Below are 60682 nucleotides of genomic sequence, written 5' to 3'. Positions count from 1 at the left end.
GGGCACGGCCCCTCATGCTGCGGCAGCGCCCATCGCCTTTGCAGGCCAGTGAAGCCCTTCCAGCGGTCGTGCCACGCTCGCTTGCCAATGAACCAGGTCATTAATGGTGCCTGTGGCTGCCAATTTGTTGCTTTGCGTCGCGTCTGCATCCCCGTTCCTCCAGCAGCAGCCCCGGCACGGGTGGCAGAGGCCGGTGCCTGCATCACCCTCCCCGGCAACCTCAGCAGAGCTGCTGCGACAAATCCTGCAGCCGGGCTGGGCACTGCTGTGGCGAATGTTGCGTGGAGCCGCAGGCTGACGCTCCTGTGCTGAGGAAACACAGAATCACTATAGTTGGTAAAGACCTGTCAGATCATCAAGTCCAACCACCAACCCAACCCCCCCATGCCCACTAAACCATGTCCCGCAGTGCCACGTCCACACCTTCCTTGAACACCTCCAGCGATGGGGACTCCACCACCTCCCTGGGCAGCCTCTTCCAGTGCTTCACCACTCTCTCAGGAAAGACATTTCTCCTAATATCCAGCCTGAACCTCCCCTGGCGCAACTTGAGGCCATTTCCCCTTGTCCTATCACTTGTCACTTGGGAGAAGAGACCAACACCCACCTCCCCACAACCCCCTTTCAGGGAGTTGCAGAGAGCGATGAGGTCTCCCCTCAGCCTCCTCTTCTCCAGACTGAACAACCCCAGCTCCCTCAGCCGCTCCCCATCAGACTTGTGCTCCAGACCCCTCACCAGCTCCGTCGCCCTTCTCTGGACACGCTCCAGCACCTCAGTGTCCTTCTTGTAGTGAGGGGCCCAACACTGAACACAGCATTCGAGGTGCGGCCTCACCAGCGCCAAGTACAGGGGCACGATCCCCTCCCTGCTCCTGCTGCCCACACCATTTCTGATACAGGCCAGGATGGCGTTGGCCTTCTTGGCCACCTGGGCACACTGCCGCCTCATATCAGCCGGCTGTCGACCAACACCCCCAGGTCCTTTTCTGTGGGGCAGCTTTCCAGCCACTCGTCCCCACGCCCGTAACGTTGTGTGGGGCTGTTGAGGAGCAAGAGGCAGGAGCTGCACACAACAGCGCAGGCTTGGGCCCATGGGGCAGCTCGCAGCCAGGAGCCAGCGGTGCCTTTGCCGTGGCCGCAGCACAAGCCGGGGCGCGCAGGGCCGGGGACTTCTCTGCTCTCTGCAGCCGTGCTGCCAGCCCCCGACACGGGCACGCGTGGGCAGGGGCCGCGTGGCTACGGGTGCCCCAAAACCCCCGAGGAAATCCCGCGCTCGGGAAGAAAAGAGCGGTTTCCTTTAGGCAGAAGGGGGCCGGGCCGCCCCCGAGCCCCCGCCCGCTCCCGCCCGGCCCCGCGCGGACGCGGACGCGGGTGGACGCGGACGCCGCCTCGCCAGCGCCCCCTGGCGGCCGGCGGGTGGGCAGCCCCGGGGCGCCATAACGGAGCTGGACGCCGGGAGCCGCTGGCGGCTGCGGGCGGGGAAAATGCTCCATTTTCTTAAAAAAACAGCGGTTTGGCAGTAAGAAAGAAAATACCCACGGCCCCACGAGCCCGTGCCGACCCCCCTGCCCCACGGGGCTGCGGCTGGGGGGCAGCGGCTCCCCAGGGGGAAAAGAAACGGGTGCGAAAGCTTCCCGCGGCAGGGAGAAGGGAGGCAGCGGCGGCAGGAGCAGTGGGAGCCGGGTGGGAGGGAGGGGGGGACAGCCCCTCCTGGTGGCATCTCCCCACCAGAGCTGTCCCCCACAGATCCACAGGATCGCTACGGTTGGAAAAGACCTGTCAGATCACCAAGTCCAACCACCACCCCAACCCCACCATGCCCACTAAACCATGTCCCGCAGTGCCACGTCCACACCTTCCTTGAACACCTCCAGGGATGGGGACTCCACCACCTCCCTGGGCAGCCTCTTCCAGTGCTTCACCACTCTCTCAGGAAAGACATTTCTCCTAATATCCAGCCTGAACCTCCCCTGGCACAACTTGAGGCCATCTCCTCCTGTCCCATCACTTGTCACTTGGGAGAAGAGACCAACACCCACCTCCCCACAACCCCCTTTCAGGGAGTTGTGGAGAGCGATGAGGTCTCCCCTCAGCCTCCTCTTCTCCAGACTGAACAACCCCAGCTCCCTCAGCCGCTCCCCATCAGACTTGTGCTCCAGACCCCTCACCAGTGCAGGGAACGGCTGTAGCCCCGGAGGGACACGAGGACTGGCTCAGCCCCAGGGCCTCTCTGCCCCCCAGCCCAGAAGCTCTTTAGGAGGAATTAGAGGGGATGAAACAAGCAGAAAAATGCAGCGACACGTGCTCCGGGGCATCCGCAACGAGCTGCTTCCTGGCTGGCCTCATGGAGCAGCAATGTCCTGCGGGCCAGGAGCAGGGCCGGGGGCTCCCGGCTTCCCTGGCCGCAGCCGCGTCACAGGGACGTGTGGTCCCACCGCAGCGCCCGCTTCCCTCCCCACAAAGGGGGACGAGGAGCTGCCCTCGCTTCCTGCGGAGGTGCCGTGGGACATGAGGGCCTGTCCCCGCAGCCCCTGCCTGGGGAAGGAGCGGATCGTTTCCAAGCTCGTGAGCAACGACCAGCACGCAGAGAGCACTGGGTGCTTGCTTGGAGGGTGCTTGCCCGACTGGTGCAAGGGCATCGCTGCAGAGCACTTGCGGACGGGGTGGCTGCAAACTGAGAGCAAACTAGCACTCATTAACTGAGGTTTAGATTGCTGGCATTGCAGAACTCAGTAAACCAGGATATGAGGATTCCTTTATTTTCCCCCAGCAAGCCTCTTCCATGCCTGCTGCGGTGTCGGGAATGCTGGGCAGTGAGGGCTCAGCCCGGGCGGGTGTTTTGGGAGCGATGGGGGTACCGCGGGTGGCTCCGCTGTGGGGCTGGGGCAGCCCATCCTCATACCATCACCTCAATCCAGGAGCTGGGGCTGTAAGAAAAACACTGAATAACCCCAAACTCGTGCCCCAGTCCCCGCAGTGCCGCAGCCCAGGGCCCGCCGGCCGGGAACGCCGGTGCTGCTGCCGGGCAGGTCTTCCCAGGGAAGGGACGGGGCGGGGAGCCTGGAGCAGCACCTTTCAGGCCAATCCTTTAATATAAACTTGTAACAAAGGTAATTTATTTTTTTTAAGAAAATACAGGTAATTTTTTTAATATGCATAATTTTCGAATGAATAGTGGAAAGTTCTTTTTAAGAAAATACACTTCTAAAGAAGACAAATGTTGCTGCTACAGGTCCCTGGTGCTGGAAGATTCCCTTGTCCCGAAGCAGTCTGGCAGATCAGCCCCATTCTGCAGTCACTGGGAGAGCCAGGGATACTTCCAGAGGCCAGTCCGGAGCGGCAGCAGCAAGCCCTGCTGCTTTTATTTTCATGTATTATGGGAGCTGCCAGCATGTTTTAATTAACGTGAGGATTTTTGCCTCTTCTTCTGCTCAGGAGCAGTATCCAGGCAGGAGGCAGTTTTCTTGGACTGGTTTGCAGTTGCTCATGTAATGATTACCCCGCTTGCATACATTCAAGAAAAGCGATTTCTAGCACTGGTGTTACCCTTTGCGCTGTGCAGCTCCCTCCTCCTTTGCAGCTGGGCTGGGAGCTGGGAAAATACTGAGTTTTCATGATTTTTCATTTGGTTTTGGGCCTTTCCAGGGGCTGCAGCAGCGTCGGCTCCCGAGCGGTGGCCGTGCATCGCTTGGAGAAGAGCTGGACGGATGAAATGCCACGTCTCTGCAGCTGAGGCACCCCAGGGCTGCGGGAGGGTGACTTCAGGGTGACAGCTTGGGATGTGGGTTCCTATTTTCCCATGTTGGGTCTAGTCATTTCTGTCTCCCAGCTGGGTGCCAGGACACCTGGGTGCTTTATCGCTCTCTACAACTCCCTGAAAGGGGGTTGTGGGGAGGTGGGTGCTGGTCTCTTCTCCCAAGTGACTAGTGATGGGACAAGAGGAGATGGCCTCAAGTTGCGCCAGGGGAGGTTTAGGCTGGATATTAGGAGAAATGTCTTTCCTGAGAGAGTGGTGAAGCACTGGAAGAGGCTGCCCAGGGAGGTGGTGGAGTCACCAGCCCTGGAGGTGTTCAAGGAAGGTGTGGACGTGGCACTGCGGGACATGGTTTAGTGGGCATGGTGGGGTTGGGTTGGTGGTTGGACTTGGTGATCTGACAGGTCTTTTCCAACCTTAGTGATTCTGTGACACCACGGGAACTGTCAATGCGGAGCGGCCACGGGACAGCATCCCAGGGGTGAAGAGGATGCTCTGAAGGGCTGCTCAGGAGATGGGGAGGGGGCTTGGGTCTAAACTGCTGGAAGAGGGTGAGCTGTGATCCAAAGGGCTCCTCTGAAGACTGAATAAAAAGGGATTTCCTTCGGGAAGGGGTTGCACGACTGTGGGGAGTCTCAGTGGGAGGGTTCCCTGCCTTAAGGAGGGGATAAGAGCCTGTCAAGGCGGCAGAGGTGGGCCTAGCAGGGCTGGCAGCGGCTCCTGGCACGGAGCGAGTGCTGTTCCCCACGTAGCCGCCCGCGTTGCAGGCAATATGTTAATAACACTTTGTTCTTCGGTTCTTTCATCAGAGGCGCTCTGAGCGATTCACAGGCAGCAGCTGATGTGTGCAGCACGCCCACGGCGAACACAAATCCCTTTTTTCCCTCCATTTTCACAGGCGGGGGCTGGCAGCGAGGGGCTGCCCAGGCTGCCGGGTGGGTGCAGTGGGGACGGGGACATGCCTGGTCCAGCCAAGTCCCTGCCACGCGGGAAGGGCTGGCGGCTCGAGCAAGTGGGGTGGCTCCATGGCCCTTCGTCACCGAAGTATGGCCCTTCGTCACTGAAGTCTGGCCCCTCGCTGCACGCTGCACAAAACCGCCACCGTTTTTGGTTCATATTTATTATTGCCTTTTCCGCCAGGAAAGTAGTGTCTTGGTCTGATTCTTCCTACAGTCCTCCGAAGTCTATTTTTAGTGATGTTTGTGGTTACATGAGCTATGTCATGGTGAGGTGCCCCCACGTGTCCCCCCTGCGCTGGGGACCCGCACGCCATTATCAGAGCGGGCAGCCCCACGCTGCCACTCGCTCCCACCACGAACGGGACCTCCACCGCGAATGGGACCTCCACCACAAACAGGATCTCGACCGCCAGCCCGAGAACCGCGCTTCCCGCAGCGCCTTATCCGAGCCGGCAGCCCTGTGGCTCTCTGCTCCTTTGTCTCTTTATCTAACGCAGCAGCCGCAGGGACCCCGCGGGACATTAACTCTGGGACAGTCAATGAGCGATGCAACGCAGAGAATGAAGCACGCCAGGTTAAACCCACTGCGTGGGGAGGTGTTGGAGGTCTCGCTGCAGGTTCCGGGCTACAGGCCGAGCATCTTTCGTTCGTCTGATGTGCTGGCACGTGCCCACACCTCAGAAGCCAGGCGGGATGGGTGGCCAGGCAAAGGCTGCACTGCCCGGGCAGGAGCTGCGGGCGCTCGGGATCTCTCAGAAACACGTCCTGAGCAATTGCATATCCTCCTCAGGCATTTTTGAGGCCGATGCCTTAACGATCGTGTGTGATGGAGAGCCAAACCCTCAGCCCTCTGCTTGTGAGCAGCCTCTTGTGTGCTTCTCTGCCGGCCTCACCAGCGGCCCTGGCTGGGGTTCAGCCCCCTTAACCCCCCCTGCACCATCCATGGGAGGCGAAGGTCTTTGCACCTCAATCCCCCTGGCCACACGGCTCAGGCTGGCAGCAGCACTGCTCAGCTGGGCTGAGGAAGCACCCCAGTTCTGCTCCGCACCCCGAGGACGCGCAATGAGCCTGCCCGGGGTGTGCGGCAGCCACGGGGATTTGGGGCCCCGGTGCTGGTTGGGTCATAAGACCCTTTGCAGGGCAAGGGACTGGGGGAACCTCCCAAGCTACCAGCCGGAGCTGAACGTGCAACAACAGCCCCGGGGCTTGTTTGGGGTGCAGAGACCTGCGCAGGTCAGGCAGCCCACGCTGCTCGTTAGCAGAGAGCCGGGGTAGTTCCTCTGCCTGTAATCACCCTAATGAGTAGCTGTCTTGCCCAGCTGCAGCAGAGGCAATTCTGTGACCTGCTTTCAGTGTGTTTGATCTTACTTTTCCTGTATTTCCTTGCCCGGGTGAGCCTGCTGCCGCAGCAGGTACAGTCAAGCGCATGTGGTCCGAGGGCGCCCGGGACCTGCACGTTGACTGAAGCCGATGTCTTCTGCCGCTCGCTGCCAGCACCCAGAGACTCGGTGCACGTGCCCTGCTCACCTTCTGGGAATACATACCTCATTAGTGACTGCCAGCATCAGCATTAATGGCTCAGGCTAATCACCCGGGCCTGACATCATGCTGGAGGAGGAGGTGATGCCTTCCACGCACTCGTAACACGCAAGGTTTGCTGCATGGGAGCTGCTGCTCCTGTGCATCCCCATCTGCCCAGAAATCCACGCCTGCGGCTTGCCCCAAGCCCCCGGGGATGGTTTGGAGATTCCCCTCGCTGGTTCCCGGCTTCCCCAACACCTCTGCGGAGGTTTCATTCCTGGCGAGAGGAGCCAGCGGCCACCGGAGGCTGCCGCAGGGGTGAATCACGGCCGCGTTAATCCCCGCGTCGGTGCCCTGCCCCGCAGCGCTCGCGTGCCACAGTGCCGGGTGCGAGGGCTCACCAACGAGCTGCAGTTAAAGCCGACGCACTGAGCGATGCCACAGTCTGGCCCTCCACCTGCAACATGGCGAGGGGCACGGGATCCGACCGCTGCCGATGTGGGATGCTGCGAGAGAGGGATGGCTCTGCTTCTCCCTGCCTGCTATAGGGGACTGTATTTCCTCACAGGGGTATTTCTGCCTCTCAAGGAAGAGCTAAAGTCGGTGCTGAATAACACCCCCAGGCATTTCTGGTGCTTGTTTTGCATAAGGACCACGGGCCTCTGAACCACCCAAGAGAGCCACAGCCCCACTGCTGGTTCCATGGCCTCTGTCCTCTGCAAGAAGCACAGAGTCTGCGCTGCTGCACGCCTCGCTGCAAAGCCGCCCTTGGGTGCAACATCTCTCCTTGCTCCGAAGCAGCTGCACAGCGCTGTGCTGTTCGGGGAACCGCAGGGCAGAGGGACCCAGCCCTCTGCGCCCCGCCACGGGCTGCTGCTGCAGCACACGGCGGGGGGTTCAGGGCTCTGCAGACCCCCTGCCTGCTCCGGGCTGTGCACAGGGGACGGTGATGGTGTGGGGACCACTCTCTGCACAGAGGAGCAGTCGGTCCCTGGGCGTGCATCACTGCGGGGCGGGGGCCAGAACTGAGCAAGGGCACCCACAGAAGGAGGGTTTGGGGTGCAGAGCGGTGTACCTGTAGCCAGCTCCAGACCAGCACGGCGGCTCTTGCCAAAGGTTTTCCCTCGACCTCGAGGCAGCGTGCACAGGGCTTGTTTAAATCCAACACAGCAGAGCAAATAAGAGCCTCAGCTGACTGCAGCGTGCTGGGGAGGCGGCGATAGAGTCACCCCCTGTGCAGCCCACCCCCCGAGGACCTGTCCCCCCTCCCCAGGTGTCCTGCAGGGCTCCGCTGCTCCTGGAACCAAAGCAGGCAGGGAGAAGCAGACAGGGCGAGGGGAGCTGGGGGCCCTGCCCCATGTGCAAACAGCCACGGCCGCACGCTGCCTGCGCAGGGTGCTCCCATGCTGGGCTGCTGGCAGGGAGAGCTTGGCTCGGGCACCGGGGCTGCCCTGGGTTGTTTTTATTTTAAATGCATCTGCAGGGACAAGTAAGAAAAACCAAGCACAAGGGCTGGGTCGTGTTTGGGACAGGTCCCTCGCGGGGGGAAGGCTGGGGAAGCGCTGCGGGTGGCAAAGCGTCTGCACGCCCAGCAAACGGGCGCGCAGGACGGCAGGACAAAGGTCCCGGGTTGGTTTACGCTGGTGTCTGTTAGAAATTGTTTGTGGCGGGAGGGAGAGCTGTGGGACAGATGGGTGGGAGAGCTGGGTTTAGGGTAGGGAGTCTTTCCTAACCCATGAAGTTGGTGACTTCTTGGGGGCTGAGGTTTGCAGCACTCTCAGCATAACCAGGAATGAGCCAGCTGCAATATCATTATAGCTAAAGATGCAGCAAAATGCCCTTTTTTTAATAATACCCTGATATGGTAGAAATTTCCCTTTTCTGGATTGCCATGTTTCTGTGTTAGCCCAGAAGTACTTCTGCTTACACAAGTGCCTGGAGGCGGTGGATGTGCCTGGGGTCCCTCTGGGTCCTGGGAAGGACCACCCCGTGCTTCAGGACAGATCGGCCGGGTGCCACGCTGCGGTGCTGCGAGGCTGGGGGGGGTCTGCCGGCGCCGCAGGGAGCTTGGCCGAGCTGCTGGCTCACAGATCTCGTTCCTGCGCCTTGCTCTCCTGCCAGGTGGGAAGCTGTGTCTTCCTTAACTTAGCCCTGCCTTGGCCATGCCCCAAAATACCCATATGCTTGTTCCCTGCCCTGCGTTGTGCTCCATAAAACAAAAGGACCCTTTTTATTTGTCTGACAGCTGAAATTTGGGCTCTACAGAGCGGCTGTAGCCAGACTGCAGCCGGCGGAGGGGAAGGAGAGGCTGAGCCACTGGCCGGGGAGCAAGGCGAGCGGGCAGGCTGAGGATGCCGAGGGCGAGCGCTGCCTCTCCGCAGCCCCAGCGCCGGGCAGAGGCGGCTGCAGGGTGACTCAGAGCGGTCTTGCCTGCTCCTGCTTCGCAGCCCGCCCCGCCGTGTCCCGGCGAAGCTGCCGGCTCAGCAGCCCGGCCCAGCTCTCCCATGGCCGCCCTCCACGCCCTGCAGCCTGTCCGACTTGGTGCCGGGCGCGCAAACAGGACAGGCTGGTTTTCGGCACCGAGTCGGGCTTGATGCTGGCAGGGCTTGGAGGCAGTGCTGCTGAATGCAGCTTCATCCCCATGGCTGCTTCTCCAGCAGGACTGGGACCGGCCGAAGCCCTCCTGAACAGCCTCGGCAGCAGTGCCAGCATGGGGCACATTAATAGTTGTACCCCGGGGGTTTTCAGCACCCTACGGACAGTGCCGGTCCAGATTTTGACTGTCCATCTGTTCTGGACATGTGGCAGCGTGGCAGCTTGCTGCAAAGACGTGTCCTGTTTGCACAGTGTGGCTCTGGACTCGAACTTTGGCCAAACCTGTAACTTCAGGATGCTTGAGCCCAGAGCCCCAAGCCCAGCCCCAGCTGCCCACGCTTACAGGCAGGACACAGGCAGCGTTGCAGGCAGGGCAGGACACAGCACCAGGCTTTGCTGGCTGGCGCAGGAAGCCCCGCCAATGGCTTTTCTCTGAAACAACGTGGGTTGCGGGCCACTTTGGTTCCTTTTCTAAGGGACGGTCACAGGAGCGGTGCAGCGCTAAAGCACCCAGCACGGGTCCAGCCCAGCCCCTGCGACCGGGGACAGGGGCAGGTTATCGCAGGTATCCGGGCTCCTGTGCGCCTTTGAGGTCTGTGGGAGTCCCAGCCATCACTAGCGTCCCCAAATATCTCTCAGGGGTGGTGTAACCCCACAGGCACCTGACCCACCCAGCACCAAAGACTGTATCCATGGGCCAGTGCCAGCAGCAAGCCTGGTGCAAGGGCCTGAGCTGCCCCGTCGAAGGCTGCGGAGAAGGTGCGGAGGAAACATAACTCCCGACACTGGACCCGCTGCTGAAAGCGCAGGAACGTGCAACCACGGGCTGCCCCGCGCTCGGCTGCAATCGTGGTTTAACGTATTCCCCTTCCTGCCAGCCACAGGGCTGCGGCGCGAACCCAGCCAGCCTTAAAAAAGGTAACACAGGGGAAAAAAACCCATCATCTTTGCTTTTTTCCAGCCAGATCGGGGCCCTGATCCAGCTCCCGGTGCAGCCCTGCGGGCGGTGTGCCGGCACAGCGGCGGCGACGGCAGCGCGTGGGAGGCAGCAGCAGGCGGAAAGCGGCCGTGTCAGCTGCATCCGAGATGGGAACCTGCCCGTGGAAGCAGGAGGCAGTTTTAGCTAGCAGGGAGGAGCAGTTTTCTGCCCAGACAGTTACCGGCTGGCCCAGCGGGTTTCACTTTGGCATGTCCCAGTCTTCCCAGCGCTGCTGCACATGGCTGTTGGCCGTTTCGCTAAGGCACCATCGTTTTTCCCCCTCTAATTTCCCCCAGTAATAACCCTGAGAAGAGCTGCCGTGGGTGCCGGCAGCAGCAACCGGAATGGCCCGGCAAGGGCTGCTGCAAGCGCAGGGATGCCCGGGCAGGAGGACTTGGTGTCTGCCGGGAGCAGAGCCGAGCAGGGCGCATGCTGCATGCTCGGGCTGAGCTTTTCGGTGCAGCGTTGCTAGCTGCATTATTTAACCCGTGGCAGTGGCGGGTGCTGGGGTGCAGAGGCTCCCCTCAGTCCCACAGCACCCAGACCCCGGTGTCCCTGCGCTCTGCCGAGCCTTTTAGGAAGGGGAAACATTTTTTTCTCCTCTTTTCCTTCTCCGTCTTTTCAGATTAGGAAGGCAGCAAAGCCCCCTCTCCACCGGGGTTGGTCCCGAGGGAGCTGTTTGATCGCAGCAGCCGAGGTGGCCCCTGTGTACCCCAACCCCTCCTGGCACCCCCCTTCTGCAGCACTAGGGCCTGGGGAGCCCCGGGGAAGGGGTGGGTAGAGGAGAACTCACAGAAATAAAGCCCACAGAGGCAATAAAAGAAGTGTTTGATGTACCTGACCTTCTGCTTTGAAAAGTTCCAGTGGTGGATTTCTAGGCCAAAAATACCTTTTACCTTGACTGCCATTGAGGAAGACCGCTTGCTCGGCAGGTTGTTTAGGATTCAGGGGGAGAAAGTTCAGGCAGAGCTCAATTAGTCTGGCTTAATTTACAAGCAAAGTTCTTTCGTCTGCATGATTTGCTTCACTTGTCTGTTGCACATTTTAATTCACAGAGCAGTACTGGGCTTTTTTACTTTTCAAGGCATGTACTTGATGTAGAAGCACTGTTATTCACATGTTTACAGCCCTCCTCATAATGAAACTGCCAGTTTTTCTGCTATGAAAAAAAAATATCTAGTGCTGTGCCGAAACGAGCAGAATACGTGGGAGGATAAAGCTGTGTGGTGCAGATCGTGTATCTCCTCCTGAGCTCTGCCTGATGTCTCCTGGTCATTCCTGCTGTCCTTCTGCCCGGCGCTGCTTAATTCTGGGAGTTGTTCTCATAAGGGATCCATGCGCCACGAATGCGCTGATGCAAACAGCTCAGTAGCGAGTGCTCCGTGTTCTTGCTACCTGCTGCATGCACTGCGATGAGCAAGCACCGGCAAGCATTAGGTACCGCTTAGCTAATGCAATGTACTTTATTATTATATTAGTAATGCAATAATAATTAGCAATGCAAAAATATTACTATTATATTAGTAATGCGATGTAATGCAAAGTAATTGCAAAAGTTACAGGTTTAGGTAGTCTGCTTGCTGTCTTCCACTGACCGTCTGCTACTTCAGACTCCCCAGGACTGATATGCTGTGCTTATAAAACGTGCCAGGAATAGGTCCTGTGTCACGCTTCTCTCTGCGCCGTCTCTGCTGAAGCCATATGATGGCTGTAGAGCATCTGGGTTTGAACGGTCGGTGTCTTCATGCAGCAAATCGAAAATCCAATGAAAACAATTGCCAGAACAAACTGCACGAGAAGTCGCTAAGTTTCTCTGTGGCATACAATGATTATGTGATACCTGAAGTTTTTCTTGCTGGTTGGAAGCTATGGCCATACTTGACTTTATTCAGAAGCAAACATAATGTTTTCTGTACAAGAAATCCCTGTGTTTCGCATGGCCTAGGAAAAGATTAATCTCAAAAAAACCCCAAGCAACCTCCTCCTTACCTGTGTTGTACATTCTGACAGCAAAGTAACGCATGCTTCTGGAGAAAACTAGCAAAACGGATTCATAAAGGTTCTTAAGTTAAAAATGAGGAAAAACATGTCTTGGGAACGGAGCAAGGACCCAAATGAATTCTTCTCCCTCTGCTCTCAACTTGCTGCATTTCTTATTCTTGCTTAACAAGCAGGCAGCCGACAGCTGTTGGCAAAGCTTGAAAATAGCATAAGAGTGTAGCGTGTCAGGAAGCGCTCCGTGCCTCTTTTGGTAAGCAGCGCAGGAGCGGCTCCTTAGGTAGGTTATCTATAGGCCGGCTTCGGCCAAGGAGTGTGGCATGTCCCAGCCAGAAATAGCACCAGCAATCTACTTCTTTGGGCGGTGGAAATGTTGATTTTACTCCAGTGCGAAATGATAACACAAGTCTCTGCTATGCAGGAGAACTGCAGCAGCCTGCCCGGTCATTGACGCCAGCTCCTGGAAGTCTTCTGTGCCTGTTGGAATTACCCCTTGCTGTCTGCTAGCGTTTAATGACTGCATCAGCAAGCAGCGTTAACGAGATGACTGTCTTGAGACCAATGTGTGGGGTTTCAGTGATTTGGGAGCTGTAATACAGAAGTTACGTCCTTGATTAGAAGCAGAAGTGCTGAGTTAATAGTCCTTGGCTCTCTCACGCTGGAGAGCAGACACCAGCCTCGCTTGTCTGCAGCGTCTCAGCCCAAACCAAACTGTGAAAGATGGGTTTTTTTGCTCAGCACTTTTTTCCCTGGCCCTTCGTACCTGTGGCTCTGTCCACAAACGCGGTCCCGCTAGAAGGTGCGTTTCAGCCAAGCTTCCTAAGGAAGTAATGTGCGTGCAAAGCTGTCAGCCTCAGCCATCCCCCTGGTCGCCTTCAAATTTGTTGGCCAGTGTCAAGCAGATTTAACAGAGCAACAATGATTAGAAAAGCCTTATCTTCTTGGAAGCCCTGTGAAAGGAGGCAGCTGGGTGCATGGCAGGGACCTGCTAATGCTCCTCCAGAAGGCAAGCAAGATATCCAGAGGGGCAATGCTGCAGAAGGCAAGCAAGGTATCCGGAGGGGCAATGCTCCTCAAGACTCTGCAAGGTATCAATGAACCCGATGGGACCCGCCTGGAGCTCCCCAGGTGTAGGAAGCCAAGCTTTTTAGCTCTGCTGAATTGAAATGTTGTCTTACGGCCAGAAGTGTCTGAAAACTGTGAATTGTATTCAGCGGATAACATTGCCATTTGGGCTTTTGACCTGTGTGGCTAATTGCCGAGGCTTTTTATTGCAAACACCAACATGCAAGCAGGTGGTGCGTGCCAAAGTGTGCGATGGTCCCGAGAAGAGCCAGAGCTTCCTATCATGCACCTACAACTCCGGTTCCTTGCTACACAGAATGAGTAAGTCTGGTTGTTGGTGATCGTATCCACATGATGATCAGTTTCCCAGTTTATATTAAAATACTTTGAATCTGTTTTGAGTGTGGTTAATTCAAGGTGTGACCCAAAACCTATTATGCCATGTCTGCACTTGGAAAATTTTGGAATATGGCATATATGTCAGCTTACAGTATAGCACAGGGGAGTGGAACATGCACAATCCTTGCAAAAGCGACAAAAGAGAGATGCTCTGGCTTCCTTTTGAGTGAAAACTCCCAAGCCCCGAAGACAGGCAACTGAGAAGCCCATTCCTGTGGGCAAATGCCCTCTTAAAAACAAGAAGCCGTCCATGCCATCGGACAAGCAGTGCTCCCGCGCTCCAAGTGAGAAAGATTTGTATTTTGTTCGTAAAATGCATGTGATGCAATGTAGCCTCGGTGCGTGTGACAGGACAGGAGGCTGAAACGGGTTCAAAGCTTTTCCTGAAAACAACTGCCATGTAAATACCGAGAGTTTTAATTATGTCTTGCTTGGTGATATTTGATTCATCCCAAAAGGAACGGGCTTTGCTTGAAGAAAATATTTTGAGTTCTGAGGATATCATTTATGGCGATGACTTAACAATATCTCAAGAAGAGGGTGAGCTTCTTGTGTGAGCGATGCAGTGCTTCAGTCCCCCTTAGACCTAGCAGTGGTACTGCAGGAGGGGCTTCCTCAAAGGCCTCCCGACAGCAGAACAGAGGTGGCTGTGGTACCGCAGGGAAAGCTCATGAAGAACAATAAACGCAGCCGAAATAATTTTCAGCTAATCCAGAAGAAACTAAACTGTGGATTTAACTTTTTAAACCCAGTTGGTTTATGGAGTCTTTGATTTATGGGCAATGCACATTCAAGAACTGAGCAAATGTAATGAAATTAATTTCTAAAGCAATTATTTAAAGTGGTCTAACTTCTCAGAGTAGGCAAGGCAAATATTAGAAGTATTATCCTTGCTGAGGATAAAGTTAATTATACTACCAGGTACCAAAAGGTTCTGACAACTTATTTAAAGATATAAACTGTGAATAGTGTTTTAGAAGGACATGTCAAAGCTGTGCCAGTTAAATATGTTTTAATTTCTCAATATAATTCCCACTGGCTATAAATAGAACTATAATGACTAATACCGCAAATATTTACCATCTTCACTTGATATTGTCTTCTAATTGTGTATATCTATTAATGAAAGTAGGAAATTTTATTATGCATCTAAGATCAAGGTGAATCTGCAAGGTTTTGAAACAGTAACTTTTATTGATTATAGCAGCAAATCTGTTAAACCTCTGTCACTGAAGTTGCCTTCAATGACGCACACATTTATCTCAGTGTCATGCTTTAAAAAGCAATTTAATGCTGGTGAGAAGTGTCAGATTCACAGCTTTTGAATGCGAAAATGCTCTGTATCCTCAGCGGAGCAACATGTCCCTGTGTTAAGTCGATTCCTTGACAGAAGGACCATGTCCAGCCTCCGTATGCGGGGTACTTCGAGCACTTGTGGTAACGATCTTCACCACCACGATATAAGAACGACTTTGCTTTCAAATCACACACCGTGGCACTATCACCTTTCCAGCCCTCAACGTACAACTGAGAGGGTGCTTCTTCCCCCCCGTCCGCGCTGGTGAGGGGTCTGGAGCACAAGTCTGATGAGGAGCGGCTGAGGGAGCTGGGGTTGTTCAGTCTGGAGAAGAGGAGGCTGAGGGGAGACCTCATCGCTCTCTACAACTCCCTGAAAGGGGGTTGTGGGGAGGTGGGTGTTGGTCTCTTCTCCCAAGTGACAAGTGATGGGACAAGAGGAGATGGCCTCAAGTTGCGCCAGGGGAGGTTCAGGCTGGATATTAGGAGAAATGTCTTTCCTGAGAGAGGGGTGAAGCATTGGAAGAGACTGCCCAGGGAGGTGGTGGAGTCCCCATCGCTGGAGGTGTTCAAGGAAGGTGTGGACGTGGCACTGCGGGACATGGTTTAGTGGGCATGGTGGGGTTGGGGTGGTGGTTGGACTCGATGGTCTTACGGGTCTTTTCCAACCATAGTGATTCTGTGATTCTGTGGATCTGATGGTGGGTCCAGTGACAACCACCACACGGGACAGACCCTGCGGAGTCTGAGCGCAGCGCTGGCTCGCAGGCGGCTGTCCCACAGCTGCGCGTGAAGGCTGGCACTGAGAAACCCAGACCGCCTGTCTGTGATTCCATGATCTTCAGGGTTTTTTTTTTTTTACAAAGCAACAAGCTGGTGAAGAAGGACAGAGCGAGATAGTCAGTAGTTTCATATATCCGTGCGTTTAGCCGGATACACGCAAGTATGAAAGCATAAATTCGTGAGCGGGTCATGCTTTCACTCAGGCGTATCAGCATGCTCTGAAAGTGTCTTCACAGCTAATTAAAAACTGTAACTTTGTTGCAGCCAGCCTGCATCATTTAAATGAGCTCTACACGCACCCCGGTGGTTTGTTGCACTGTAGCGGCGGAATTTCATAAAAAAAAGAAGGTCTGCGAAGTTTTTTGCCGCCTTTTTTCCCTCCACAGACCCCGGAGGCGGCCGTTGCTCCCCGAAGGAGAGCTGCCGGGCCGCTCAGGGCGGGCCGTGACCCCCGCGGCCTGGCAGCGGGCGCGCCGCCGGCGAGGCGCCCAGCCCCTGAGGAGAGCGGGCCGGGCCGGGGGGAATGGGGCCTGCCGCCAGACAGAGTTAAGAAAGACGCTTAAAAAAGGGGCTCATGGCGTCAGGACTGGTGTCACCGCTGCCGGCAAACCCCTTCCAGGGCTCTCGGCACCGCCCGGTCACCCCCGGGGGCCCTGGGTGGCGGCCGGCCCCGGGCCCCCTCGGGAGGCCGCCGGGGTCCGTGAGGGGCCGCCGGGCCCACCCGCGCCGAGCGCGCCCGCCGCCGCCGCTCCCCGCCCAGCGCGGCCCGGCCCGGCCCCGCCCGGGGCGGCGGCGATGGCGGCGGCCCCCGCACAATGGCGGCGCGGGGCACGCCGGGAGCTGTAGTTCGGCGGGCGGGCGCGGGCGGCGGCGGGCGCGGGCCGCCTGCCATTCCCGTCGTGCCCCGCGCGGGGTGAGGTGCCCGGATGTGCCCGGCGCCGGAAGAGAAGCGGGTCTCTTCGGGGCCGGCCATCTTGTGCGGCAGCGAGCAGGGCGCGGGGGCCCGGCAGCATCCGAGGAGGATCCCGCTGACGGGGGCCCATCATGCCCGGACACCTGCAGGAGGGCTTCGGCTGCGTCGTCACCAACCGCTTCGACCAGCTCTTTGATGACGAGTCCGACCCCTTCGAGGTGCTGCGGGCGGCCGAGACCCGGAGGAAAGAGAGCGGCGGCGGCGGCGGGAGCCAGGGGGGCGGCGGGGCCCGCGGCGGCCCGGCGGGCGCCCAGACCAACTCCTCCGGCGGGGCCGGCGGCGGCGGCCCGGGCCAGGCGGGCGCCGGCGGCGGCGTCGGCAGCGCGGCCAAGCAGCTGCGCAGGGAGTCCCAGAAGGAGCGCAAGAACCCGCTGCCCCCCTTCGCCGCCTCCGCCGGGGGCGCCGGCGACCGCCGGGAGGAGGGCAGCGGCCAGCCTGGCGCGCCGCTGCGGAAGGAGGGTGAGCGGGGCCGCGGGGGGCTGCGGCGGGGGAGGGAGCCGAGCGCCGCGGCGCTGCCGGGCCCGGCCCCGCCGAGGGGCCGCCCCTCGCCCCGCGGGGGCCGCGTCCCGCCGCGCACAAAGGAGGCAGCGCCGGCGGGAAGGCGCCGGAGCGCGGCGCGGGGGGCCCCGGGCAGGGCCGAGCCCTCGGCTGCGGCGGCAGCCCCGTGCCCGCGGCGGGCGGGCGGGCGGCGGCGACCTCGCACCCACGTGGGGGAGCGCATGGCGGGGCCAGCGGGCGGCGGGAGGCCGCCCGGGGCACCTGCGTCGAGGGGAGGGCCCGTTACCGGCGGCCCCGGGCGGCCGGAGCTCTGGGGGGGAACGGCGGCCGGGCGCGCCGTGCTGCCCGGCCGCACGTGGCCGCGGGCGGTGTGTCCCCGCGGCCCGGCCCGCTCAAAATGGAGGCGGGCGTGCGTGGGGTGCCCGGGTGCTGCCTCTGTGCCGAAGCGTCTGTTCTCGCGTGGCGGGGCACGGAGGAGGGAGGGCTGCCCGCGGGAGAAGGGTACCGTGAAACAGAAAATGCCAGCAACCCATCCTAAACTCCAGTTGTGTTTCGGGTGGGCTGAGGTACTTGACAGTCCCCGGTCTCTTGAAAAGTCGCTTCGGTCTTTTTTGTAGGGAACGGTGTCGATAGGAATCATGTATGTATTTTAATTATAGGTTGTGTGACTTCTCAGCCGTGTTTGTGTAAACCCAGAAGACATCCCACACGGGGAATTTTGTTGAAAAAAAGAACTCAAAGTATAAATAGGTTAAACGAATATGCTGTGGGCAAAGTAATTAGTAGGACGCAGCTCTGCGTGAAGAGGGATAGGTGTTGCGCACACTTGTCGTCCCGTGGCAGGCAGTTGCACCGCGCACAAACTTCAGCGCACCTCGAATTGGTCAGAACTCTGATTAAATTGGAATCCTTGAAATGCATCAAAGCGTGGTGACAGCAGTTGACGTGTGGGTGAGGAAATAATTTGCTAACTGCAGTTCAACTCTGTGATCTTTTCAGAAACGCGGCCGGTTCAGAAGAACGCAGTGCTATTTGAAAGCATCTTAATACTTCAGCGTTTTACTGCAGCGCATGTTGCAAAATGATTCTCCACCACGTTTAATGCTTTTTAAGAAAGAAAAAGTTTCAATATACTACTTGTTTTAGAAAGTGGGCCTCCCAAATGTTATTTGAAAATACCTTGTGACAAGCTTTGCTTATGGATCTTTTCTACTTTAAAGCTTGAGAGTTGTTTTTTCTTCCCTCCCCCTGTGAGGAATGCAATAATTTGTCCCGAGTGGCAATTTACTAAGCCAGTGTCCTCTGGAAATATTAGTCAGATAGAGAATTACCGTGTTGTCCCGCATGAGGTAAACCTGAGACATGGGCAGTGGCTTTGGCCAACACAAGAGAACGCAGAGGGTTTTTGGTAGGGCTAGCAGTGAATGTTTACTTCCCGGGTTTCACATTCATTTTCAAGAACAAGCACTGCTTCACTATGAAAAAAAGTATTTCGTGGCTTATTATAGTAGCGAAACAGAGAAAGTCAGGCCTGCTTTTGTAGCAACGTGTATGGAGCTCTGTAGTAAACAAAGTGACTTTCTAGTCTGAAAATTTTTGTTTTTCACGTGGGACAGTACTAGCATTATAAAGGTGTTGGATGCCATGTATCGACGGGGTTTGTATCCTGTGTGAATGGATTGCAGTTTAAAACTATTCCACTACTCTTGAAAGGTGGAGATTGTTTGACTGGTGAATTACCAGTTCAAAGCTTTGCGATACTAAGAAAAAGAAATAACTTGTATTTTGGGTTAGGCTTCACTGGGAACCAGGTTTTTCCAAGCACAGGGTGTTGAACTTGAAATTTGGAAGACGTGGATTATTCATTCCAGTTCTGCAGCATACCTCCTATGTGACACTGGCCTGTTGACTTTCCTTGCCGAGCTTTACCTCTTAAAATGAAATAGTCGTCCTTAGTTTGAGAGTCCTTTTCAAAGCAAATGCTAGTGAGTTGAACCCCTGTGTTTCCTCAGGGAGTAAGGATTACTTAGCAAGCAATGTATGTCATGCAAACTTCATGTTAAGTACAGCTTGTAAGGTAAGGAAGACGTTCATTTGGGTGTGTTGGCTTGGATATCATTACAACTGTAACTTCTTTAGCCCCACCCGAATATGACATTGCTTGTTAGGCAGGAACTTACTACTTTTTTAAAAAAAATTAAAAATTGGCGGCTTTTAAATTAAAAGATAGTTAGTTCACAATTCTCAAGTCAGCTGTGGTGGTTTGTGCATAGTGTTTTTTCCCCGAATGTTTTTTGCAAGAAAACAGTATAACAGAGGAGTAATGTGTTTGTCCAGGTCTTTCTGAAGAAGAGTAAATGGGCCTTTCAGATGAGTGGAAAAGAAAACTGTATTTAAGATCCTTCAGATGTCTTAGTGAAGATGATAATCCCCATGGGGAGTTACTTAAAAACATAAAACAACTTTCAGAAGGCATAGAGAGGGAGGGAAGAAGGCTAGCCAGTTCAGTGGCACAGTGCATTCCTAATCTATTTTAAGTAAGCGCACGAGGTGAGTCTTTGTCAGGGAGCGTGTATTGGACTGCGAGGGCTGGTGCGGATGAACACATGCTTTAGTCACTGAGCGGTACCTGCTGTACTGGGCTGCCTGCTCATCGGGATGCGAGTGACACCTGTCTGGGTGAGGGTGGCCCTTGTGGGAGAGCACACCCTGTCCTGGGTTGTGCTGCTGGCCAAAAAAGTTTCCAAGAGCAGCGCAGCGGGATGAAGCAGGGTGGCTGTTGTAGGGACTTGGATCCAGTGTGGCGAAGCTGACTTCATTTTGGTGCGCATTATAATAAAAACCACTTGTTTTACCTGAAAAGCACCTTTCAGAGGAAAAAAAAAAACCCACAAAAAAACCCCCCAACCATTAAAAAAATCTTGCTTACCTTGATCCTTCTTTGAAAGTTGACCCTGTCATTTTAACACGGATTACTAATGTATTGTGTGCTCTGACAGGTTTTATTTCCTACAGTATTGTAACAGTGTACACTTGTACAAAATACAGTTTGATTGAAATGCTGCGTAAAAATGTGAATGAGGAGAGTCAAATGATCTGCAGTGACTTTTTAATAAAGGTATAGTTTCTCAGATTATCTAGTCACAAGGCTAGAAGAGAAACTTGTATTCCAGCTTACCTTCAATATTGTTGTACGTTGTTAAGAGTCGGTATCTCTCCCGGCGCAGCTCCCCATTCCGTTGATGTGTTTCACCTAATGTTTCAGGGATAAGACGCATTGGCAGGAGGCCTGATCAGCAGCAGCAGCAGCAACAGCAGGGTGAAGGCAAGCCTATTGACAGGAGACCGGAGAGACGACCTCCTCGTGAGCGCCGCTTTGACAAACCTGCTGATGAGAAAGGCGAAGGAGGAGAATTTTCTGTTGATAAGTAAGACTTTTGTCTTGCCTGACAACTTACCTAGTTTTGATAGGAGTAGGCTGTCCTATCTTCTGCTACCAAGTTTGGAAAAAAAAAAGCTGATTGAATCAAAATTAAATTGATTGAATTAAGTTTTTTTCAGTCACAAGAAGAGTGTATGTCATGCGGACTATAACACTTTCCTTTTCCATTATTTTGTTTACAAACTTGACTCAGATTTTAGTCTGGGAGTGATCTAACATGAACAGTTCCTTTGGTTTAACTGAAAACATGGTTTAAATCATTAAGAGATCCACCATATCTCTCTAAATCGATAGCAGCTTGGTCAGGAAAGGAACTCAAGTATAGCTGTTGCCTGCAGGATGGGGTTTGTTTGCTGTTACAGCTGTTGCTTAAATGCATACAGCTGACTTCAAGCCAAAAACAGTTTGTCCATGTCGGTGTTTACACCTTGGCTGCAGTGACTTCAAATCTGGAAGTGGTGAAGCCATCTTATGTCTAGGCAAGTTTTAAAGTGTCTCGAGTATCATGAGGGATCCAGAATTCAAGTGTTCTGAAAGTAATGTTCAAATATTAAAATTTTAGCAGCCAAAGTTAAAATTCTTTTAAAAGTAAGTTGGATGAACGTGTGTTAAATTGTAGTATCAGCTAGTGATGCAACACGACGCAAACACCAAATTTTGGAGCTTAGTGCCAGAAGATGCAAATGAACGGTAATCCTTCTGAGCATTTGTTTCCAGATTCTAAAATGCAGGCATTGTATATGTGGGTTTTTTCAGTGTAATAATTTGGCATTGAAAGTAGAGCCTCGGCACAGTTACAAACAGTAATTATCAAAGGAGAAGTAAGTAAATAAAATTCTCAGAAGAGAAAAAGAAAACCTTAAAACTATGCTGTAAATTTTCGGAGGTGAAATACTCAAGTTTGGCTGTTCCATGGTAGACCCATTCTCGACCGACCTATGCGTGGACGTGGTGGACTTGGAAGAGGACGTGGACGCGGCCGTGGAATGGGCAGAGGAGATGGGTTTGACTCTCGTGGCAAACGTGAATTTGACAGACATAGTGGCAGCGATAGATCGTAAGTCTTTAACTTTTTCTATTGTTTTATTTGGCTATTCTTTACAATTAATACACATTTTAAAATTTGCCTTTGAACTTCTGTATCTGGACACTATAATGTTAACTCAGTTTTGTTAGTTCTGTTTCACATTCACATTTCAGCGGCCTAAAGCATGAGGACAAGCGTGGTGGCAGTGGATCACACAACTGGGGAACCGTCAAAGACGAGCTAACGTTAGTAATCTGTAATTGCTCAGAAAACTATTAGCAGAATGTTAGTAAATCCTGATTGTTACGGCTTGCAAAATGTAAAGACTTAGCTGCCTTTTTTGCTTTTGATTTTGATAAGTTTTGCTACACTATTAAAGCAGCTTTTACAGAATTTAGAAAATTAGCGATTTCTTGTAACATAAGAGATGGCTTCACTGTTAAAACCAGAATTTTGGGGAAGTTTGGAATGGGAGGTCTTGTGCTGGTTTTAGAACAATTTGTTTACTAAAAATGGAACAATTTAATTTTGACGATTTTGATCAGGTTAAGCATGCTTTTTTTGCAAATATTACATTGAAAACAGTATTTTTAATAACCAAATCCATTTTGTGTCTCAGGGTACAGTGGGTGGCTCTCAGAGTGGGTACTACTAGTAAGTGTTGGGGAAAACCATTAGGAAGGTGGCAAGTGTAGACTTTAAAAGGCACAGAGAGCAGCAATTCTTAATGAAATAGTTCTTTTTAAAGAAGAGTGGGTTGTGTAAATCCACTATAGAACTTAGTCATTAGTCTTACGTAGCTTTAAATAGGGATGAACTTTTAAAAAACAAAACTCCAAACATTATGTAATTGCAGTGAATTGGATCAGTCAGCTGTAACTGAGGAAACGCCAGAGGGAGAGGAACATCCGCCTGCTGATTCTGAAAATAAGTGAGTACCATCCCTCTTAATGTCCTTTGATTGCTTCAAAGGTAGTATTACTTTGCCTTCAACCTCTGATACTTATTCCTACTTCTGTTTTGCCAAACTCGGATTACATTTTCTTCAGTAGATAAGAAACAGTGCTGCTGAAAGATGGTCTCTTTAAAAACTGCATGTCTGAAAATTGTTATCTTGAAACTGTTCATGAGTGTTATGCAGGCTCTTAGGCCACTTTCAGATTTAGTTATTAATAATCAGTCCTAATCCGCTTAGGATCTTGGGATTGCAACTCCTAAGTACCAAATCCAAAAGCATCTGTGCTCATAACTAGGTAGAACCACCAAGCAAAAGGGTAAAATGTTCTTCTGCCAGTGGAAGGCAACTTTTTTTAAACTTAGTTTTTCAAAACCACTGTGGAGACCGTGTGACTAGTCTGTAGAAGAAAGGTTGTGTCTCTTCCATTCTTCAGCTTCTGTGTATGCAGGCAATTTTCAAAGACGTTAACTTGATTGCTTCTCATTTCACTTGGACACCGTTACGGAAGAAACCAGTGACTGGATGAATGACACAGAGTAACTGGAGAAGCAGAGTGAGCAGTAGTGATACTTACAATTGATGTAAAACGTGATGCAAATTTTTATGGTAGTGTAGTACAAGAAAATGTGTTGTTTTAATGAGGAACGTGCTCTGTAGCGAATTCAGAAGAAAACGGCAAACAGATGAGAGAATTTTGAAATACTTTTTTGCCTGAGACTTTTAATGCGGAGCTTGCTGTAGCTTGATTTCCTCATCAATAACTTTGGTTAGTGGTAAAGAGGGTACAGTTGCTGCGTGGAGAATAAGAAGTGGATTTAGTTTAACTAAAAAAAGACTAAATGCTATTACTTCTCCAAGGTTGTGGTGGTCCAAGGTTAAGGTCATCTTGTATACCTTACTATGAGACTAAGTAGTATGAGACTTTTTAAGGAATTACAGCTTGAGCATTGGTCAGAAAATGCAAGCTAGCTAGTCCTTTAAAAAAATCATGTGTATTGGAAATGTGGATATATTAAATTTCCTGTGTCTGCAGTATTTCCTGGATCTTTATTAGTAGCAGTGTCCCGGTGCTTGATCAGGTGTTGACCCATCTGTGTGCAGATCACTTATCTGCAAAGTTCTGCAGGCTATTTGCATGTTTTTTTCTTCTTCCTCAAATCTGCAGAAAATGTGTACTCTTAGTTTCAAGCATAACACGTGTTGCAATCCATCAGTTACCTTTATAGAAAAGCATCTTTACATGGGTTAGTTTTCAAGTTGGCTAGTCTGGTGTGGCTCTCAAACCTAAACTTCTCAGCTTCTTCATCCTTCATCTGTAGGATGTTTTACTGCAGTAACACGTGCAGGATGCCAAGGGGTAATATCTTTGCCTTGAACAAAAAAAAATAGCTTCTGAGTATATCCCATGTCAAAAATCATTCTGTCCTACAGAATGAGAAAAAATGGGAATAAAGTAATAGTGATGTAAAACCTTTGCATTATTACATCAAAATTAATGGCTACAACATGAAGACCTTTTTCTCGTAAGTTGAGGTTTTCATGATCTTTTTGCTGCACATACAGGGCACTAGTTTTCTATAAATCAGAAATTTAGTTGCATAAACACACTGAAGAATGACTAGAGGATTGACTGCCTGTGTAGTTGGAACATGATCTGTTGTTGAGCGTAGTGGTTGTGTGTGTTACTTAAAAATAGCTCTTTGGCAGAAGGTAGAGGCACCAAAGATACACAATGAGGTGATATATCGCACAAGTGACTAAGTTGTGTGCTGTGCTTTTTCAGGTTAGCTGAAAGTAAAAATCGTTTAAGTTAGCTGGGAAATTAATAATTGTCTTTGGTTCAATAAAGGAAGCAGACTAATTAAAGCTGATTAAATTCTGATTTAAAAAAAAAAAAATGTGGTAAGAACAAGCTCTCTCATAGCCTTAACTCAAACCTTTGGGAGAGAGGTATCTCAAAAAGGAGGGGTGGAAGCTCCAGGCAAGTCCATTGCAGCAGTTAGGCTTTCATATTTATAAAGAAAATTGTCATTAATGTGGAGAATAGATGGCATGGGTCAGTGTTAAATTTAACATTTTGCTGTGCTGTGCGCACCATTTAGTTGCTTAAAAGTGTCTGTCTGTGATTTGGGGGGGGGAGGGGGGTCTGCCAAAAGGAGATGAGTTTTCATGTGTGCTTTGAGTGGTGGAAGTGAGGGGTTTTTATATACACCTCCTAACTGCTAAATACTTGGCAAACTTTTTTATATAATCTGGTGCCGATTAACAACTGATTTTGAATTTGTTGCATCTAGAATGTGAGTTCAAAGTCATGATCATAATATCCATGAATTTACCACAGAGAGAATGAGGTTGAAGAAGTTAAGGAAGAAGGTCCTAAGGAAATGACCCTGGATGAGTGGAAGGCAATTCAAAGTAAGGATCGTGCAAAAGTTGAGTTCAACATCCGTAAACCAAATGAGGGTGCTGATGGGCAATGGAAAAAAGGATTTGTTCTTCACAAGTCAAAGAGCGAGGAGGTAAAGTGATTTTCAATATTTGCTAGTATCCAGACTGTATAGGTTTTCCTATTGATACGCATTTCTTGGAGCGGAAGCTCCGTTCTTTGAGATGCTGACCTGTAGCTAAAAGTTTGTAAAGTGGGAACAACATTTCTGTTGATAAAACCGGAGTTAGGCAGTAGCATAAGTAGCTATTCTTACTGTGGTTAGTTTTAGCAGTTGATGTGTACCCTCGGGTTGGTGTATACTGTGATATAGTCTAGAGATAAGAGTGGAATACTGCTGCATCTGGGCAGGTAGCTTTGAGGACTGTGTCTTGGTGAACATTTTAGAAACAGTTTGTCGCTATCAAATTTATTTCTTTGCTTTTTATGCAGTACACAGATTGATGGTACTTGCTAAACATGATGTAAGGTTGAAGAAATACTGGACATGCCTCAGACACCTTAATACCTAAACTGTGTATCTTAAGTTTGTAACATAGGTATTTTCTCATTTTGTAATATTATATAGACAAGTGTCCTTGCAGCTTTTGAGAAAACAGTTGAAATACATTTGTATGCTTCAGTGATATTCAACATAGTTGCTGTAGAATTATTTTAAAACTGTAGTTTCTGAAGCATACTCATTTCAGTCATTGCAAAATTTTAATTACTTTGTTCCAAGATAGTGAGAGTGACAAGGAGAGACATACCCTTTCATTTCAGAAGGGAGGGAAGTGCTGAGAGCTCTGTTTTCTAATGCAGGGCTGCATTAATCTTTGTTTTTAATCTTTAACACTGTGTGATATCTTAAGTGGCCCACTGTTAATGGGTGGCCTGCAACTTTGTATGCCAGATGGCTCTGACTCCCTTTGAAGTAACTAAGTAGTACATAATAGGCTGTTTGGTCTTCTAATATGTGTTTCTGCTTTTTCACACCTTGTCAGTTTTTTCTTGTGAGCTGGGAACATAATACAGATGGGGAGGCACTATTCAGTACTTCCAGTGAAAACTCCACTTGTAATCTCATTGAACTCACAATGGGTTTGCCTCTGTCTCAATCATGCTATTTTCTTTTCTTGCTGTGTAAGGTAGTTCAGTTCTTTAAATGATTGCCTATCTTTTTGATTGCCTTAAGCTGTTCAGTGTTTGAAGTGTTCATTAAATACTGCTTTCTCTGGCTTGTGTAGAAAAGGGCAATTGCGTTAGACTTGATGTTGCTGTATATTAAAAGCCTATGTTTAAACAGAAGTTTTCATGTACTTTAGCAAGATTTACTAAACCCGTAGTCCTGCAAGTGTGTCAAGAAATACCCCTCAGCCCCAACCTCTCCGAAGCAGATTTAGAGATTTAATCAGCTGAAGACAGTCTTTTTTAACATACCTGCATGTATGATAGTATAATAAGATGGTGGTACTCTTGAGTAGTTTGGAAGCTAGAAAGATCCATACTGTGTTTTCCATTTGAAAAATGAATTGGTAGTTAACTCAGAAAAGCCCAAACAAACCCAACAAGAATAACAAATCAGATTTACTTTCATGGAAGAACTGACCTGATGAGTAGATTGTTCTGTTTGGGAGGTGTATTCGGTTAACTTCTCCTCAAAGAAATGAGTTGGGTATTTTTAACACTATCACATAAGAAGTTAACTGCTCCTTGCTGTATAAGCACAGAAGTGAGATATTAACAAAACTGCCTTTAAACATAGATGCTTTTAGCCTGTTTTTATTGTATGTCAAGCAGAAGTCTCCCCATTTCACTTACTCATTGTTCATTCATAGCATGCTGCTTGCAATGTTTTTTTTTTGCGAAGTATTGTGGCAGAATAGCTCTATAATACAGGCGTTAGGTAAGCCTTCACTGCAGCTCCTTTGTGAGCAGGTTTAGAAGGTGGAATATTTAGATGAACAAAATCTACCAGTCACCTGCTGTTCTTTTCTGTTTGTCCTCTTATGAGTCATGAAATTAAGGTTGATGCAAGGTTTCTGTGATTCTTATTGCTAAGAAGGGAGTTGACGTGTGGAAGTGACTTGGTTTATAGGTAAATTCTGGGTTTTGGCCCCAAATCTTCTGCACTCTTACAGCGGAAAAATCACAATGTACCCTGGTAGATTTTCTGAGACATTTGGATTGAAGTGTTGTGATGACTACCCTCGTTCCTGTAGCTTGAGAACTACTGGGAGAATGTCCTAGGGGTCTGTGGGAAAAGGGAGTGTGAGGCTCTAGTACTGTTCATCCGCCTTAGTCTTGTGAAAGAGCTGTCCTCTTCCTCCTACTTGTGCTCTTGACTGAGGGGTGAAACGCTTGACCCTATCTGAGGTCTTTCCTCTTTTTCACATTTGCTATGCAATTACTAGAAAGTGATACTTCGTATAAAATGAACTCTTAATACTGTCTCAGATTCTCGCTGGTTTAATATGAAATCCATGTGTATTGGCAGCCCTAGTCTAATGAGACTCTTTCCAGGAGATTGGGTTATGCCATAAAATAGAGATCCTCTTTTTTCCTTCTCCGCAGGCTGGTTTAGTGGCTTGAGTCTTTTAAGTTCTGCTGGTGCAGCTGAACAAAAAATGGGAAGGAGTGACATCGTGGAGAGATCTTAAAATTTGTTCAGGAAGTTGGATGCAGGTCTCCTGGAAAGATTGATACGCTAGTAGATCAGTTCCTGCTCTATGTATCTGTTGTGCCGTGCCTCTTTTCTGTGCCTTCAAACATCCTTGCTAATCTAATCCCTTCCTTAAAGGAGGTTACAATGGGAGACTGAGAAATATGTTTTGGAAGATAATAGTTCATCTTCTCAAAATTTGAAGGAATGACTCTTGAATCAAGGCTGTGCGGAAACCTTTTCTCTTTAACAGCAATTCTAAACATCCCACCCTCTTATCTGTCAATGCAGTATGCCTGATGTATTGAGGTGCTAGAGATCAGCCTGCATGCATGGTCTCTACTCAGAGTTTCCAGCAGCTCGTGTTAAACTTTTTTGGTATCGATCTGAGATTTCTCTTGTCTCCACGCCTGTGGTATAGTCCATCCTCTAGTCTTTCTGGATGCTTGTGCAGCTGTTGATCTCATCCTTTTGCTGCTTCGTGTGCTCAGTGACATCTGTATCCGGCAAGTTCATGTGACCTTATTACCTGTTGTTTCTGTATGTAGTTGAGTCTCATTTCTTCCTTTTGTTTTCTCCCTTTGTTCCTTTTGTCACTTTGGCGTGGACACGCAACTTTCATCAGACAAAGGCGATGACAGAAATGCAGGGGAGTCTGCTGGAGTCAAATGAGGTACTGATCCTTTATATCTAACTGGTAATACCTGTGTTATAATATGAGCCCCTTCTGAAATGAAGGTCTGGATATTAAGAAGTCACAAAAATAGAGAATACAAGTAGATACAATACGGAGCTCTTCTGTCCATGCCTGTTGTCTAACTGCACACCATATAGGACCCTTCATAATTAGTACCCTTGCTCCTAACTGAGCTGAACTCAAACCTTATCATAAATGCTTCTGTCATGAGTCTTTTTATTTTTTGTTGTTGCTGTTGTTTTTCCATATCTCGCTGTCTGCTTTGGCCCCCTTTCCGTTAGTAGCTTGTTCTTAGTTTTTGACGGCCTTCCCCAAGACCCATAAGTGCAGCAATGCCTTCAAGAAGCTATCAGTTACTAGATCAGAGCACTGCTGAGAGTTGCCAATACATATAAATTAAATGCTTCCAAAGGTGATGCAGAATAAGCAATTTGTACGGCATGTCTATGACTGTTGTCACCTAAGTGATAGAAGAGGATGAGGAGAAGATGCCAAGTCTTTGGTGGTTTAAATTAGCTTTAGTTACTTTGGATAAAGAAATCATCGGGTTACACACAGAATTTGTTATTTCTTGGTTTAGTGGTTAAACCAAAGTTAAGTTGTGAAAAGACAATGCTTTTGCTAGACTGTGGTGTTTCTTTTTTAAGCAATAACAGCGTAGGGAAGGACGTGCACAGAATTATTATACAAATCCGCTGATACTCCCTCTCACAAAGGAGAATGTCATATGACTACCGATAGGTTGAACGTATAATCTCAGTACACTGTGGTGATCAAAACTGTAGACAAAATATTAAGTAGTAAGAAAGGAATCAAAACTATAACAAAAGGTACTCTGTACTGTTTTACAAATTGTTGGTGTACTTACATTTGAGTAGTGCCATGTCAGGCTGAGGTGCGGAATGACTTTTCTCTGAAAAATAACTGCTTAGGCTAACTTCCTAAGATTGGAAAAGAGATCTCTGAGGGAAGGGTGTACGATTCAAATCTATAAAATCAGGAGCAAGGTGGGGACCAGTTGTTACGTGGAATACATCCCAGTGAAATATGTTTGAAATAAAGCCGCATGGAGGGGTATTTTTCATTGTGCCTAATTACATTGCAGTGCCCTCTGCTGCAGGATGTTTTGGAGGCCAAAGGTACAGCTGGGCACAGAAAGGGCTAATTAGATCGGTGGGGGAGAAGGCTCTTTATGGCTCTGTACATTATGGTGCTTGTGACTGACTCAAGGAATCCCTGAAAGCAGCTTTAAGCCTTTTGACTGCAGACCTCTGTGTATCCGTTGGCTGCCTGATGAAGGATCCACAAATGGTAATTAAAGGGTATAGGGCTTAATTGCGCAATGTGTTGCCTTTGAAAGTCAGCACATTGTGTAATTACACCCCAAGAAAAGTAAGTTAGAGTCAGGAGGTTTGAGCTTGCACATAGCGCTTCTGTAGGGGAAAAAAAAAAAACCCAAACAAAATTGCTGTGCCAGAAATTAGGTGGTTATAGGAAAAGAGTTGCATGTTGTCACATTTCCAGAATGTGATGATTGGGCCTTGTAAGAGGCAGAGTGCTGAGCTGGATAAACACTTAGTCTGATCCAGTGTGGTCAGTTTTACGTTTTGTGTATTGTCACAGGTGCTGAAAACTGAGTTAACAGATGGAAAAAATATCTGTGCAAAATAGGAAAACAATTAACTTAAAAACACTTGGTTCTTTTTGTGTTCAGTGTGTAAGAATTTGAAATGCTCACGTGTGCTGAATAGTAGCATTTATGGTGTTAGACGTAACTCTTCAGCGCGTACCTCACTCCTCGAGGCTCAGGTTTCTCACTGGGAATCAACCAGCTGTAAGAGGTTGCTGCATCATGGCGGTGAGAGTCCTATTTTTCAGTGTAAGTGGTGAGACTGGTTCTCTGAGCATTAATGTTTTAGCTACTTTAGTTACATTGTGTTTGAACTGTTTATGCCTTGTTCGCTGTTTGTTATGGCTAATACAAACCAATAAGGGATTCTTACCATCTCCCTTGTTTTAAATATTTATACAGGGCTAAGCAAATGAGAAAGTGTAAAGTACTCATTGAGCAAAATAAAGATGGGTTACCGACTAAGTATTTTAAAAGAATGAAATGAATTGATAGAACCTGAAGATTTCTCAGGATACAAAGTGAGAAGAGGAGAATCGCTAGAATGCTGACTGGCTCGGTGATAGCCAGTTTGTTCTCAGATAAGCCTAAGTGTGTTCCTCTGAAGGAACTGCAGAGCTTCCCTGAATTATCTTGGAAATGCAAAATACCTTTGTTTGCTCAAGCGCTTATTTGATTACCTATATGTGGTTTTGTCGTCTGCACAAGTGGTATAACTTGATTTCTAACAATTCCTGCACTATCTTTTAACTTGAATCAATCAAGGTAATCAGTCATCGATTTGGGAGTGCATTTGGAGGTGAACACGCATGCTGTGGTGGTAAGAGTGCAACTGCAGATGAAAAAGTTTCTTTGGTCATTTTTCTTACTCATGGAGCAACGCTCATTTCAGGCTCATGCTGAGGACTCTGTAATGGATCATCACTTCCGCAAGCCAGCAAATGATATTACATCCCAGCTGGAGATCAACTTTGGAGACCTCGGCCGCCCCGGACGTGGTGGCAGAGGGGGACGGGGTGGTCGAGGGCGTGGTGGCAGGGCCAGCCGTGGAGGCAGAACTGACAAGGTAAGTAGCTACAGCTTTCATCTGCAAAGGAGTTTAGTTTCAGTTTTTACTAGGATTTTCATACCGACGGCTTTAGGTGCCTTCCTTATTTCTGGGGGAATTGCTCTTGACAACAAACACTGCATTTTAAAGCCAAGTAAAGTGTCTGTTCTTACAAGTTTAAAGTAAACTAGGTTACTGTGAGAACAAAAAGGGGAATGTTTTAGCAGTGCTCTTATTTAAAAAAAAGAGAGGGCGGGGAATAGGTTGGATGAAAAAAAAGTGTCCATCTTTTGATGGCTATATCTAAACCCAAAAAAAGACTCCTCGGTGTGGACGGATCTGAATGTACTATGAGATGCTTCTGTTTGTGCCAGAGCAGAACCGCAAGTGTTAGAGTAGTTATTTTCAGATACAGTCAGGACGGTGTATCTGCATTGTGACCTGTCGGGGGTGAAAGACTGGTCTTATGGCCGCATGTTATATCTTGAATTTGAGGAATTTAGAGTTTTCATGTGGAAATAGGACTCTTACTGCAGTAATTTTTTTCCTCCTCTAGTCCTAAAGCCCTAAGGAAATACTCAGGACTAAGTACTGAATGGGGTTGGGGAGACAACATGTAAAGTTGAAGTACCGTGGTGTAGCTACAGTCAAGATTTGATTTAATATGGATCATTTATTCAGCTTAAATGCATCTAATCAAATTGTTACTCACTGGAAAATGAGTTCAGTCTGTGTGGGGTGGCTTTCTTCATAGACCAGACTTGCTTATTTTTGTCTCTTGTAGGACACTGACTTTGTTTTCTCTTTTACACTGGATCACTTTAAGTTTTAGGCTTGTTAATTGGAAAACTCTCTCCTGATATCAATATAAGAAAATTTTAAGGAATTGATATTGAACAGTGGTGGTGTTTGCTCTGAGTTGTTTCACTAATACAGCATCTTGCTTCTTCAAGAATGCTGTCATAAAGTAGTTAAAAACTTTGAGATCTGCAGCTTATTTTATGTTGACTTTGTTTATTTCCTTCCAGTTGGTTAAGGAGTTTGACGTGATCCACACACCCAACCAGGTTGGTGATCTCTGCTGGCACTTAATGCTACCTGTGACCAAGGCCCTCCTCGTGCAGGGACCGTAACTCCCCTCCTGCAGTGGATTGGCTTTTTTGGCTTGCTTTCTGCTTTTGTGTAATGAGCAGCTGGAGATACTAAGGCTAGAGGCTTAAGACCCTGCTATTACTTTTTAACTCTAGTTTGTGGGCTGGGTGCTTCTGCAGTGTCATAGTCTTGCCTGTAGGTGTTGATACAACTTTTATTGTAATGGTTTAAATATATCTCTTGGTAAATGAATACGTTTACAGGAAATTCCACTGTCCTGGCTCTTCCTACTCTTCTCTTCCATGTCACTCATGGACAAAGTGAAGAGTATTCTAAAGTACTTAATTTCTGCATTTCATTGTAGCACTGGTTTTTAGGTGTGGTACAGAGCCTTTTAAAAAACTCTGGGAAGTACTGAGGAGATTCTTGGTTAAAGTATGAATTTCTAGGGCTAAGTTGGCACAAAAATTCTTATCAACAGCTAGTTTGTGACTGGGGAAAAATTAAATGTGTGAAATTTAATTTGTGCTACAAACCAGGCCTTTTCTGTAACACTTCAGTCATGTCCCTTGGTAAGAATTGATGGCTATGTGCTAGTAGAATAGCGTAAGTCCACATGTAGGGATCTCTTTAATAATGGAAAAAGACGTACTTGTAACCTTGTGCGATAATCATCTGCAAATATGGACTGTTTGCCTATAATGCCTTTTCAGATAGCTTTGATTCAGAAAGTAGTATAGGAGACTTTGTAGTCTTTGGAATAAAAAAAAGTCGCTTACCATGGGGGAAGAAAGTTGCTCTTGCAGCAGTTTGTCCGGCACTAGACTGTTTACGCCACCATAGCGCGTACCTCCTTGAAACCCAGTATTTCCCTGTTGAATAGGGTTCAGGTTAAAGCAGTTTTTAAAAAGGAAGAATTCCCACCCCCGTTTGTCTGGGGTGCAGGGAGTGCCCCTGCCCTGTGCAAGTGCCACCCAGCCTGTCTGCACGGGGACAGAGGCTTAACCTTGTCCCTGTGCCCGCTGGCTGGGCCCCAGCCTGTGCCCGCAGCTGAGTGGTGCTGACATCTCACGCTGCTCAGCTGTGCCCTGAGCCGTGTTCGCCTGGCAAACGGAAGGACTTGGTAATGTGTGAAGAACTAGAAACGTGGTAGGGCTTGGTGCCGCTGAAGGTAATAACTTTCTGATGTTTCTCTTTCAGTCAAGTGCTTCTGCTCCTGACGTAGATGACCCAGAGGCTTTCCCAGCTCTGTCCTAAACTGGATGTCATAAGCCAACCCTGCCCTCGTTGGGCCTTCCTCTCCGAGGCTTGCATGCTTAAGGATCCTAAACAACTAAGAAATTTAAAAAAAAAAAAAGAGACTGTCATTCATACCATTCACACCTAAAGACTGAATTTTATCTGTTTTGAAAATGAACTTCTCTCGCTACACAGAAGCAACAATATGGTAGTCAGTTTTGTATTTAGAAATGTAATGGTAGCAGGGATGTTTTCATAATTTTTTCAGAGATTATGCATTCTTCATGGATACTTTTTTGTATTGCTGCTTGAAAATATGCGTTTCCAAACTTGAAATATAGGTGTGAACAGTGTGTACCAGTTAAAAGCTTTCACTTCATTTGTGTTTTTTCTTAATTCAGGATTTTAGACATTTTCCCCAAACTACAAAGTGGGTTTTAATTATTGCACACTATTTCCGTTTCCTTAATTCCTGTTTAGCAGATTTTTATCAGCCCATGGTCTTTTGGAATATGTGAAATTTTAATTTGGCAGACTGTTAGTGCTGTAAGGAATACTAACTCCTGGAGTACTCTGGTTTTAATGCTTAATTTCAGACTTGGAAAAACAGTCATTTTTCATCTATGTTTGGTAGTTTGTTTACGCAAAATCTTTATACAAAATTGATACCAGATACTTGAAAAAGATTCAAAGCACATTGGTTTATAGTTAAATACCTGTGTATTGATCCAGCGATGATGTGTGGATAATTGGTCTAAACAGTTTTTTAAAATTAATGTATTACACCTTTCACTCACCCTTTTTACCTTTATTCCCTCCTCCTCCCTTCAACAGAACAAGATGCTTTGTTGGCAGAAAAAAAAGAGTTTTTAAATTACCTATGCTTTTTCTTTGAGAGGGTGCCCTGTAGATTGGAGTAACCTTTCCTGTTGTTGGAGCTGGGAGGTGGGGAAGGTGGTAGCTGTTGCTCCGGTAGTCCAGCTGGACTCCGGCTGGGACGTGGAATTTGGCAGCGCAGTCCGTTGACACGAGTACATCAGTACCTGATGTATTCACAGCGCTGCTCTGAGGGCGGCAGGTCGTCTTCAGAGGAAACTGCAGGCCTGGGCTGGGTCTGGCAGGTGGGAGTTTTGCCTTACCGTTTCAGACAGGGACATCGCAATCTGTGCATGATAGAACAGAAAGATGCAAAACAAAACCCCAACGCTTCACCTCTCCGTCAGAATTGTGTTCTGGATTTGTGCGGTGCTCGAGGTCTGATTGCTAGCTGACAAATGAATGTTTTTCAGAGCGCAACTGTAAGAAACCCTGTCTACCCCCGTAGAAATTTGCTGTAGGTTTAATTTAATCCCTGTGACCAGGATTACCACTTCAGTACACAAAAGGAGCTGAGAGAATGACTAATAAAGAGGGTTTCTTAGGGTTTTTATCTGCAGCATTTGTTAGGAGACTAGAAACAGGTTTCTCATTTAATGTTTTACACTTTGGACAGCTTATAACATATTTGTAGTTTCTTAACTAGGTAGATAGAAAACAAAAGGTAATGCCCTATTTTTTTAAAAGCTGTACAGGACAGGCAAAAAGTATTGGTGACCTTTGAATATGAAATATCAAACTCCTTAACTGTGGTGTTTAGCTGGCTTGCTTTACCTGAACTATTTTCTACAAAAGTTTTTGTTGTAAACCACTGTTAATATCATTGGATTAGACTTTTTAGTGCACTCACCTATAGTTTAAAGTACCAGGCTGTGAGAAGGAGGCAAGTTTTCAAACAGTGGATGGCAAAATCTCTTGGTTCATTTCTCCTGACTCTACACAGATCTTACACAGGTGCTCAGTGGGGGGGCTGCTGCGGGTTCCAGCACTGAGTTGTTCCCTGTCCCTCTCCCTTTGTGGTTTGGTAGAACGTGTTGCAGTTTCAGCGTTAGGGACACCTTGGGTAATACAACCAACCAAACGCTTTGATATGCAGAAACACGCTTGGGGAAAAGCTTTCTCTGTGACATAAACCCTCCTCCCCTTATCCTAGCTGTGTATTTGCTGTTTCAGTTGCCACTTAGCTTTTTTTCCAGATGACTTCTGGGCCAGCCAGTCAGTCGTTTGGGGCCCTGCTAGCTGGACTTGGTCAGAAGCTTTCCCTTCTCCTGCTTCAGAGCATAGAGCAGTTTCCCGAATGGCATGTCGCGTATGATTTTTCAAGACAGCTTGCACTTATAATTGGTCCGTCTGCTGTTCTGATAGATGTAAATTTGCCTCTTTCAGTCCATTTGTGTCAAGAACTAAAACTGTGAACATATATCTTTAATATTGGTGGGTGTTAACTGAAATAAAGGTTTATTTTCATGCTCTTTTAAAAATGTCATGAAAACACATGGAGATGAAACCACGTAGGTTAATAGTGTCTCATCTAGGTTCTGCCCCAAGTGATCCAGCCTGCCTGTGGCAATGGTGCCCAGGCATTTCCATTGCCAGGAACGGGCTTTGCCTCGGGAAAACATCTCCCGAGTAGCTTATTTACGATTAACGAGCTTGCTCTTTAGTAACATTTTCTGTCCTCTAGCTTGCTACTTATGCTGTCATGCCAAATCCGGAGGACTAGACCTTTTAAAATCTGAACCATTTGAAAAGATGGTCAGCAGAAAAAGTTGGAGAGAAAGAGAGAAGCACATGGTGCAAACTGGCTTTTGAATGTAACAATGGCAAGGTTTGAGCATGAAAGTTCATCTTACGGATAGAATGCTGCTGATGCTGGGAGGAAACAAGACTGATTAATAAATGCAAGTGTTAGCTGTGTGGGAAAGGACATAAATTCTTCTGAAACATCAGAAGTCGGTGTGAATATGTGGTGTTTGCAGTTCGAGGAGTTGAGACCGCTCTTACCTGTAATGACTCTTTGCCCATGGAGATCGGTTTGCATAGCCACGCCTCTTGTTTTAATAAACGCAGGAAGTATGCCTAAAGCTGACACTTGCAGCATATGCTAACCTGCTTTTTTTCTAAAATCATTACAAGGACCACGTTACCTTCGGTTCCTACCCCTGTTCTGGTCTGCCTTCGCCAAGTAGCAGCCTCCTGGCCAGGGTCAGGGTGCGTCTGAGCAAGTGCCGAGTGCCCCGGCATGGTGGTCAGCAAGTCCCCCGCTGCGCTGGAAAAGCCAAATGTAATATTCGTCCTGGGGCGGGGGGGTGTGTAACCTGACTGGGGGGAAAATGGTTCATTTGCCCTTTGCTGGGAGACTTTCAGGTAGGAGTGAAAAAGTTTGGCTGTTGTCCTACTTCTGATGTTATTTGTCTCGGAGTAAGACTTTATGGGAACCCCACGTGGAAATTTATCTAGAGACTTGAAGAGCAAGGAGAAAATGCACTCGAGTGTTCTGTTGTCCATATGCTGAAGATCAATATGCAGAAATAGATGCATAACAAAATAGTATTTTTTTGCCTTTTTCTTTGGCAATAGGTATCTAATTTGGCTGTAGGCAGCTGACTTGAGGCACCAATTTGACTGCGATGCCCAGCCAGAATCCTCTTCCCAGTGTGGTTGCCAGATGGGGTATGGAGAGCATGAAAATGTTGTCTTGGATGTCTGACCTAAGTCCTAGTGAAATGTTTGCCTTTGACACCAAGCCAGTCTTAAAGATGGAAGATGTCTGAGTACTGGGCTGGAGACAAAACCTTGGAACCAGCTGCTAGACCCAAAAAAACGAAATCGCAGAGCTGGTACTCTGCAAAAAAAAAAAATCTGTGTAGCTGATGGTGTGAGTGGCCTTGTGTGGACGTGGAGAACGGCGCTTCGCTGCCTTGCCAGAGACCGGTCTGGGTGTAGTTTGTCTCCCTTACGTATGTTATTTTCACAGGTGAGATATCCGACCGTGGAAAAAAGGCAGTGCGAGAGGAGGACGTAGGCGAACAAAGCAATTGGCACTGTCAAAGCTCTCCTTAAGAAAGGGGCCTGGGGTTTGTTGTAGCAGTGGAGTGCAGCGGTGGCTGCCCCCACCTTGCTGGGCTGTGGCCGGAGCCCACAGGCTGGTCGCTTCTCCCCCTGGACTGGAGCTCGCAGGGGTTAATGCCCTCTGCCTCAAGTTGGAGGGTGTGCAGAGCTGCCGGTGGTGGGAGCTTGCTGTCACTCCCATTCCCTGGAAGAGAGAAAACAAGTAGGAGCTTACAGGTATTTTTTCCGTATTTCAGCAACGATTACAACTTCAAGGTGCGAGGACCTGAGGTGTGCTGCGTGGCTGTCACCCATGTGCAGTGTCTCAGCTCTGGGTGGTTGTACAGCCGTTGACGTGTCTGGTGTTGGCAGGGAGCAGGAAACCTGTCGGCTTGCTGGGATCCGCTGCGGCAGAGGAGGCGAGCTGGGCCGGTGCTCGTTTGTGGACGGTTCCAGTGTGAACCGAGGCTGCTTCAGCTTGCGTTGGTTCATGCCCTAGGGTGTGAGCTCGCCCGTAGTTACCGATAAGCATGCTTGAGCCGTTTGATCTTCACCTGTGAGCCGCTGCTGCAAAGGTCATCATAACACCAAGAGGTGAGGGAGCTTTATTTTACGTGCGCAATGTTTCCTGGGCGGAGCGAAGGTAAACCAGATACGGGATTGGTTTTACTGCAGTCTTCCAGTTCAGCAGTTTGAATTAGCACATACCCAGCGTGCCGAGTTGTGTTTGGGATTTGTACTCGGCAAACTGCAGGATTTCCGTTGTATGGAGGACAAGGAAAAGACTTGCTTCTGTCCTTTCTCCTAAGGACGTCTGTCTGGCTCGGTGAGATTGCTGGCGCTTGCAGGGCAGCGATGTGGAGCAGGAGGGAAGCGTGTCGGGACAAGATGGCCATTGCTACTTAGGTGCTTTTTCGTGCAGCAGTTCCTTTTACCAGTGGACCACTGTTTGTCAGACTTGGATGAAGATGCTAAAAGGGGCGGCTGCTGTTAAAAGCAGCTGGTTTTGTGTGGAAGTGCATCTTCCCCTTTTGTCTTCCCTGAGCACGCCGGCGTCCGAGCCGTGACCCTGACCATGGAGGTCCTGGGCCGGTTTGGGGGTGGCAGTGAGGATGCAAACAAGTCCCAGGGTTGAAATACTAACCCAAAATACAACTCAAAACTAAATTTCTGGTAACTGCCCGAGTAGGGCTGTGTTGCAGAGCTGCCGCGAAGCCTCCTGTTGTGTGGTTTTATTGGGAGTGTGATTTTATTGGGAGCCTGCAGATGAAAAAATCCTGCCAGCTTTGACACCTGTATTGATAGTGTGGGTGGAAGGGAGGAGCGTACGTTGCTCGCGTTGGTACTGTGGCGAGGCAGACTGTGTGCTGTGTGTCTTACCAAGTACGTGCACCGCTGTGAGCAAGAGGCTGTGTTGTGCATTTATTGGCACATCTGGGAATCGTTTTTCTTCAGTGCACAATTTCTGCTGTGAACGTGGCGAGCTCATGCCGAGCGGTTGGGCAGTAAGGGTAAGTATTCTCATCCTCCAGCGACTGCTTAGTTACCTGGCGGGAAGACTAAGTTTTGCCGCAGCCGAGAGATGAGAAGGATCCCTTGGCGTGTCTGGGAGAGGTCGTGGGCAGCGTCCTGCCGCAGGTGAGCCGAGGGGTAGGTGCAGGGACCGCGCTCCCTGTGCTGGGACGGCGGGGGAACGGTGCAGGTGGGCTGTGCCAGCGCTGTGGCAAGGATGTGCGTCTCAAAGTGGTCTCTGTGCTGCAGGGGAGCCCTCAAGTGCACCCCGTGAGATCACTGGACTGTGGCATGCTAGAGCCAGTGCCTGGAGTGCTGCTCCTCCTGCTCCACTCCTCTCGCAGTGGTTCCCCGCAGCGCCTTTCCCTCCCCTTTGGGGAAACAATTTCCTGGGCAGTAGCTGTCTTCAGTCTCTCTGTCTTGGTTCCTTATCCCTGAGAAGCCGCTTTTGGGAGGAACACCACATGCTGTCGTGCTTTGCTTGCAGGCTCCAGTTACTGAATGTGTCTCGGCCAGGTGCTGAGGCCCGTTTTTTTGGGGGGGTTGTGGGTGTCCGGTGGGAGCTGGCAGCGAGCGGCATGCTGGATCCCGTGGGCTGCTCAGGCAGCCGAGCTGCTCTGCCTTCACCAGGACGCATCTCCTCCCTAGGATGTCCTAGCCCACGTGCGGCTGTGGCAATCATTGCTGATGGTTTTGTTTTCAGTACACAGAAGACTAGAAAGCTCGGGCTTGAGAATAGCCGGGGTACCGGCGATCACTTGTGCTGATCAAAGGGAAACCTTCTGGGCATCATGGGACGCGCGGAGAGAAGTCAGTGAAAGCTGAACACGAGCTGGTGCCAGGGCTTGAATTTCACGTTTCTAAAAAATTAAAGCTTAAAACTAACGCACCCACGACTATTTTCTTAGACCCCTGCCTATTGAGAGTGGGTGGAGGTACAGACCTTGGCAAACGGGGGTCAGGCGAGTAAGCCCAGCCTGCCTGGCACCGGCTCGGCAGGCAGCGTGTGCCCGGTGATTAACTGGACTTGTCCTGCAGTGCCTTTGAACTTGGGAGCGCAAGAGTGGATGGGCCTCCTGTAGCGGGTCAGACAGCCACATCTGGAATAAAAACTAGGGGGAAAAGCCAACAGAGATCTCCCCACTGCAGTGCTTTGGTTTGGCTTTTCACTTCAGGGGAAGGGCGGTGGGGAAAGCCGTGGCCTGGAGGTAGCAGCCTTGTGATGCAGGTGCATCGCTCGCTGCTGTGGAAGGAGCCCGTGGCAGGGCTGCCGAGGGCCGTTTCCTCACCGAGTCGGATAGCGGCTGCTCGTGGAGGCACTCCGAGGTGGTGTCACAGGAGGGTTTCACCACCCGTTTATGCCACTGCCCAGCTGCGGACGGAGAGTGGCCACCTGGTCCTGGGCGGGAGGAGGATGCTCCAGGTAAGTTCAAGATCGGACTAGCTCATCTCTAGCAGCAACGCTACATATTTAGTTTTACAGACGCTTTATTCTGCGTTTCGCACTTGAGCTTGACCAGAGGAAACGACAGGAAACGAATTTCAGGTTTCCAATACTTTATATGTATACGCGCATATAGTAAACAAAGTCATTAAACGTGTAACACATACTTCAAACCTGTAATTAGAATACTTCAATAAACGATTTAAATTCTTCTCACCAGTCCATTTGACTTGCTGCGTACGTGCGCTGCCTGTTGCTTTTATTTCTGCTGGGGATTTCTCCCCTCCTGAACTGAGCCGCGAAGGCAGGCTGGCCCTGGCAGAGCTGCCAGCCCTGCTGCGGCCGCGTCCCTCCCTACGCCCGCGGGCTGCAGCACCGGTGTCGCTGGGGGCGATGCGACTGCAGTGAGGAATACCGCCTGTGGGCGTTCAGTTCAGCACCGGTGGGTGCGGAGGTCTCTGCGCCATGTGGCTAACCTGCTGTGCACAGCTGGAGGAGCAAGAGCCGCAGCTGTGGTCCTGCCGGGGCTTGGGGTGCTGAGGTCTGACGCTGGCGTAACTCCTCACTCTTCTGGGCGAGCGACGGATGAAATGATGGTTAGTGCGTCTCTGATTCCTGGGCCAGGCTCAGGCACTCCTCATCAGGCGGTGGGATGTGGGCCTGAGGCAACCCGGGCTGCGTGAAGGCATCCGAGGAATTAATTATCCTCTCCAAAAGCTGAGTCACGCGCCCCTTCTGCCTTTAATTCTACCGGAGTGTGCTGGGGGAATGAGGACCCGCTGTATTGTACAGCGAGGTGTGACTTGCCGTGCTGGAAAGGTTTGAGAGTTGGGTTTTTTACCCCTTCAAGGTGTCGCATGCACGTCGCTGGACTGGCTGTACTGAAACACGCTGAAATACTTCAGTAAAGCGCAAAAAATCAGGCCAGGCTTAGGTCACCCTGACCGCCTACCTTGTGGAAGAGCTGCAGTTTATTTTCACCGCATCCAAAGTGAGCTTCCCTTCGCAGGGAAGTACGGGTGCCAGAAAAGTCGTTGGGAAGACGGAGAGCGGATTGCACTCGAGTTCAGGGTGGTCTTCGGTGGTGCCTGCAGCCGGGGGTAGGTAGGCGGTGGCCGTGTCGGTGACGGGGTTGGCGATGTACTCGGAAACGGTCTGTGTGTGCTTTGTCACCTCCGCCACTATCCTCTTGTAGAGGTCGGGAAGCTGCTGCTCGTAAACCTCTCCGTCTGCTGTGCTGGGCAGAGCCTCGTACTCCGGCTCCTCGTGTCCCGAGCCACTCTCCAGCGGCCAGTCGCCCTTTCCCGTGCTGCCGAAGAGGAGCTTGTCCCCGAGGCCCGCGCGGTCGGTCTTCACGAAGGCTTCCTCTACTTCTATCGTTTCGGGTTCTTCAAAGCTGCCGGCGCGGTGCAGGAACGGGCTGGAGGGCAAGCTCAGCTCGGCCTGCGCAGGGACGCACGCCGGGCAAGGATAATTAATTATCTGAGCGATACCCTGTGGCTTCTTGCCCCTGGAATGCAAGCATCCCTCCACACAGGAGCTCATACTGCTAAAAATGGAAGATCTCCACATTTTCCTGGCGTTTAATTTGCCCGCTACATCCTACAGTCTAACTGGATATGAGACCAGAGCTTATCCGCTATCGGAGACCGCTAGATTTGCTGCGTCAAGAGATTACCAACTTGCAGGGCTCTGCCTGCTTTTTCTGCTGAAGGCAGCGGGAGGAGGAGGAAAAAAGTACAATTTACCTTCATAGACTTGTAGTTCTTAGCCCACGTAGCGTTGGCGGGGTCTGGAATGGCTTTGCTCTGCCACTGCGGCGTAAGCGCGGAGAGGAGCGAGTGAAATCTGCGGATCAAATAAGTGCGATTAAACGCCTGAACGCCGCTACCTGCAGCACCGACCTGGGACACGCTGTTTCTGCACATCGTTACCGAAAAGCTCGGCGTAACGGTGGATCTGCCTCGGCGGGGACCTGCGGAGACCCCGGTGGGGCGGGGAGCGCGGCGGCTGACGGGGCGGGCGGCTCTCGAGCGGGGGTAAACGCTGCCCAGCAGCCACCTCCTGCCCGATGTTTGCCTGCGGTGGCTAACAGCAGCCCTGCGGGCAGAGCTGGCTGGGCACGGCCGTGAGCCCCACTCCTGGAAAATCTGCCTGGGGACACGTGCGTGTTGCTCTAAAGGAAAACGGTTTTTAATCTCTGGGTTTAACTTTGCTCCCAGATTAATTGCCAAGGGTTGTACCCCTTCAGTTTTGTTCTGGCGGCAGCAGACCTTAAGCTCTAGGTTAAAAAGTCACAATATATATGAAATAAGGCTATATTTTAAGCTCAGTGGGTGTTCTGATTATCGTTGGTGTACTCTGAAACCTTTATTCAGAACAATCCTTGCTGTTCCCCAAGGTGTCCTGAGAGGACGTGACCATCTCTTCTAACAACAATTCCGTGTTTTATTGGAACGTAACAGATGGATTCACTCACGCTTTTCTTGCCGGAGGCACGGAACAAATGCAGGCCGAGAGGATGAAGAAGCTGCAGGTAAGCACAAGGGTCATCCAGTCCCCAGCACCTGAAATATGGAACACCCGTCGTTCATCTTTACTAAAAAAAATTAAAAACTTAAATATGCCAGTTTAAGTTGGACGACACTCGTGGCCTGACTGGTGTTTGCACTCACAAAACATCAGGAATCTGGATGGACCCGTGGGGACGAGAGGACTTTGTAACGTAAAGATGTCTACAAATGTCTCTTGAAATACACAGTCCGCAGCCCGAAACGTGGAATTGCTGATCTTTCTCTTCTAGTGCTGAACCGAACATGGACAGACACCACAAACCTGGGGTGGTGCGTGCGGCAGAGAGGTGTTAAGTAGGAAAGACCTTGCAAAACTCAGTGCATCTTTAATAAGGTGTCGGTGACTGTTTCCCAGTGAACAGCCTGGCGTTACTGTGCTCGCGCTATCTGCTTAAAATGTAATTTTGGCAAATCCAGATTTTTATACCAGGAAAACTTTTACCTTGTCTGGATTGCTTTAATTTCCTCTCCTCCTCCTCCCCTCCCTGGATTTCTCCCGCAGTCCAGGGGAGAAACCCCCCTCCCGAGGAGCCCGGCTCCATGCTGCGGAGATGAATTTCCTAACGTGCGCAACTTGGGGGCTTAAAAGTTGTTGTGGTGGCACACTGCTGGGGAGGAAACGCAGCAAAACAAACTTTCTGGCAATACTTAAGCACGGATTTTATCAACTCCCTTCTCAGGGTTTAGTGATCATTTGTCTTGATCGGGGCTCAGAACAGATTTCATCAAAACAATCTGTCTTGCAGGACAGAAACGCCCATTACTGCCGTGAGCTGCGGTCGGAAGTCTTTGGGAGAAGGTCTTGCTTTTGCGTCCCCCCGGAGGAACAGGGACCCCCCGAGATGGACGTGTGCGCTGCGGGAGCTCGGGGATGCTCTGCTCCTGAAGCAGGCTCTGAGGTGAGGGGCCTCAGGGAGCCACCGACCCATGGGAGACGTGGGGATGGGCAGGACTTTCTGCATGGATACCTGTGCCCGAGCGTGAAGCACACAGGTGGCTGGGCTGGCACCTCGAAGGGACCAAACCCTTCTTTCCCCCTTCACAATAAACCATCCTGCCGGCCTTCAACTACTGTTAAACAACACAGCTAACAGCTTGCCACAGGGCTGGGACCTTGAAGACAAAGAAAGAGATGCTACGTCTTAGAACCAGCAGAAACTACAGCTCTTCAGTAATTACGGAGGAGCAGAAAAAGCATTCCCGGCCTGTGGAAAGCAGGAGGCCAAGGGCAAGGACCTCTCCAGACCCCCACCCCCCGCAGAGGCTCGTACTTTCCAAGCAGACGAGCTCGCTGTTGCCCCAGGGCCCCTCTCCAGCAGCCGTCGATGCCGTCATCCACAGGGCGTAGGGCTCACCGGGCTGGAGGTGCGGGATGTACAGCGAGTGCTGGGCAGTCACGTTGGAAATGTCTGGAAGGGAAAGGGGAGGAGCGAATCAGAATTGTTAAGGTTGGAAAAGACCTGTCAGATCACCAAGTCCAACCACCATCCCAACCCCACCATGCCCACTAAACCATGTCCCACAGTGCCACGTCCACACCTTCCTTGAACACCTCCAGGGATGGGGACTCCACCACCTCCCTGGGCAGCCTCTTCCAGTGCTCCACCACTCTCTCAGGAAAGAAATTTCTCCTAATATCCAGCCTGAACCTCCCCTGGCGCAACTTGAGGCCATCTCCTCCTGTCCTATCACTTGTCACTTGGGAGAAGAGACCAGCACCCACCTCCCCACAACCCCCTTTCAGGGAGTTGCAGAGAGCGATGAGGTCTCCCCTCAGCCTCCTCTCCTCCAGACTGAACAACCCCAGCTCCCTCAGCCGCTCCTCATCAGACTTGTGCTCCAGACCCCTCACCAGCTCCGTCGCCCTTCTCTGGACACACTCCAGCACCTCAATGTCCTTCTTGGAGTGAGGGGCCCAACACTGAACACAGCATTCGAGGTGCGGCCTCACCAGCGCCGAGTACAGGGGCACGATCCCCTCCCCACTCCTGCTGGCCACACCATTTCTGATACAGGCCAGGATGCCGTTGGCCTTCTTGGCCACCTGGGCACACTGCCGGCTCATATTCAGCCGGCTGTCGACCAACACCCCCAGTTCCTTTTCCACCAGGCAGCTTTCCAGCCACTCGTCCCCAAGCCTGTAGCGTTGCGTGGGGTTGTTGTGACCCAAGTGCAGGACCCGGCACTTGGCCCTGTTGAACCTCATACAATTGGCCTGCGCCCATCGATCCAACCTGTCCAAATGAAGCCCCTAGCACACGTTTACTGCATTTAACTTCAATCACTGGGTTTCCAGAGCTTGGAGAGGTATCTGTTACTCTAATTCATTTTCTTTTCTAGGTTACTGAATCACTGGAAGGGCTATAAAAGACCTTATGCAGTAGGGGTGACCTGTGCCATGGTATAGATGGGACCCCAGGATTGCATATCCCGTCCTCTGACCGCTGTTGCTTGCTAAGACAATGTTTTAATGCAAAGTGAGGTTTGTATTGTGGAGCTATGAAACCTCCATTAAAAACTGGCGTGCAACTTCTGCATAAAGGTTAAAAAAAAAGCTATGTCGAGTGGAAGCCTGGGAGGTAGGCAGACGGAGTGGGAGAGGACTTGGGTGGGAAAAGCGCGTGGGTGCGGGAATGGTTTAGTGGACGTGGTGGGGTTGGGGTGATGGTTGGACTTGATGATCTGACAGGTCTTTTCCAACTGTAGTGATTCTGTGAATGCAGTGGGTGCTGCCTGCCGAGCGCGTCTGTGGGTGTCGCCTGCGGGGTAGGCACTCGTTGGCGGGGGCTTTGAGACAGTCTGTTGTTCACCCTGCCAATAATTACAAGGGCCTGCAGTGGCTATGGCTTCAGAAAATAACTACAAGGCAAAAAAAGAAAAACGAGCGGGGAGTTCACATTCAAAATAACTTGGCGCGACCTGACTCAAAGCTGGAAGCCCTGAATGCGCGGTCCTGTTGATGGGCAGCTGTAGCAGAGGGACCCGACTCTGAATCTCGCTGCTGACCCTCCTGGCAGCTCAGCTGCCTGTATCTCCCTGACTACACCGCGTGTTCGGAAGGCATCCCTCTCTCCCACCCCACGGCCCCTGCTCATCGCCCTGGTCTTGGCCAGACACCGACTGTAGACGTTTGGGGCGTCCTCCCTGTCCTTTTTCTGCAGGTATATGTGGTACTGGGTGATGCAGCCCCTTTGCTGGTGGGCAGGGATTGCTTCCCATGAAACCAAGACGCCGTTTGCCCGCGGTGTCGTATGCATCTGGGGCCCGGCTGACGGTGCTGCAAAAGAGAAGGCTGGCTGTTAAAGCTGAGCTTAAACTGGCTTAAAAATATCTGGAAGAGTATTGCTGTGGTTTACCTTCTGCTCTTGAGTAGCCCCTAACCGATGCCACTTGTCCGGCTCTGTCCCGATAGAGGGCAAACACGCTGATCTCGTAGCACACGTTATCTTTTATGTGCTCTAAGTAAAGAAATTAAAAGCGGAGAGTTACTAGTGGAAGTATTTACAGTCATGGCGAAAGTATTTACATTAGCTGCTTAAATCTGAGATGAATCTTCTGATTAGGAACACATCTTTCATAATGAAGGGAAAAAAATGCTTCTCTGGGTTCTCCATTCAGCTTGGCAGACCCTTACTGTGCATAAAGCGAGTGACCTCAGCACTCGGAAGGCTGAAATCCTTTCTTTCCTCATGAGGCTACAAGCTGTCGGCCGCTCTAAGATCCGAGGGGCAGGGTTCGGCTCTGCGCCAGCTCGCTTAGGGGGCACGAGAAGCTCGCACCCTGTTTCTTCCCCCCCGACTTCACGTGAGCATCCTCCTCCGGGCTGTTCCCGCGGGCTATGGGAGGTCGGCGGGAACTCGTTTCTCTCCTTTCCAAAGCAGAGCACAAAGCGCCGGTGTGACTATGCTGCTTTTTGTCCAGCTGACTCGAGAGTGGGGATGCAAGCACCTCGGAAGCACGGCACCGGGACGGAGGATAGGAAAGACTAATGAGGGTAACGCTCATCCCTGTCGTAACTTCATAGCTATCCAACGTGCAGAACGCTGACCTGTAGCACTGGCTGGGATTAGTAACCAGCAATTAGTAGAAGGGACATAGTCTTTTCTGAAGCCTTTGATCTCTTGTACCTCTAGCTGGCTCGTTTCATCTCGGCGGGACTGGGTTTTTTCAGAGATGTTTTACTTATCAGATACAAATCTCAGCTGAGAGTGACTGTGGAACTGAGCCCAGAGCAGCCGCGCATATTTTTTTCCCTTCCTATACAGAAAACTTTAAATGCCATAATTTCTTACGCTGAATTAGTAGAAATCAGAATCCGACTTGTTCCTTAAAAAGCTTTTGGAATGAAATGGTACAACATCCTACCTCGAGGTGGTTGTTGTTACCTGCTATCACCGCGGACAGGTTGGATGCTGGAAGCTTCACCCAGGCTGGACGGTGCTCCCGGCGCCTGCTCCTCTCCGTGTCTGCCCACTCCACCACGTATCCGCTGATGGACACAGTCGACCTGACGGGCGGTTTCCAGCTGACGAGGATGCTGCTATTTCCCATGGCTACGGCAGAGACTTTCCGAGGAGGAGGTAGGTCTTACGGGGGAGAAAGAACGACCAGACAAAAAAGAAACTTGCCTTAACCTCACGTGGACTGGGTAGGTTGGATATATGGGTTTTACTGTGCCTCACCCAGTTTGGCACCATGTGAAGTGTAAATTGAAAGAGAAGGTCTTTACACGAGGGTGATCTCTATGCCGATAGGAATAGAGCCACGTTCTTGCCCTGTCTCGGGCAACAGTTTGAGATACACAGCTTTGCTGGTTTATACCATCCCCAAACCCCGAGAAGACGCTGTCACGGCACGTACCACCCCCCTGCTCCTCTGAGAGAGCCGCAAACACGCATCAGCTCCCCGAGACCGCAGCTCTTGCTTTCACAGCTAGGGCCGGCTTGCTTTTCCTCGCAAGAGAGAATGTTGGGAAAGCCACCGAATTTTCATCGGTAGTATAAAAACACCAGCATCTTTTCGGAACGGGTTTTCTAACAAATACAATTGAACTGCGCCCACGCAGCAGTTCTTGTCCTACCGCCTCCAAATAATCAGCTAGCAGTGATATTTCTGCACCAATCCTATCCCTGCCTAATGAAGGGCTCGCGTAATCAAGGCAGTCTGCGAGCTGAGGAGCCGTGCATCCGCCTCCGAAGGAGAGGAGCATCCCGCCGGTGTTCGATGCAGCACCGGGGAAGGGTGAAACACTTGGCAGTGGGTCTCTCACTGTTTTAGCGACATTACAGCAGGAGAAGAGCAAACAGAGAACTGCCTCTTTGAACAAACCACCTGAGACCGCAAGGCTCCGTCGTGCCCGGTACCCGCACAGGAAATTTGGGGCTGGATGAGTTCAGGGAACGCTCGTTAACTTTGCTGCGCGGGTACAACAGAGTGCAATTTCACAGGAGATAAAGTTCGTGCGATTTCCCCTCACCATCACCTTCCCTTCAGTCCTGCCACCTCTCTCGTGCAAGAAAAAAATAACCCTTTTTTAAATTTTTTTGGCATGGTTGATTTTCTGCCGTGCCAGGTCCCCGGGCGGCTGGCGGCGCGGCTCACGGCTGCGGCGGCAGGAGGGGTTGAGGTGAAGTGCCAGCAGTACTGATGCAGGGCAAGGTAAGGTGCGGTGAAACTGCACCCCTGACCGCACTGAAAACTGGATCTGCGGATCCCTGAAGCTTCACCGAGACGGACCTTGATAAGCCCAAGGTGGTGGGACCTGAACGCTTCCCTGGTGCGCAGCACAAAGCAGAGCACCGGTGTTATTCCCAGCGGTCCAGACCCAGGAGAAGCCCTTACCCTGGGTGCCCAGGTTGGTCACGATGGATGCGGGGGGGGACGTGCCCCTTGAGTTCTCGGCGGTGACCGTTATCTTGTAGCCCACCCTCGGCGTGACTCTGGCATAGCTGGTTTGGGTGGTACGGTGTGATTCTCCTCCCGTGGGGCTCCGCTGGGCCAGGCCTTTGAAGGTCACCGTGTACCACAGGATTCTGCCTCTCGCCTCCGACTCGCTCAAAGCCTGCGGGGAAAGTGCATCCCTTACCCTCCTCTGCTGCTGCTGAGCCATGCCTGCAGGACGCTGACTGTGCCAAGGTGGTTCTTTGCTGACCCGTTACTGGTTTTTACAGAATCATAGAATCACTAAGGCTGGAAAAGACCTGTCAGATCACCAAGTCCAACCACCAGCCCAACCCCACCATGCCCACTAAACCATGTCCCGCAGTGCCACGTCCACACCTTCCTTGAACACCTCCAGGGATGGTGACTCCACCACCTCCCTGGACAGCCTCTTCCAGTGCTTCACCACTCTCTCGGGAAAGAAATTTCTCCTAATATCCAGCCTGAACCTCCCCTGGCACAACTTGAGGCCATCTCCTCTTGTTCTATCACTTGTCACTTGGGAGAAGAGACCAACACCCACCTCACCACAACCCCCTTTCAGGGAGTTGCAGAGAGCGATGAGGTCTCCCCTCAGCCTCCTCTTCTCCAGACTGAACAACCCCAGCTCCCTCAGCCGCTCCTCATCAGACTTGTGCTCCAGACCCCTCACCAGCTCCGTCACCCTTCTCTGGACACGCTCCAGCACCTCAAGGTCCTTCTTGGAGTGAGGGGCCCAACACTGAACACAGCATTTGAGGTGCGGCCTCACCAGCGCCGAGTACAGGGGCACGATCCCCTCCCCACTCCTGCTGCCCACACCATTTCTGATACAGGCCAGGATGGCGTTGGCCTTCTTGGCCACCTGGGCACACTGCCGGCTCATATCCAGCCGGCTGTCAACCAACACCCCCAGGTCCTTTTCCACCGGGCAGCTTTCCAGCCACTCGTCCCCAAGCCTGTAGTGTTGCATGGGGTTGTTGTGACCCAAGTGCAGGACCCGGCACTTGGCCCTGTTGAACCTACTTTCCTCTCTTCTAAAAGCTGGAGGAAACAAGCCATGCTACGGAGATTGCTGGCTCGCTTGTTGAGGCTGCTTTCTTCTGTGATACTTCTATTTTATTTTCTCTATATTAACTGAAGAGCCGTTGGCCCGAAGTATGGCTGATGCATTTTAAAGGTAGCCTCGTTTCCCCATCAGTACCAACCTAGGAATACATGTTCGTAAGCAAACACATGCTTTTATTGCTAAAAATGTAGGGTTCTTCCAAAGAAAGCCAGTGTCCTTGCTGCAGAATTTCCCTTTTCCACCATGATTTTGCATGTTCGTGTAAAACCTGTGCTATGTAACAGCCTATTCTGATTTTTCCCTTGGATTTTGCTGCTGCCCAGCCCTGCGACCCATGCTCTCCACTCCCAAGCCTTACCCCAGCTCCGCCACTGCCCTGCTCTTGGGAACCCATGCCATCTAGCCACGTAAAATGAGTTAATTCCCTAACGAGGCATGAGCATGCATTTACCTGAGAGTCTCTCTTAAGGTTGCATATCTTTCTTTTTATTTCTTATTTATTTATTCCAGTTTAATTCCAGTTTAGTGAAGCTCTTGTGCTGCCAGCTGCTGGTTTTCCAAGCAGCAGCACAGCCGGGGACAGGGAGAAAGGCAGCCACCTCCTTCCTTGAGGCTGAATTCAAGCCACGCTTGTCCCAAGGGGAAAAAAAACCGCATGAACCGCACAGCTGGATTTGTAAAAATGGGCAGTTTTTGATTTGGGGGAAAATCCAGGTTTTTCCTTAAAGCCGTAATAAAGGCTTATTTAAATTCAACCACTTAGAATGCACGTCTCTGAAAAGTCAGTCTGTGCTGTCCCGTGTGACACCTCTCGCTGGTTTTTCCACCCCGGGCGTCTGCAGTTGTACTATCAGTTTCACAGCTTCCTGCAGTTCCTACACAGCGAGTTCATTTTGTTTGGCTGGGGTTTTTTTTGTCATAACACAACCAAAAAAAAAAAAAAAAAAAAAAGGAAGAGGGGGAAAAAACCCACTTTTAAAAAACACTTTTTAAAAATAGGAAAATGTTTGCAGTTTTGCAATCACTTTGGCGGTGGCTCGGGACAAACGCGGTGCGGAAACCACTCTGAAAGCTTGCTGAAATTAAATTGGTGAGCCTTCCTTCGGTGTTAGTGTGAAAATACGAAAGCGTATAATGGTAGAAAATAGGAAAATGCCTCATGTACTGAGTCTGACCCTGCTGCTTCGTAGCTGTCGTGAAAGCCATAAAAGCAAGGTATTGCACCAATTTTATGAATGATGCTGCAGGAAGTCTGCTTCGACACAGAAAGTGTTGCCAGCTCGCTATTTTGAGATAAAGGGCTTAAAGTTAAATGTCTTAAAGCCACAGCGGCTGGAGTCACATAATCACCTAAGAATTTCTGCTTTCACTTTATAGCGTACTGCTCGTTGGCGTGCAGAGAATACGTAACAGTAATTGGAAGCTTATCTAGAGATTGCGAACTGAAAGTCAAAGATCATTTTTGCTTTAAAAAAAACCAAGACCATCTTACTGGCTTTGAAATAAAACCACCGCAGCAAAACGCCCCACAATCCACAAATTCCTCTTGGACCTGGCTTTAAGTCCTGGGTCGGTAATACTGGGGAAACTCAGCACCCGGCACCGGTCGCAGGGCTTGCTCTCACTGGGAGCGTTGGTGTAGCAGACCTGGCGTGAGCCTTGTCCACTGCGCCAGCTGGCGATGTAGGGTAATGGGGAACCTTCACCCTACGGCTGGGTTTTAATCCGAATCCTTTTTGAAATTGCCCTTGCGGGGTCTCAGCCCCAGCTCACAGGAGGCATTGCTCAGCAGACCCAAACTGAGTTGTCCCATTTCAGACCTGCGCCTCTATTATTAGCAAACCCTTTTGCGTGTGGTTTGCCCGTCACCTGCTTCGCACCTGTAGAGAAAAGCAATTTCTCCCCGCTGCTGCTGTACGACAAGAGCCTCGACCGACCGTCCATCCACACCCATGGGACTGCACCCATGGGACCCCTTCGGTTGCCCAAACTACACCCAGCTCTTACATTTTTTAGCGTTTGGTCACCTTAAAGGGCTATTACAATAAATTGTCTCTTGTGCCCCCCCATTCTTCATTGCTCTGTTCTTCGTATAAGCAAACCAGAGCAGAAACGCCCCTGAAGGAAGCTCCTATCCAAAAGCAGACGCGCGAGGTGCGTGCGCGTGGGGAACGTGGGGCACGGTGTCCTCCTGGCCTCCCAGAACCCCTGTCCTGACCGCGTATGGCGACCACAGCAACCAACGATGAGGTGGAGAACGAGGTGAGGGAGGTATTAATTAGAAAACGAACTAGGAAGCCTGTAAGGTTGTTATCCGTCCCTTTAGATCTACCATCAGGGACACAGGTCGGCTGTGTAGTCAAGGCGTGGGTAGCGGAGCTGGTCCGTGTCCCTGTCACCGGGCACTGGTAAAAGCCCTGTGCTCTCCTTGGGTTCGGTCCTTTCCTGCGAACACGTAAACCAGAGCTCCCCCTCATCCGCTCAGGTTTCACTTGCTTACCTTCCAGAAAAGAGAGATGTTCTGGTTTTGGGCATCCACGTCCTGCTGTCGGTACCAGACGTCCAGGAGCCCGGTCGGCGCTGGTGCGGAAGGAAAAGGGTGAGCGGAATTAATGGCTGTGTTTTGAAGTAAACAAACAAGACATTGAATAGGTGAAGGAGGTAAAAATCCTGAGACAATTGAAATTTAAGATTTAAAATGTCTCTGAAATGATGCAATATGTAACAGCCCGTATTTGCTGTTGCAGCTGGAGTTCAGCTGTGTTGACGATGGCACTTATGAAGAGAACGCGCCATAAACCCAAGAAGGTTTTTGTGCCGCTGGTGACTTTATCCTGCACTCAGGTAATCAGGATGGCTCCCAAGGAAGCCTACGCATCAACGTGACGGTATTAGCTCTCATCTTTGCGTAAAAGTCGAGGCTAGTTAAGGTCCTCAGGGCTGGCTACGTCAATCCTAAAACAACGGACAGCCTCGGGCGATAGGGTTTGTAGGATCCGCAGGATTTCATTGTCTGGCTCTAGGCAATAAATGTCTTTAAGAGCTAGCTGGGTAGGACCTCCTCAGAGGTAGCTCAAAACCCTCGTTCTTTCCACAATTCTCCTTATAGTCACAGAGAGACTGGAAAGCCTTGATGTTTTGAATAAACCGTCCAAAATAACACTAAAGCAAACTTCTGGCTGCAGAAGCAGGTGAACAATGTGCTCCAACAGTTCGGAACCAGATAAAGACACATAAAGAAAGCCAATGTGACCAAAGATAACAAAGCTTGGCTCCTCAAGGTCCCTCACCAAAATAAACCCACCAAATTCAAATAATTGCTACTGTTGGCCAACCCCAGCTAGAATGAATTCAGCAAATAGCAGTCAGCCTCAAAGACAGAAAAAATCCTCAATGCCAGCAATGTTAAGAGCTCTTTGTCCTGTATTAACTGCAAACAGTGACTGGAATAGAAACAAGAAGCAGGACCGACAGAAGAAATAAAACTGGAGCGCACTCGCTGTGAGCGAGGGAGGAAGCGGGGAGCTGAAAGAAGGAAAGGGAAAAAAAAAAGGGGATTGCATCTGTTGGACTCCAGCCTGGATTTTAAAGTTCATTTCACATGTGAACCACAGAAATTAGCTGGGGGGGAGAAGAAAAGCTCACTTATGGACGGAGCTTGCATAAAGCAAGGTTTGTGGCAGGTCAGAGAAACAGGAACAAACTTAGCTCGTTGAAAAGCTATACGCCTGAATTTGCAAAAGGCCAAAGCCACGCGTAGAACTTCAGCTCCTTCAAAGACGGGCAACCAGGATGCGCCCAGAGCTTCTCGCCTGCAGCCTCCCCCTGCGGTCGCCTAGTCTGAGGACAGAAAACGCTCCTTGGTTAGCTGCAACGATTCTCTTTTCACGGCGCTGGCTGGGTGGAGGGGTGATGACCACAAATGCCGGAGCAAGCCAGGGTGCATCGAGAAGGTTGAGAAAACTGTTGAGAGGAAGGTGGGGGAGGGAAGGAAAAGTTCACACCTTTTGCATCAATCAATGCTTCTTACAGAAACTGATGCTGTCAGTAGTGGTAAATAGCATGAGTAATAACGGCACTAGCCTGAAGAGCTTATAGTAATTCACAAAAAAGAGCAGCGAAAGCCAAGTAGGAGATGAAAGGAGGGGATGCCAAAGCAGCTGACACATCTTTGTTGAAACACAAACTTCTGAGAAGCTTTCTTCTCTCGTAAGAACTGAAAGTTTTGCAGCATGTGAGTTCGTGCAGCTCAGGGTGAAGTCAGGCAGGCAGGTATGCGAGCCCGCGGCCAGCCCAAGGCAGCCAACGATGGCAGAAACTAAGAGGATTGCCCTCAGGTTGGTGCCGTGCATCCCTGGAGTCTGCTGTGCCGTCCTCTGGGGCGGAAACACTCTTTGCTCACCTAATTCCTGGTGGGATCTCTCTCTCTGGCCAGGTTCTGCTCTGCTGAAGCTACCCAGGTCTCCAGCAGCTCCACGGCGCAGTGGAGGAGCCGCCTGGGGAGGCTCCAAGTGAAATAACTTCTCTACTTGGGAAAAAGATGACTTGGCAAAATTAAACTGTTTCGTTAAAACCTGCCAGCGTCAGCAGAACGGAGAGAGTCCAGGCAGTTTCCCAGCCAATTCACCCAACTTCTCAGCAATTGTTGGGCGAGCTCAAGGCCCCAGAGCGTGTCACCCAAACTGTGGTTCATCAGCACCGGAGGGTGACGTGGCAGCCTGCCCAACCTGAGTATGGTGCTGTTGCAGGAATTCAGTAAAATGTTTAGATATGAACCAATACAAAAGGGTTGGTTTTTTCCCCCTGGCTAAGCTGCACAAACTGTCTCTGCCTTTTCCAGCTGTGTCACGATGTGTCAGGCCACTACAGCTCCGGGCAACGTGGGAAAAATTCCCCCAACCTTCAACGTCAAAAAAATATATCCTTTAGACCTTCTCGGTGAACTCTTGAAATTCCTGTTTTGCAAGAAACTTGAACAGCTTCAATTTTTGTTCATTAAAAAAGCAATTCTCTTAGAGAAGTGACTTCCCTCTTGGCTCTGTGTCTGGATCTACAGATGCTCTGCAAACCAACCAGCAAAAACCCGGCAGCATTTTGACTTCATTAGCTGAAGTTTCCACTCGTACGCAAAGGTTAGACATAGGCTTGGTGCGGGAGACGCCGTCTTGTGTTACCTGCTTCTGGAGTCCGGGTTTGGTAGCCACGCCAGTTGCTCCACAGTCCTCTCTCAGGGTGAATTTTACAGCTGACCTGGAACTCGTAGGCTGTATGAGGCTCCAGACCATAAAGACTGCATTTCTCACTGTTGAAGCTTTCAACCTTTAATGAAGAGAGAGGACATATAATGTTAAGGTCATGAGGAAATAAAGGTTGAAGGCAGTGACAGGCTGAATTACTAATGCCCAAAGGAAGCCCAGCCAGCCAAAACACGTCTTTAAAAACCAATGGGGAAAACCCCGATCTGAGGCAACTTTAATAACTCAAAGAACGATGCAATGAGTCATCAGGCTTGCAGTTCTTCATCAGAAAAATCCCTCATTTAATTATGCGAAGATCACAGATTTTCTGTTCATGTGTTTTACTCAACTTCAAGCAATACATTTCTTTTACCACTTAAAGGAAAAGCAAAGACTTCCAATCAACGTTAGGGAAGGCACAACCATTTGGAAATCGCACGAGCAAGATATGCCCATACTCCTATAAAGTGGTGGGTCAAACGTAACCTCCAATTCTTCAGTGCATCATACGGACACTTGACATACGGGGAAATACTCACGCACACACTTTTTTACAGGATCAGTGGTTTACCTTCATTCAGTTTTAGACCAATGATTGGTTTTGACCCATAGGCAATAGATTTTCTTAAACATGGTGTTAAAGAACAGAGAAAGCCAAATTGGGACCAAGTGATTCTAGTAAGAAACAACGATATTAAAGCAACCTCCAAGGATCATAACTTCCTTTATTCAGCAGCAGAGGATTACCGTGCTCCAGGAGTGCCTGGTAAGTGGACGGTATCTCAACCTGCAGTGCCGCGCTTGTGCTTCGTCGTGCCAAAAAAAGGTGCAGTTGGTCGCAGAAGAATTTTCAAATTCCACTAAAAAGCTGGGAGGATGTGGTTTCACTAGCGGCAAAAACAGAAAGAAGCAAACAGCGCTCAGATACGCAGCACTGCTCGGAGCGGGGGGTTACGTGGAAAATAGAATTACTGGTTTAGACTGGATGGATGCTTTTTCTGAGAGGTTTAAACAAGAAAGTCCTCAAAATGTTTTCACCTCTTTCTAAAGGGCGGGGACTAACTGAAAGGCGGCGAGTAATGCATTTACCTATGTCGATTAACATGAACACGAGCGGCTGTGAAAAAGCACTTCCTAGCTCATTGGAGGCAGCAACCACAACGGTGTAAGTAGAGTCAAAATTCAACTTGCTCAGAGCCAGCGAGCCAAACTTCTTATTCCGACTTTCTTCAGAAACACATAAGACATCCGTCCCATTTGATAGCCTGGAACAGAAGGCAAACGCTTGGTTAATACTCCCCCGTACACCAAGAAAGCTAAACCCTGGGTGCGTCGGGGCACGTCCCCGTACAGTTGTGCTGCTCTGGGTCCCGCGGGGCTGCGGCTCCTTCAGCAGCTTCCCTGCAGGTTAGCTGCACTGCAAGCCAGCTAGGCCATCTGCTCCTTGAAAGGTCTACCTGCGTAAAAACAGCGGTCACAGTAAATACTCCTCTCGTTAAACCGGTAGTAAAGGTGTTATACTGCTTTTTGGGTTTAATTGCAGACAAAGGAAATATGCTTCTGGATTTCCACCGAGCTGCAAGTATGTGAGTAGGTTCTTTCTAATAGTATAATGGTTGCCTAATATTGGTTACCTAATATTTCTCTATGAATGAACATAGGTGTTGGCACACAGAATTTGAGGGGCAGATGATGGATTTCGGGTTTTTTTTAATTGTTGTTTTTTACGTAAGTTAGTGATTAAAAATGTAATTTATCTCCAGTCTAACAGTCAGACCACATGACTTCCAACACAACTTTTAATTCTCAGTCTGTCATTCAACCCATTGCCTTGGGTAACTCATTTAGCTTCTCTGTGTATTTTCTTCCACCTGAATCAGAGACGATTGTATCATGTTGCTTCAGGCTGACCCTTTGTATTTTGTAATATACTTAATAACTTACAAGCACTGCTGTATCTCTGTATTACACTTGCAGGACTCGTTATCCACACTTCCCTACTCTTCTGCGCGCTACCCGTACATTCTCCTTCTGCTTAAAGAGCAGCAACAGGTTTCTACAAGCTACTAAGAAAGTTCCTGCTACCTTGGCCAACAGAAGCAGGTAAAGAAGAAGAAGGTGGTGAAGAAGAAGAAGGTGGTGAAGAAGAAGAAGCAGGTGAAGAAGAAGAAGAAGAAGAAGAAGGTGAAGAAGAAGAAGAAGGTGAAAAAGAGCGAGCCTCACAGGGCAAGGAGATGGTCAACATGCAGCCCCTCGGAAGCAAATGGGGAGTAGTTCAGCCTATCCAGCTGTTCGCAAAGCGCAAAATTAATTCATTCTACCCAGATGTTAGCTTGAATAGAGGTTTTTAATAAGGTTCCTCCTGCGCACGGGGATTCCCAAAATCCAAAGGTCTACTGGTGCGGTTTGATGGGCTCTGCTCCTTCCCCACGGTTTGCTGCAGGACTCTCCACAATCTTTTTCAGGGGAGGTTCAGCAAAAGCAGAGAGAGCAAAAATACAGGTTGGGTCTAAAAGAGGAAGGAAAAATAACACATTTCCAAGCCAAGTCCCTCTCCATCTCCTCAACTAAATTCCGAGACAGCGAGCTGCTCCGATTGCAGGTTTTCAGTTGCGGGCACTGCTAACCACAGAATCACTGGACAGAGGAGATCCGCCGTGGGAAAGCAGCAGGTTCGAGCAGCCGTTTTCAGAGTGCTTCCCCTGCTAACCTTCCATTTCCAAAGGCAGCCATGTCTTGGCGTACCCTCTTTACCTGCCAAACCCCGAAGGAGCCAAACTGCTGCGGTGCAGCGCACACGAGGGTGAACAGAAAAGGGGTTTTAACGGCTCCAGTTGGTTTGTGTGATCTGGGCGGCCTTGGGTTGGCTTGTCCATAAGCCAACTCTTCTGTGTGCTTTGATAAGGGTGAATCTTCAACAAACGGTGTAAAAATTTAAAAAAAAAACCCTCTAAGATACAATTATTGGTATTGAAGAACTGCCATCCCTGGGTCACTTACTGTATTGCATATGTAGTGTTGATGTATGTGAGCCTCCCCTTATCCCAGGTGCAGGTGGGATGACCATCTGTCCCGTACTGGATACACGACACGTTTCTTGGCTCATCTGGAGGATCTTAAACAGATAGTCTTATCAGAGTCTTCCTTCAAGACACTGATAGGAGACGTTTTAAGAAATGCTAGGTTTGTGTTGTTTTTTTTTTTTTTAAAGAATTTATGGACACGTAAGTGCCAAATGTTCAGGCTGATAATTTTTATACATGTGAAAATAGCTGCGTCGTGATTTCTGCAGCCTGGTGAGACCTTTGACACTTGAGCAAAACCCCAGTGACTTTACAAAGGTGCCAGATGAATACAAGCGCTTAACAGCTCTCTGGACTGGGCACCGCATGCTTTGCTTGAAGAAATCAACTGTTATTCTTATTTTTTTTAAAAAAAAAGCAGCACTGGTACAGCAGACGACTGCTGCAGCAGCAGCAGCTCATCAGGCTAGAAGAAAAATCTAAAATTTCCTTAGAATTTTTCTTGCAAAGCCCCTGAGTCCTGGCGAGGCGGGTGGGTGTCAGGGGTAGAGCAGGAGGGAGTATGATATTTGCTCTGAGCAGGCACTTTTATTTAGCGTCTCTCCGTTTATGAATAACGGAGTCGCACAGTTCCAGGCGGGAATATTTTAAATCCAAAGAGCCACTAAAGCAGAGCACCTTTTCTGGAAAAGGCCACCCACTGCTGGTTTCTAACACGTGTCTCAGAGGTGCCACAGGAAACGTTTAAGAACAAGGAATAATTAAATCCTCCTTACTTCCAGATTCTATAGCGATGCCACAAATGAGTTTTTTCTTGTATTCACAAAGTATTTTGCACGTAAACATGTGTTTGCCGTATGTATGGACTAGAAACTTGGCGCTTACTGAACTGCTGTGATTGCTAACTAGTTCAGAGCTGTTAAAGAAAATAGCTATCCTGCACTGCCCGGTGTATCGCAGGGGTTTCAGCCGGCACGCGAGGGTGATGCTGGTTCCAGGCCGGACACAAGAAGCGGTGTTAGCAGTCATATTCCCTTTGTCACATACTTCTGCAGCGCCGCGGGGAAGTTTGCTCGCAGGCACGTTCCCTGCACTGCACGCTTCTGCAACAGAACGGGAAACCAAACCTTTAAGGCGGATACAGCGCTCACCTCATACGACGCGCTGCGCTCGAGGAAGAGAGATTCCCCAAATGTGTAATGCAAGAATTCCTGCCTCAGCACAGTAACTCAGGGGATACTACTGCACCCAGCCTTCGCCGATCTGATTAACCGGGGTCAGAAACCACGGGCTAGCTACCAGGCATCACGCAAAAAAGCACAACCCCCGGCAAAACCTGTCAGAACTCTTTTTTCTGTGCGGTTTCAGGAAAGTGGTGGCAGGCATGTCTCCGCTGAAGAGACAAGCGACATTTTCTCCGACTCGTCGAGACCCCCCCCTTGCCTGTCAGCATCTTTCCAAGGCGGCGAGGGCAGAGGCGGGGGACAGGCGATCCCGCGCTCCGCGTGCACGAGCACGCACGTGCAGGCAGATGCCAGGACACACGCGCTGGGGGCAAACGCGCCGAGCAGCGGCAGAAGAGAAGGGAAAATGCTGGAGCACCATTTCTCCTTCCTTTGGAGTTCTGAAAGTCTCCGTGCGAGCTAACTTTAGAGGTGCTTTCTCACGTAACCGGCAGCCCTACCTCCAAGCAAACCAAATAACCTCCCTGCACGACTTATTAGCAACTATTTCCTATATACTACATATATACTACAGACACAGGCTTGCAGCGCCAATTATGCATAACCATATGCCCGAGCATATATGATGCTGAGGAACTATGGGCCATATGCCCGCCCGCGGTCGCTCCCAGCCCTGCAGCCAGCGTGCGGAGCTGCCAGACCAGACACTGCTGCCCGCGGCCTGCCCGGACTGTCAGGGAGAAGGTGCATCGCCGTGGAGAGTGGGAGGACACTCAGCAGCAGCAGATCGAGGAGTTCTTAAGGAAATTACAGTATCAACCTGATCAAGCATCAATTTTTGCTCTCTCTAATAAGAAAGGTGTTTACTAGCATACCACACAGAAGCTGAAAAAACCCCGCCAACTAATTAGCCTGAGTGCTTCTTTTAAGTAATAACTGCTATGTAGGGAAAAAAAAAAATCTTACCTGCTGTGAAGTGCGCCAACGACCAAATTGCTGCAGGCACAATCCATGCAAATAGCATTTTGTTCCCTATAGAGAAATGAATACCTTTTACCAGTTCCTAAAAAGTGGCAAAATTGCAGGTACTTGTATTTTACTATGTTACAGCTTCAGAAAATCCAGAATGCTTATTTCCTGAGACCATTCTAATTAACGTTCTCTGCTAACGTTGCTAAGTTGTGACGCTCGAGGCCCCTTTGTAAGCAGCAGCTGATTTTCAGATGGCTCTCCCTAGAGAGAGGCACACAGTCTAGGGGCATGGAAGAGTTACGGGTACTTTAAATCTCTGTGCTTTAAAACCAGACAGCTCTCTGCTTTAGAAAAAGAAGTATTTCCTCCCTTCCCTCCCAAAGACCCCCTGCAAGCCCAGAACCAAAACTCTTACTGTGAAGGACAAGAAGCCAAACCATCCGTGCCCCTCACGCTGTTTCTCCCCAAGACACGGTTTGCGTGCCACGCTCCGGCACAGCCCACGCTCTCCTGAAATCCTACAGCCTCATTGGATGGAGAAGCCCTGTTTCTGTACCCCACAAGGACCCTCCCGTGCTCTTCAGCAGCTCCGTGCTCAGGCTGCGTACAGGTGACCCCAAATCCAAATGAACTGACCTCATCCCAGCTGACTAACGCAATCTCAAGATTCCCAGACCTGAGTATCACACACAAAGTTTTGGCTAAGACCTTGGGAACTAGCAATCTTACGGTTTCTTTCCACCCACCCAACTTGCTTGTGACTATCCCATGTAACTAGCAAT

At 49.9% G+C, this 60682-nt stretch overlaps 2 protein-coding genes across 8 annotated transcripts; one reads left to right on the top strand and one right to left on the bottom strand.

Moving 5' to 3' along the window:
* The first annotated feature begins 16321 nt into the window (after positions 1–16321).
* SERBP1 (SERPINE1 mRNA binding protein 1) lies at positions 16322–36088 on the top strand. Of its 7 annotated transcripts, XM_059821655.1 has the most exons (10): positions 16322–16781; positions 20086–20248; positions 21182–21319; positions 21439–21534; positions 22146–22220; positions 24589–24766; positions 27960–28007; positions 30554–30727; positions 31738–31776; positions 33002–36087. In XM_059821655.1, the coding sequence occupies exons 1-10, from the start codon at positions 16394–16396 to the stop codon at positions 33056–33058; spliced, it is 1356 nt and encodes a 451-aa protein (XP_059677638.1). In that variant the 5' UTR covers positions 16322–16393; the 3' UTR covers positions 33059–36087. The 7 variants fall into 7 exon arrangements, with proteins under 7 accessions (XP_059677638.1, XP_059677640.1, XP_059677639.1 ...); XM_059821657.1 differs by lacking the exon at positions 27960–28007 and having other exon boundaries at positions 21463–21534; XM_059821656.1 differs by lacking the exon at positions 27960–28007.
* Positions 36089–40871: 4783 nt separating this feature from the next.
* IL12RB2 (interleukin 12 receptor subunit beta 2) lies at positions 40872–59952 on the bottom strand. Its single transcript, XM_059822241.1, has 15 exons — positions 59895–59952; positions 58521–58847; positions 57722–57836; positions 55811–55986; positions 55469–55608; positions 54659–54803; positions 51985–52064; positions 48338–48557; positions 46882–47082; positions 45853–45954; positions 45618–45773; positions 43768–43905; positions 42403–42490; positions 41672–41771; positions 40872–41366 (listed from the first exon to the last, which is right to left on the bottom strand). The coding sequence occupies exons 1-15, from the start codon at positions 59950–59952 to the stop codon at positions 40872–40874; spliced, it is 2541 nt and encodes an 846-aa protein (XP_059678224.1).
* Positions 59953–60682: the final 730 nt, after the last annotated feature.

The sequence above is a fragment of the Gavia stellata genome, chromosome 10 (genome assembly GCF_030936135.1).
Source record: "Gavia stellata isolate bGavSte3 chromosome 10, bGavSte3.hap2, whole genome shotgun sequence".
Lineage (NCBI taxonomy): Eukaryota > Metazoa > Chordata > Aves > Gaviiformes > Gaviidae > Gavia > Gavia stellata.
The sequence above is the reverse complement of the archived record's forward strand: the minus strand, read 5'-3'. Positions and strand labels throughout refer to the sequence as shown.

Excerpts from the sequence above, each read along its gene's own strand:
- SERBP1 (XM_059821655.1), top strand. The coding sequence starts at position 16,394 with ATGCCCGGACACCTGCAGGAGGGCTTCGGCTGCGTCGTCACCAACCGC. Across the intron at positions 16,782-20,085 it reads CGCGCCGCTGCGGAAGGAGG|GGATAAGACGCATTGGCAGG; the intron begins GTGAGCGGGGCC and ends CTAATGTTTCAG. Across the intron at positions 22,221-24,588 it reads CCTGCTGATTCTGAAAATAA|AGAGAATGAGGTTGAAGAAG; the intron begins GTGAGTACCATC and ends AATTTACCACAG.
- IL12RB2 (XM_059822241.1), bottom strand. The coding sequence starts at position 59,952 with ATGCTATTTGCATGGATTGTGCCTGCAGCAATTTGGTCGTTGGCGCAC. Across the intron at positions 55,987-57,721 it reads AACACTACATATGCAATACA|GCTATCAAATGGGACGGATG; the intron begins GTAAGTGACCCA and ends CTTCTGTTCCAG. Across the intron at positions 48,558-51,984 it reads ACATCTCTCTTTTCTGGAAG|GCTTTGAGCGAGTCGGAGGC; the intron begins GTAAGCAAGTGA and ends CTTTCCCCGCAG.